Here is a 72,089-nt window from a genome sequence, read left to right on the forward strand (position 1 = left end):
GCCTAGTTTGAGATGAAATCAAAACAGTGCTTCAAAGAGATGACCTGTAGTATCTCCAATGCCAATTATTGCAGCAATGATGATTTCCATCTTGCTCAAATTCACATTCTCCAATTTGATAGCTTCACAAGGAAAACTTTTACTGCAACTTAAATTAATGGCCTCCAGTGTTATTGAGGTTCCCCTTATGTTTTTGTATGAGACATCAATGATCTTGACATTCATATTAGATTCCTTCATAGCCAAAGCCAATAATTACAACAAAGTAAGTTATAAAACTAAATCCAGTCTTAACAGTGAAACCAAACCTATAAAATAAGATGTAGTACTTCTATGGTGATATCTTAAAGGGGTCATTGTATATACCATCTATTTATATATAGAGTGGTTTCAAAATAGTGTGCCAACCAAACTTAACTAAATATATGCATACGAGTTTTTGTCAATTCTTGAGACAATGAATGAAGTAAATATACATATAGAAGACCAAACTTATATATACATGCATGGATTGAAGAATAAATTTAAATGGCCATGCATAGCATTCACGTTCGGTGGATAGCCCCACATGTAGCTTGAAGCAACATGATTGGAATAGCACAAAAAATTGTTGTAAGTGTATTCATACTAAAGCAAGTTCAAGATGTATCAAAGGTTGTCATCTTTGCAGGTTGCCCATTTGGGTCTCTAGGGTAATATTTATTGTTTAATATGGTTGATTCTTTTGTGATTGAGTTGATTAAATCATTACCTGCTATGGATAATGCCGATGAATAAGAACATAATGCATAATGTTGACGAATGAGTAAATGTACATTTTATTATAGGGAAGCAATTGTCTGTCTACCTCCCAAATACTCTCAGTGGGTATGATCCTCATTCATCAAATTTTTAAGTTCTTATTTTAACCCATATGCATGCTCCTTTGGACTAAAAAATCATTTTAACATTGCAGATTGCAACATGGACAATTTATCTCATGCAAACCAGTAAGCTCGTTAGATGATAATATTCAATGCTACTATACAAATTGATTGCACAATGCACATTTCTGAGAAAATGTTGCATTTTATTATTAAGTACACGAACTATAATACCTTTGGTACAAAATCTATCTGCCACTGCAAATAAGGCAAGAAAAGATTAGGCTTGCTCTCAAATATTGTCCGTGGACATGTATGTCATTCATCAGGTTGTGAGGTGCTTTGTTTATCCCATATGTATATTCTCAAACGGAGCAACAAATTATATTTTTTGGCAAAATACAATATTGACAATTTGACCATTCCTATAAGCAACTTTCTCTGTTCCTTATAATACCTCATGGGTTATTCCATAATATCTATTAATAAAGGGAACCTGCAGTAATAAAATTAGTACTTACAAAAAAATTCAAAAAATTCCAACAACTACACTACAAACATGACAAATCCTAGAAGAGACACACACAGAGGATTATATGTAACAGGGGTGAGTACAAAAGAATTCAAAAGGTCCAAAAAACTAGAATTCAAACATAGAAAGTCATAGAACGAACACACATAGAGGAGTACCTTCACTTTGGAAATATCTAGAGTGTTTGGAGTCTCGACAAGACAAAATTTGTAAAACCTTATGTTCTCAAAAGAAGCTTTGGTCTCTGGACTCGTGCTCTCGATAGAATTTTTCCTAGCCTCCCGCACCTACAGAATGACAAAGCTTACTAGGCACTTGCCAAAATCGAAAAAATTAAATCACACACAAAATCTAATGGATGTAGTAATCCACAGATTATACAGGATAATTTTGAGGGTGTATATGAAGAGTGCAAAGACCAAATTTAAATCACACACAAAAGTTAATGGATGTAGCAACCTATAGATTATACAGGATAATTTTGAGGGTGTATATGAAGAGTGCAAAGAACCTTGGTATCCGATATAGTGTTGTTTCATGATAAACATTCAACAAAAGAAGCATCAACATTCCGCCATTTTCCTATGAAATGTGACCATGAGTGCTAAACAATATTTAGTTGATCAATTGATGTTGCAGACCACCCTGGCAAATCCAATGCGTGAGTTCTGGAGATCAGATTCTATCCACAGATTCTGCTGGTGGTAATTTCCAATGATATTCAGATACATGGGCAGAGAGTCAGAGTTCCCAAATGTGAAGCAGTAAAATGTTATATTATTCTGTACACCTGAAATCTCCTTTGGCACTGGATACAGTGCCTAGTGTCTTTTGAGCGTAACACGAGAGAAATCAAAGAGCAGATTCATGGGTGTAAGCTCTGGAAATGGCACACTCTACCATATTGAACTAGGTTTTGCCCGTTCTCACATTGGTATTCACTTCCCTGAACTAGAGGTAACTGATTACCCTGATTTGTTGTTGTAGGAAGCCTTTGAATAGCATACAACCCTCCCCATTGGCTCGGTGCAGGACCAGAAAACCCTCTTGTGATGAAGGATGTAAGTAATTGACATAATGATATATCTTAAAGGGGTGATTGTAGATACGATCTATTTATAAATAGAGTGGTTTCAAAATGGTGTGCAAACCAAACATAATTAAATATATACATACGCGTTTTTGTCAATTCTTGAGACAATGAATGAAGTAAATATACATATAGAAGACCAAACTTATATATACAAACATGGATTGAAGAATACATTTAAATGGCCATGTATAGCATTCACAATTGGGTGGATAGCCCCACATGTAGCTTGAAGCAACATGATTGGAATAGCACAAAAAATTGTTGTATGTGTCTTCATACACTTAGTACAAAGCATATAAAGCAATTTCAAGATGTATCGAAGGTTGTCATCTTTGCAGTTTTCCCCATTTGAGTTTCTGGGGTGGTATTTATTGTTTTATATGGTTGATTCTTGTGTGATTGAGTTAATTAAATCATTGCCTGCTATGGATAATGTTGCCGAATAAGAACATAATGCATAATGCTGACGAATGAGTAAATGCGGCATTTCACTATGCATTTGTCATTACACACAAGGGAAGAAATTGTCTGTCTACCTCCCAAATACTCTCAGTGGGTATGCTCCTCATTCATCAGCTTTTGAAGTGCCTAGTTTAGCCCATATGCATGCTCCTTCAGACTAACAAATCATTTTAATGTTGCAGATTACAGCATGGACAATTTATCTCATGAAAACAGTAAGCTCATTGGATGTTAATATTGAATGCTACTATACAAATTGATTGCATGATGCTCATTTTTGAGAAAATTTTACATTTTATTATTAAGTACAAGAACTATAATACCTATAGTACAAAATCTATCTGCCATTGTAGATAAGGCAAGCAAATGTTAGGCTTACTCTCAAATAATGTCAGTGGGAACGTATGTCATTCATCACGTTGTGAGGTGCTTGGTTTAGCCCATATGTATATGCTCAAACGGAGAAACAAATTATATTTTTTGGCAAAATACAATATTGAGAATTTGACCGTTCCTATAAGAGCTTTCCTTGGTGCCTTACAAGACCTCATGGGCTTTTCCATAATATCTATTAATAAAGGGAACCTGCAATAATAAAATAGTACTTACAAAAGAATTCAAAAAATTCCAACAACTACACTACAAACATGACAAATCCTAGAAGAAACAGACACAAAGGATTATATGTAACAGGGGTGAGTACAAAAGAATTCAAAAATTCCAAACAACTACAATTCAAACATAGCAAGTCCTAGAGCGAACACACACAGAGGAGTACCTTCACTTTGGAAATATCTAGAGTGTTTGGAGTCTGGATAGGATAAAATTTGTAAAACCTCATGTTTTAAAAAGCAACTTTGGTCTCTGGACTCGTGCTCTTGATAGCCTTTTCCCTATCCTCCTGCACCTACAAAATGACAAATCATACTAGGCACCTTCCAAAATTGAAAAATTGAAATCACACGCAAAAGCTAATGGATGCAGCAATCCACAGATTATACATCATAATTTTGAGGGTGTATATGAAGAGTGCAAAGACAAAATTTAAATCACACACAAAAGCTAATGGGTGCAGCAATCCACAAATTATACAGGATAATTTTGAGGGTGTATATGAAGAGTGCAAAGACCAAACTTATATCTACATGCATGGATTGAAGAATACATTTAAATGGCCATGTATGGAATTCGCATTGGGTGGATAGCTCCACACATAGCTTGAAGCAACATGATTGGAATAGCACAAAAAAATTGTTGCTGATGTCTTCATACACTTGGTACAAAGCATATAAAGCAAGTTCAAGATGTATTGAAGGTTGTCATCTTTGCAAGTTACCCCGTTTGGGTTTTTGGGGTAATCTTTATTGTTTAATATGGTTGATTCTTGTGTGATTGAGTTGATTAAATCATTGCCTGATATGCATAATGTCGACAAATAAGAAAATAGTGCATAATGCTGATGAATGAGTAAATGCGACATTCTATTATTCATATGTCATTATAGGCAAGGGAAGCAATTGTTTGTGTACCTCCCAAATACTCTCAGTGGGTATGCTCCTCATTCATCATCTTTTGAAGTGCTTAGTTTAGCCCATATGCATGCTCCTTTGGACTAACAACTCGTTTTAACATTGCAGATTGCAACATGGACAATTTATCTCATGCAAATAGTAAGCTCGTTATTATGCTCTTAACTTGCAAGACAATACCAAAATACCAAATATGCAAAGAAATATACCCAGAACATAGAACAATGAGAAATAACAACAAGTATTTTATTATTCAGAGAGCAATGTTCACTTGCCTCTTTGAGGGGGCAACCTCCAATAGAGCTAAGCTCAATTACAAAATAAGACATGATGCTCCTTGAGGGGAGTCTCTATCCTTTATATAGGATTCATACATGTAATACCATGGGGCAATACCATGGTTCTTATTCATGCCATCTGTCTAATACCATGGCCCATTTGCAACTGTGGTCCCTTCATTAAATGCGGGTTAACCACTTACAATTATTAATATGGGCTTTGTTGACTCTTTACTTAACTATAACTATGACTCGATCCTATTACATAAATAAGGGGGTTACGGTGGGACCCTAACATGCCCTCCCCCATAAGAATATCCTTGTCCTCAAGGCCGAAGTTACGGAAACTGCTGAAGAATAGTGGTTGGTTCTTAGGTTGCATCTTCTGGAGAGGTGTCTTTCCACTTGACGAGGACTTCCTTGATCATGCGGCCACGCAGGTGCCGTTCTCGTGTGTCAAGAACCTGTTCAGGTTGGAGCCAGATTGACCCTTCTTCATCCAGTTCAGGTAGACTGGTTTGAATTCTGCAATTGTTCCCAATCACTTTCTTGAGGCATGAGACATGGAAAAATGGATGGATTTTTGCAGTGGGTGGCAAAGCTAGCTTGTAGGCAACTTCTCCAATGCACTGAAGTACTTTATACGGTCCATAGAATTTTGGAGATAGTTTCTGACACCCGTTGTCTTTGAGTGATGTTTGCTTATATGGTTGCAACCTCAAAAATACATGATCCCCTTCTTGAAATTGGCGTTCTGAGCGATGTTGATCTACCTGTTGCTTCATGCAGTTTTGAGCTTGATGAAGATTCTCTCTAAGGTGGTCCAGCATGGTTGTGTGTTCTGTAGGAGTTGATCCACTGCTTGTACCTTCGAGCATCCCTTGATATAAGAAGTAGGGGAAGGAGGGATTTGACCATAAACTGCTTCATATGGAGTCATTTTGGTGGTGGCATGATAGTTGGCGTTATACCACCATTCAGCTAGAGGTAACCACTGTACCCAGAGATGTTGCTTTTCTGAAGTGAAACACCTAAGGTAGGTTTCTAGACATTAGTTGACTGCTTCAGTTTGACCATCAGTTTGTGGATGATAGGAAGTATTAAGTTGTAGTTGGGTACCTTGTAGCCGGAAGAGTTCCTGCCAAAAGTTACTAGTGAAGAGCGGGTCACGATCAGACACAACGGAAGTGGGCACGCCATGCAATTTGAAGATCTGAACCATGAAATATTGACCAACCAAAGTCGGTGTAAAAGGGTGGGGTAGGGTGCAAAAATGAGCATACTTAGAAAGTCTGTCCACAACCACCATGATGACTGACTTGTTTCCTGAATTTGGAAGACCCGTAATGAAATCCATAGAAACCTCCATCCAGATTGAGGCCAGGATGGGTAATGGCTGTAATGTGCCTGGGGATTTGACTGTTTCTCCTTTGTGACGCTGACAGACGTCACATTCAGCTACAAAAGTAAGAATGTCCTTTTGCATGCCTATCCAAAAAAATGATCTTCGAGTGTGATCATACGTCTTCTAAAAGCCTGAATGTCCTGCAGTGGGAGATTAGTGCAATTCCTCCAAAATGTGGCTTTTGAGGGTGGATGTTGGTGATATTACAACTCTATCCTTGTAGTGAAGAATCTCATCCTGCCATGAGTAGCTCGCTGTGGAATTTGGATCCGCCTGCAATTTATTAATGAGTTGGGAGAGCCAAGGATGTGAAAACCATTCCTTGCGAGCCTCTTCAATCCATTTTGGAATGGGAAGGGAAATTGAGAGCAGGGTACTTTCCACCTCAAATTGGCGAGATAACACATCTGCTACAATATTTTCGCGCCCTTTCTTGTAAATTATCTCATAATCATATCCCATCATTTTGGCGAGCCATTTATTTTGTTGTGGTGAGGATAGGTATTGCTCCAAAAAATATTTAAGGCTTTGATGGTCTGTGCGAATTTGGAAACGTCGCCCCAATAAGTATGGTCGCCAGGTATCGACTGCATGTAAGATGGCCATCATCTCCTTCTCAATGTAGATTGTCCCAGATTCTTCCCACTTAGTTGTTGGCTCGTGAAGGACAAGGGTTGACCTTCCTGCATTAAGACCACCCCAATACCCGTACCTGAAGCATCACATTCAATCACAAAAGATTTGGTGAAGTCGGGTAGTGCTAAGACTGGAGTGGAACACATGGCATGTTCGAGAGTTGTAAAGGCCTATTATGCTTCATCATTCCAGAGGAATGATTTTTTCTTGAGGATTTGAGTGAGGGGCCTAGCAATGCGACCATAATTGCAGACAAATTTGCAATAGTAGCCTGTGATACCCAAAAATCCTCTGAGGCTCTTTAAGGTCTTAGGTTGAGGCAAATCTTGCATTGCCTGGATTTTTTTGGGGTCCACCCTGACACCTTCACGCCCGACAATGTGGCCCAAATACTCAACTTCTTCCATGCCAAAGGAACACTTGGACATCTTAACAAATAATTTATGCTTGCGGAGCAGTTGCAAGAGCAGATCTACATGTTGAAGATGTGCGGCCCAGGTGGGACTATAGATGAGGATGTCGTCAAAGAAAACAAGGACAAATTTTCTGAGATATGGTTTGAGCAGGTGGTTCATAAGGCTCTGAAAAGTGGATGGGGCATTACAAAGACAGAATGGCATGACCAGGAACTCATAATGGCCTTCATGAGTTCAGAAAGCAATCTTTGGAATGTCTACTTCTTTCATGCGAATTTGGTGGTAGCCTGAGCGAAGATCGAGCTTAGTAAATAATTGAACCCCATTTAATTCATCCAGCAAATTAGCGACAATCGGGATGGGAAATTTATCTTTGACTGTCAACTTATTAAGGGTCCTTTGGTCTCTGGACTCATGCTCTCGATAGCCTTTTTCCTAGCCTCCCGCACCTACAGAATGACAAAGCTTACTAGGCACTTGCCAAAATTGAAAAACTTAAGTCACACATAAAAGCTAATGGATGGAGCAATCCATAGATTATACAAGATAATTTTGAGGGTGTATATGAAGAGTGCAAAGACAAAATTTAAATCACACACAAAAGCTAATGGATGCAGCAATCCATAGATTATATAGGATAATTTTGAGGGTGTATATGAAGAGTGGAAAAACCAAACTTATATGTACATTCATGGATTGAAGAGTACATTTAGATGGCCATGTATAACATTCACGTTGGGTGGATAGCCCCACACATAGCTTGAAGCAACATGATTGAAATAGCACAAAAGAATGTTGTAGGTGTCTTCATACATGGTACAAAGCATATAAAGCAACACTACAACAAAACCCTATGATTAGCGTCCGTTTTTTCTTCCTTTTTTGCTTCTAGAGCCCATTTTTGGTGCTATTTGTGTCCATTTATCAAATATGGTGCAAAACTTGATGCAAAGTTTGCACCAAGTTTTTCACCAAGTATTACACCAAGTTTAGCACCAGGTATTGTAATAGGTTTTTCACCAGGTTTTACACCAGGTTTTATGCCAGGTTTTGTGCCATCCTTTGCACCATGTTTTGCATCAAGTTTGGCACCTAATTTTGTTTCACCAACTTTTGTATCGTTTATTGCATCCACTTTTTGCGCCTACACTTGCATCAACTTTTGCATCCTCTTTTGCATCATTTTTTAAATAATTTTTTGTATCCATTTTTACATCATTTTTTGCATCCTCTTTACGTCAAAATTTGCATCAGGTTTTGTGTCTCATATGGCATCTACTTTTGCATCGAATTTTTTTGCATCAACTTTTGCATCCTATTTTTCATCCATTGTTGCACCCATGTTTACATTCACTTTTGCATCCATTTTTGCATCTTATTTTTCATCTTCATTTGCTTTTTTTTTGCATCTATCATTACATCCACTTTTATTGTGACATTATTTGTGCCATGTTTTGTACTTACTGTTGTACCCACATTTGCTTCCAATTTTGCATCCACTTTTGTGTTGTATTTTGCATCTCATTTTGTATCTTCTTTTGCATCTACTTCCATTGCATCCATATCTTTTATCCAATTTTGTTTATGTTGTTGCACCCATGTTTGCATCCACTTTTTCATCCCTTATTGCATCTTGTCTTGCATCCAATTTTGCATCTTTTTTTGTATTTTTTTATTACATCCACTTTTGGTGTACCACAATTTGTACCATATCTTGTGCCTATCATTGAAACCCACATTTTCTTCCAATTTTGCAAGCACATTTTCATCCTCTTTTGTGTCTAAGTTTGCATCAATTATTTTTTTATGTTTTTTGCATCTCATTTTGCAACTACTTTTACATCCACTTCTGATGCGTCCAATTTTGCATCTAATTTTGTGTCCACTATTGTACCCATGTTTGGTCCATGTTTACATCCATTTTTGAATCCAAGCTTGCCTCCTTTTTTCATCCAAGTTTGTGACTTTTTTTTGGTTCATTGTTGTATCCACATTTATTTCACAACAATTCATGCTAAGTTTTATGCCTACTATTACACCCATGTTTCCTTCCACTTTTTCATCCATGTTTGCATCCTATTTTGTGTCCAAGTTTGCATATACTTTTTCATCAACTTTTGTGTCAATTTTTCTGTCTTGTTTTGCATCTACTTATGTTGTGTCCACTCTTCATCTAATTTTACGTCTATTGCTGCCCCATTTTTTTTTTTTACTTTTGCATCCATTTTTCAACACTCATATATTTTTTGCATTGATGATATTTCTTATGACATTAACAATTATGAACAATTGATGACAATGTCAATAATTATGACAATGATGATAATGAAGATGATGACGATGACATGAATTTTGATTATTATGATAATAAAAATGATGATAAATATGATGGAAGTTACAATGACAATGATGATGGCGATGCTAATGATCATGGACAATCTTCCCAATTTTTAAATATTGTCATGGTCATAATCATAATCATTATCTTTGGGGTCATCTTCCAAGTCATCATCATTTGATCATCATTATAATTATTTTCATCTTGGTAATCATCAACAACAATAATGGCATGAATGATGATTATGATGTTCATGACGAAGTTGACAACAATGATGATAGAAATTACATTAATTATGATGATGGGGATGATGAAAATTATAATGACGATGATAATGGTAGTGATGATGATGATCATCGATCATCTCTAAAAAATAAAGTTTTCATTTCTCTTGCATATATCATGTGTCCTAACAACCCTTTTTGAGCACTCGTAATATTTTTGGGTTGATGATATTTCTTACGACACCTATAATTATGAACAATTGACGAAAATGTCCATAATCATGATAATGATGATGATGATCATGATGATGATGATGATGACGATGACGATGACGATGACGACATGAATGATAATTATGACGATAATGTAATGATGATATTGATTGTGGTGATGATGATGATAATGAAGATGATGACACTCCCTCTAAACTAGGGAGGTACTCATAATGAGACAAAAAAGTACTCTCAAGTTGAGATATTCATATACGAAGGGATCTAGATTGATAAGCATCAACGATGATTTACATCATCATAGCCAACATTGTCAAAATAGAAAGGCCTTGACTAACAAGTTCTATCTCTCCATTAGATCATAGCACAATGTTGGGAGGCATAAATTTGGACACCACTGCCTCTTTAGGCACTTACCACACTAGGATGTTCATCAGGCATTTCCTCGCATGATCATTTCCTAATCCACTGTCATAATATTTGACACCAGGAAATGTCGATCCTCAGGACTATTCTTATCTTGGATTAATGTACTTGATTTATGGTGGTTAGTCTTAGTTAAAGCACAAATTCTCAAATAATATTGGTCCCAGATGTTTATCTAATCTACCATTCTCCCTACTGGTGTCTTTAGTAGGCTTACGAATGTTAGTCTCAGCCATAGTACATGACAAATGGATAATATGGTGTGAACGCTCACTCCCTCTCCACTAGGGAGGAGACATCCACAAACATAAACATTTCTCAAGAATACCCATCATTTTCATAGAGAATAACATCATTAATTTTTTTTCATCACATGACGCATTTATGATTAAGAATTCATAGATTTGTGCCAAAATATTCCCCCTTTTGTCATTTGTGATGAAAGAAAATCAAAAAGTGAAAGCCAAAATCATTAAAGATACACTATAATGATTTATCTAAGTCTAAACTCTAAGGTTGAAGTGAAAATTTATAGAAATATTATATCTATGAGTTGTTCAAAACTTATGAAAACCTTATTCCCTAAGACCTATATATAAGAAAAATCAATAGAAAGAAAAATAATGCCTAATGAATGGTAACTCATTTATTCACACCCTCTTTGGAAAACATATGAATATATACACTCCTAGTCACACTTGATCACATGTTTGTGATGGTTAAATCATGAAGTCTTCTTTTCCCCTTTCATTTTCACTTCATCATTTAAGCACCTAATTGAGGATCTAGGGATTTTTCTTGCCTAAGGGTTTCATCTGTACTCTTGGTTTACTTATGTCACATTACGGTTAATTATGTGACGGAGTGAAATACTTAAGTTTGTGGAGTTATTAGAACAGTGTATTAAGTTAGTCACCACAAACACATGTATTACATCTCATTGATCCACATGTGTGGGTTGGAGACTCATTGCTTGAGAACTTTAATGGATACTACTTTAGGGATTTGATGGTATATCTTACAAAATCTCTTGGTAAACATTGTGATTCATCCTTTCTTTTCCTCGAGACACTTGATAATATTGAAGTCACTCCAAATAATCCATGGAGATGGGGAGTATAAATTACTTGTGTTGGAAATAGAATTGAGAAATAGAGGTTTTCCATTTGTGATATTGGAGTCATATACATTGGATACATGGTAGTAGTCCTCGATGTCAATTAACTAAAATTATATTGTCATAATGTGAAAAGAGGTAAACATATTGGTAACCTTGATGTCCTTATCATTCCAAATAATAGCCATTCCACCCAAGTATATCTAGTCATCAATCACTACTACTTGGAAATTCCTCCCCCATTTGCTAGTTATATGAGGTAGAACCTCACTTAATATTTTTATTTCTTATATCGACATTATTGATGAGTGCTTTGCGTACCATTTTTATTTTAGGAGAATTTGTTTTCCTTTACTATTGAGGCCCCTTATGTTCTATGAGACTATATTCATGGAGAATTTACACAGAAAGGAAGTATAATGTGACTAAAAAAAACATGTTCCAAGATTTAAGTTCTTGGACAATGCCACTTCATGACTCCTAAATTTCCTTAGCCTAGGACTGAATGGTGAACTTAATAGCCTTAAGGGAAATTAACCAATGAAAATCTCAAAAAGAGGTGACTTTTGACTTTATCACATACAAGTTAATATACTAAAAAAAATATCAATAAAAATTTCATCAATCAATGAATCTTTAAAAAAAATATCCAAAACTATTTCATCAAGCAATGAATCATTACATTATAAATTACAATCTATAAACTTTTTGGGAACTTTTTGCTAAACCATGTTCAAAACCAACATATTTAATATTAATATTTAACAATAATATGGACAGTAACACATTTTCATAAATTAAATAACGTGTTACCAATCCTAAGAAATGTCACTAACATAAAACTAAAAAGCATGCAACTAATGGGAGTGACCACTCAAGGCCACCATAAGACAATTAATCTATTAAGACAAGGATTAATGGGGAAAAAATCTACAAAGGGCAAAGGAAAACCTATTTTAACTTTACTGTTTTATTAGGTGCAAGTTGAACATCTCAAGATATAATGAAGAGCATAATTAATTTTATTGCATTAAGAAAACCCAAGCACATTCTATAACTTAGCAAGGAAGAGATGTATAATACCCATCTCAGCGACACAATGCATGGCATTAAGTTACTTTTTTATATATAATTTAAACTTATATCATAAAATCACAAATTTAGCATGAGTTTAAAATCCATTTTTATAAAAAGAAAATATAAATTTTGTTATAAAAAAAACCAAAAAATAAATATATTTTTTTAGAAAATAAAAAAAAAAACTAAACTGAATATATATTAAAAAAGAAAACTACACTTGAGCAAATAAATTTTATTTTTTTTCAATTTAAAATAATTTTTAGAAATTTTTTAAACACTCCCCTCCATTCTAAGAAGCAAAAATAATAATAGAAATAAGGATGCACCAAAAATATTCCTTTCCTTGGTAATTGTTTCCCACCATTCATTCCACTCACTCGAGTTATTTCATAAAACAGAGATAAGTTTTATTTCACACTCTTTTGGCAAAGCCTATTGAGCTTCTTTTATGATATATCTATTCCTTGATGGAGTCCTTGATATATTGATCAAATTTTGATTCTTTGGAGATTAATTAGAGCAAAGAAAACATGGGTACTCTTAATTTCAAGTTCAATGCCTCTAATGGTGGACACGAGGCAAGGGAGGGGTTGCTATCGTGGTCATAACTCCAAGTTCACTGTATCTGATGGTGGACAAGGCAAGGGAGGGGGTTGTGGTCATGGTCATGGTCGTGGAGTTTTCTCTTTTACATTATATTTAGGGAGCTCAAAGCAATTTGAATGGAATCATTGTTGTCACTAAGTATAATGGATTAAGTGTGATAATGGATAAAATGAAGTAATTATTTGTGAGAATTTGTTCTTGAATGAACATTAGGATCCATTTTATTATAGAGAAAAGTACATGCATTAAAAACAACTCATTATTTCATGTGACATTCATATTATATGCGACTTATTTTTCATTAAAAACAATTTACTTTTTCATGTGACATTCTTTTTTTGTTAAAATTTCTTCTATTTCTAATCTAAATTACAATTGTAATTTGAAATAAAGTTTCCATTAAATATTAATTTACCAATTGTGCATGGAAATCATAAGAAACATTCACAATATAATATGAAGAACAAATGGGTACATACTTCATATGAATTAAAAAATGCTTCTACTACTTAATGTGAATTACAAGAGTAATCTTAGTTGGATCTCCAATATATCTTAAGCCATAGTTTCATTTTATTTTTAGTACTATTAAATGTTATTATGTCCTACCTCATTTTATTGTTAGCATTGTAATAAAAATATGCATTTTTCTATAGAATTATTACTAACATGTAATATTGATTTTTTTTTTCCAGAACGCTACAGGTAATGACCACGAAGATGATGATATAGACTATGTTTAGATTACATCATATATCTGAGATGATGATGATGAGGATGGTGATGGCATTGGTGATGATTATGTGGATGATATTATCAGGATGGTCAGGATGATGATCATGGAAATGATCATGAGGATGAGCTTGACTATGATTTTCGTGGTGCTAGCTAGCCATGCGTTATTTTTTATATTTAGTTGGATGTCTTAATATGGTAATCATACATTTGAATTTTAGTTGATTTGAATAATTATGATGATACTATCGGTACTATCTTGTTACCTTATGAATATGTTGAAAATTGTTTACAGATTTTTTATGAAGAATTGTTGTGTATGATGAGATTCCTATTTTTTTATGGACGTTGTGAATTTACCTTAGCATAATGATATCTATGAAACATTTTTATTTGCTAATCATACATTGAATTTTAGTTGATTTGATTAAATATGATGATGATATTATCATTTTTACCTTGTTATTTTATGTATATATTGAAAATTATCAACATTATTTTGATGGAGAACTATTATGTATGATGATATTACTATCTTTTGATGGATGTTGTGAATTTACCTTAGAATAATGGTGTTCATGAAATACTTTGATATGATAATCACACATTTGAATCTTAGTTGATTTGACTAAAGATGATGATGATATTATTAGTATTATCTTGTTACTTTATATATGTGTTGAAACTTGTCAATGCTTTTTGATGGAGAATGATTATGTATGATGATATTACTATTTTTGGATGTAATGTTGTGAATTTACCTTGGAATAATGATATTTGTGATAAGTGTTGATTTAGTAGTAATATATGTATATTGAAAATTGTCAATGATTTTTTGATGTAGAACTGTTAGATATGATGATACAACTAAATTTTTTATGAATGTTGTCAATTACCCTTAAATTTGTTTACAAATACTAAGTTATTAATTTGAATTGTGATATCTTCTTAAATGTGTTATACATGAAAATACATCCTCATCATCTTGGAGGAGAATACTATGTTGTTGGTTGAAATACCCTTTTCTCCTAAACTATATAAAACTATAATACAAGTTATGTACCATGAGGACCACGTTATCCTAGTCTATAACAAGTTGTCCCCTTGATCTAACTTTTGTTACCAAAATTCTCACATTAGAGGAATTTTCAACTCAAAAATAACCACCTAAGAAAAAATTAAGAAACCAATAAAATAATTTCATGTAGACAATTTTTTAATATATCATTTTTATTATTCTTTTACCAAAATTACCTAAATAAATATCACATTTATCAAAATCACTGTATATGTATTTTATATTTAAATTAATATATTAGCACAAGATTTAATCAAATTTAAATTAAAAAAGGAAATTTAAATTTAAATTTAAATTACCCAAATAATGTCACTTTTATGAAAAATAACCATCTATATGTATTTTATATTGAAATTAATTTATTAATACAAGATTTAAGAAAATTTAAATTTAAAAGGAAAATTTAAAATATAAATTAAAGTTAAATTTAAATTTAAATTTAAGTTACTCAAATAAATGCACTTTTATCAAAATAACCATATATTTATATTTTATATTTAAATTAATTTATCAATACAAGATTTAATAAAATTTAAATTAAGAAAGTAAATTTAAAATTTAAATTAAATTTAGGATTTAGGATTTTATATTTAAATTTATTTATTTAGCACACCATGATTTACCTTTCATTGAAAATATTCTCTATATTCTAATTATTATAGATTAAGATATTAATTGTATTTTTAATATTTAATATAGTTTTGGGTCACTTGGGCACCATTCACAGTTAAATTAGGTAAGTTACATTATTAAAAAAAAATCCAGTGCTTAGTCACACCTGTATGTCTTTTAAATTTTAAAGGATTTTGATTGGCTTACACATTATGACGTGGAAATTCAAGGTTAACATTTTAAAATGAAAATTCCTCTAATGCGAGGAAAAAATCTCGAGTTAACTAGAATTTGACACTCATGTTCACTTTCGGAAACTCATATGGCGGAATGTGATCTCTCTATCTTCATCTTTAGATTTTTCCTAAAAAATAAAAGCATACAAAAGTGGGAAAGGGCCATAAAGCATGGGGAAGCTTTTTCCTAAGCACAAAAGCATCTAAAAAGTGGAAAATGCCATTTTCATATGAGGAAACATTATTCACCCAAAAGATTTTGCCAAAATTGATCTAATGAGGAATTTGAGAAATCTTCATAGCCTTCACTTTCCTATATATTGGAGGCTTGGAGAAAGGATGGGAATTCATGTATTGTCACCTGAGATCTATCTTGAGAGGGAGAGCTTTGGAGCTAGGAGTTGGGGGAGGTGTTGTTGCAACTGCATCTGATGGTTGTAACTTTCCTCCAAATCCTTTATTAATATAGATCAATTGTTCTTCCTTCCATATGCTACTATTCATTCTTTACTTATCATATTTAACTAATGAATGGATAGGATTTTGGTTTATATTTATTTATTCAGTAATATTTACATGTTTATGATAGTTTCATTATCAAGATATTATGTTGTGAAGTTTTCTTTGTTCTCTCTCTTGTGTGTAGGACCAAGATTTGGAGCTAGCTAGGAGCACTTCGCAGCTAGACAAAAAAATCCAACAAGACTTGCATGCGAGGACTCACATGAATTCATTCTCCTTTTCTTAATCTATACTCTACATCTTGATTTACTAAGAATCCTGAGCCTTAGAACAACCTTTCTCTTAATTAGTCTATCCTAGGTTTCTGGGATAGACTGATAGGGTTTTATGTTCATCTAACTGTGCATTAAATCCTACAACAAAATGATATTTAGAAACTGTAATATATTTCACTATGTAATAAAATTAGTAAAATGGAAATAAAAGTAAAACTCTAAGTAAGAAGCCAATAGTGAATGTAACCATCGATGCAAAATTGGGAGTAGAATTGGATGTTAAACTAGCCATCAAAACAAGATGCAAATAATGACACAGAAGGGTTTTAAAGTAGAATTAAAAAAGGGTGCAAAACTAGACACAAATAAGGGAACAAAATATGGCATACAAAAAGATACCAAATTTGGCACAAATGAGGATGCAAAAATGGACACAAAAATGAGGATGCAAAGAATGGTGTAAAATTAGGATGCAAAATTGGGTGCAAAAAGGATGTAAAAAAATACACAAAACAAGATGCAAAATGGGACTAAAAAAGGGTGAAACTAAGGATGCCAAAAATGATGCATAACTAGATGAAAATTCAAACTAAAATCTAGGTGCAAAATGAGATGCAATTGTGGACACAAAATGTGGCAGAAAAAATGATGCTAATTTGGATGCCAAAAAGGATGCAAAATTAGACACAAAAAGGATGCAAAATTGGACATAAAAAATGGTGAAAATTTGGACACAAAAGTAGAAAAAGTGGTGCGAAAATGGGCATAAAAATGGCTCAAATTTGGATGCAACATTGGATGCAAAATGAGGTACAACAAATGATTCAAAACTTGGTGCAAAAACAAATGCAAAAGTAGACGAAAAAATGGCTCAAAATTAAACGTAACATTAGACACAAAATGAGATTCAAAGGTGGATGCAAGACATGGTTCAACATAGGGTGAAAATTTAGATGCTCAAAAGGATGCAAAATTGGATGCAAGAAATGTTGTTAAAAATGATGCAAAATTAGGTGCAAAATAGGATGCAAAAAAGGGAGACAAATGAAACAAAAAAGTGGATGAAAAAAATGGTGCAAAAATGGATGAAAATTTTGGCACTAAATCAGATTCAACATATGGTGCAAAATTAGATGCAAAAAATGGTGTAAAAAAATGTAGAAAAATTGGCGCAAAAATAGATGTAAAAATAAGTACAAAATTAGAAGCAAAAAATGGCATAAGACTAGATGCAAAAACTGACACAAACTAGATGCAAAAGAAGGCACTAAATCAGATGCAAAAGATGGTGTAAAACTCGATGCAAATTATGACACAAAAATAGAAGCAAAGAATGGCACAAAACAGGAAGCAAAAAATGATGCAAAAATAGATGCAAAAAATGGCACAAAACTAGAAGCAAAACCTGTTGTAAAACCAAATGAAAATCTTGGTGCAAAATATGATGCAAAATTTGGCGTAAAAAAAGATGCAAAATTTGGCGCAAAAAAATGACGCTTTAAAAATTGTACAATAGAGCCAGATTTAGCACCAGGCTGCTCATCCCAATGGAGAGAAAAATACACTAAAATCTGGTGCTAAATCTGGCGTAAATTACCCATTTTGTTGTCAAGTTCAAGATGTATCAAAGGTTTTCATCTTTGCAAGTTGCCGCATTTGGGTTTCTGGGGTAATCTTTATTGTTTAATATGGTTGATTCTTGTGTGATTGAGTTGATTAAATCATGTCCTGCTATGGATAATGTCGATGAATAAGAACATAATGCATAATGCTGAAGAATGAGTAAATGCGGCATTTTATTATGCATCTGTCATTACACGCAAGGGAAGCAATTGTCTGTCTACCTCCCAAATACTCTCAGTGGGTATGCTCCTCATTCATCAGCTTTTGAAGTGCTTATTTTATCCCATATGCATGCTCCTTCGGACTAACAAATCATTTTAACTTTTCAGATTGCAACATGGACAATTTATCTCATGCAAATAGTAAGCTCGTTAGATGATAATATTCAATGCTACTATATAAATTGATTGCACGATGCTCGTTTCTGAGAAAATGTTGCATTTTATTATTAAGTATAGGAACTATAATACCTTTGGTACAAAATCTATCTGCCATTGCAGACAAGGCAAGCAAATGTTAGGTTTGCTCTCAAATACTATTAGTGGGCCTGTATGTCATTCATCAAGTTGTGAGGTTATTTGTTTAGCCCATATGTATATGCTCAAATGAAGCAAAAAAATATATTTTTTGGAAAAATAAAATATAGAAAATTTGACCATTCCTATAAGGAGCTTTCCTCTGTGCCTTACAAGACTTCATGGACTTTTCCATAATATCTATTAATAAAGGGAACCTACAGTAATAAAATTAGTACTTAAAAAAGAATTCAAAAAGTCCAAACAACTACACTTAAAACATAGAAAGTCCTAGAATGAACACACAGAGGAGTACCTTCACTTTGGAAATATCTGGAGTGTTTGGAGTTTGGACAGGATAAAATTTGTAAAACCTCATGTTCTCAAAAGCATCTTTGGTCTCTAGAATCGTGCTCTCGATAGCCTTTTTCCTAGCCTCCCGCACCTACAGAATGAAAAAGCTTACTAGGCACTTGCCAAAATTGAAAATTTTAAATCACACACAAAAGCTAATGGATGCAGCAATCCAAAGATTATACAAAATAATTTTGAGGGTGTATATGAAGAGTGCAAAGACCAACGATTCAGGGTCCCTCGGTTATGTGCAAGAAATGCCTGCCTGAGGGGTGTGTAAGTGCCCAAAAGAAAACTGAAATGCGTGCTAGAGTCCACCATGATCTGCCCGACACTCATGTTGTCGAGCAAGAAGACAGTTGGCGAGATTAACAGCAACCGACGTCCAACCTTGATGTTGTAGAGCTTGATAGTGTAGGCCACTCTATTGAAATAGGGCAGAGGAATGGATTGGGTATACAGGGGTGTGTAATGGAGATATTTCGAAAATGGGGAGTCTCTGAACATGAGAATAATTGTGGATTGTGGGTAGAGAACATGATCCAGAATGTAGTAGGAAATGAATGACAGAGAGCCCTGGCTGAGACCCATGAGACCCAAGGTGTTGGGTACCAATAATGGCACGCACTCGAAGATGAAATTGGGCATTTTTAGAACAGGGGAACTATGGATTGGAATGAGGTTCACAATATCGGAACCAAGGACCCCGTCTACGAAGGTCCCATCGGCATAAGAGTAGAAGTATTGGTGGAGGTGATTGTTGTTAGAGGTTGTGGGAACTGGAAAATTGTTGGTCTCTTTTGTGTAGACGAATGAGCTACAGGGGATAGGTCGGTAAGAGGTGGAGAGAATGAGGTTGAACGTGGAACCAAGAGCCAATAAGGGATTGCATTCCAACCATTACAACTTGTTGCTTGTATCAACCACCATTTCTTGTTTCTGAGGTGGGTTTCCCTCGACAATGCCTGTTGAACATGGAAATAACCCTGCAACTAGACACAGGGAAGGACTTAGCAATAGAACACGTATGTATATATTCGAAGGTAACCAGAGGACCTTTTGCAGAATTGTAAAGGGTTCAGAACACATTACCTATATCGAAGGATTCAATTGCCTTCCTCGCCCTTGAATTGTAGAACAACCTGAGGACCTGCAGGCAAGACAAGAAACAGATAATTAGCTAGATTAAAGAAAACAAAAAAATAATGAATAGGCTTAGGGTTCGCTGCACCCAGTGGAGCCACCAAACAGAGTTGAAAGAATTGCAGATGGGACTATGGTTATAATAGTGCAAATCAAGATTTAGTTGACTTGACAGTTAGTAGCATCTAATGGTGGAAAAATATTTAATCGTCTAACAATGGATCTTATGGTCAGGATTATGACAGAAAGGCAGTTGGAGGAGTCGATTTTAGAGGGGAACACCTTATGGCATAATTACCGCGAAAAATGTTTTATACATATTATAATGTGTGTCATATCATTTATCATTTAGATATAGTAGTGTATATGTATATATGCCCCATATCATTAAGAGAGATGAATGCACAACAACGGTGTTCTGCTCAAAAGTTGGCAATTAACCAAGTTGTATTTTTTCAGTCTATTCACAATGGTTTTAGCTCCTCGATCTTGCCTGAGAAATTACATTTTTTCTAGGTGAATTTTAGCTCAAATCCACCACTGTGACATCCATCAAATAATTTATAAGCATCATTTCATCAAACATTTGGTGGACAATTGATAATTTTTTTGTCTTGTTTTCAATAGTGGACCAATCAAGCCCAGATTTGAAACTTATGCTCTGATACAATTTCTGATGTCCTCAACCTCCAACTAGGAAACATCACATATCAATAACCAAAAATTCATTAAATAATTTAGAAATAATCATGCATAAGTACACCCATCAGTTAATTGACCAATTCAACTGCCAATAATCCTTTCCTGAATTTAATAGACGTTTGTATATTTAATGAACAATTAACACAACAATTAGAGTTTAGTATACCAAACCATAATCATCAAAACTGCATAAATGCATGGCCAATTTGTATTTTGATACACTAGGGTAACTCATACAGAATAATATATTTATCCAATTAGTCATAAAATACCATGTAACAACAGGTTAATATCGTAAAGTAACACATGGTCTATTTGCCAACAAAATAACTAGAAATTACATGCATACATACATACATACATACACACACACACACACATCCCAAATAACTATGCACAAAGAAGTACATTGCGGGATCTTAAATGTTTTAAATAAAAAACCTTAAACCTAGGATTTCATATTACAATTCCATAAATAAAATAAAATATAGTAAAGACGGGGCACCGTGGCACATATAATAATTCCAGAACTTCTAACACAATATGGTACATGGGCACTTATCTGTATAAAATCATTGATTGACTATGGGTTCTTTGTGTTCCACCCTATCGTAGACCATGTTATTCGAGAATTGCAACCATGGGTCACTCTCGAGCTGGGATTGCAAGTAAACAAGAAATAGTAAATGAAAATAACCATACATCTATGGTTAAGGTGTCAACCCAACAATCATGTTCTCCAGGACTTGAGGCACCTTCCAGGCTATCTGCCAAGGTTCCAACCCACAACCGTGCTGCTCCATAGCTCCAAGCACCCTCTAGGTCATATCAATTGCAAGAATCCAACCCAACAACCATGTTGCTCCAGGCTTATAGGAATCCTTTAGGAATAAACATAATAGCTCCCAGCTAGTATCAAAACCCATGTTGGGTCCTTCATTTTTTAGGGATAGGATTTTGAAACATTTTGACCAAGTCTATCCAAAGGGAATTTACAGAGGAAACAACCGAGGGAAAGACAGAAGACACACTAAGATCTGTCAGACACTGATTTTGGTAAGAAGAAAATATCAGGACATGCAAGCACAACCGAACTGAAAAGGTTGTCAAGGAGAAATAGAGTAGTGGCAACCGAGCCACAAAAGTAGCCAAGGAGGAAAGTGTGTGACATTTGAGGAAGAGATTGGTAGTTCAGGAGAGCAGAGTTTATAAAAGATAAAGGAAAAGAAAATAAGAAGGAGGTGAAGCCCATATGTCAAGTTGTTGTCACTGAGTCTATTGGACTTAACCTTCTTTTATGTGTCTCTAATTCTGAGCTACTTTGTATGTTGATTCTTCTGTTCCTAATTGAAGGGTCATAGCGCCAAAATGTAGTAATGATTTAAGTTAATGGGAAGAGTTTGGGATTTCTCTATGTTTCTGAATGTGTTAGTTTGCATGGGTGTCTTTAAAAAAAAATATTATGAATGAATGTAGATGTATTCTATTCCTTTGGATTCTTTACAAGCTACACTTTGCGATGGTCATATGTCAGATGCCATGATTTCTAGAGTAGATGAGAATGATAATCTTTGTGTGACTCTCCTTGATACCTAATCCTAATCCTTATCCTAGTAAGGTCGCGGCATGCCTGAGATGAGATGCCTTACATGCCTTGAGTAAGGTCAAAATGTCACCATTACGCTAGACTACATTGAATCGTTTATTGGCCCCTATGTTTGAACCCAGGGTCTCCTTTTACATTCTTCTGCCAACAAATGGTTTCTTTGTCGGGACCTGAAATATCTTAAAGGGATCTGGAGCATGATGTCAAGGAATTTAAGAATGATATTTAGGATAGGTGGCATGAGAAAGTACAACGGTTTATTTCTCAACAAGCGCATCTCCATCACAAAAGTGTGACGCAAGTGAAGGAAGAAGTTTTGCGAAGCCTGAAAGTGATTAGTATGAGATATTTTGGTGTAATGTCATAGAATATGTTTACAATTGGTTGCTAAGGTTACATATAAAAGAATATTGACAACCAGAGTAGATCTCCCCATACCTAGACTTGAGCTGACCTAGTTACTTAGGGCGTTGATTTCTGGGAACAAGCTACTTTAGAAGGATACATTATCGGGTTTTTTGCAAAAGGCCATCTATTCTTTTCCAAGGTCGAGGTTGTGTTCAATTCAAGGTTGCAAGGAAGGCTAATGAAGGATTTTTCATTGTGGATTAAAGCTTTAGTGGTGGAAGAGATGTTGGTTCTTATCAATGGCCAATCTATGACCACTTAAATCCTCATCACTGAGGGAGGGGTATAGGGGGAGGAATGTTACCTAGATGCGAGCTATAAAAATATTGGAGATATGGATGCAAATGACTTTTAGAGGGCTATATATATGAGGAAAGAAAGGAGGGCGTGGATAGTTGAGGAATGGCAAGAGAAGGCTTTGCAGAAGATTCATAGACGGCAAAGGGAGTTGCACCAATTAGGAGTGGTGTTGAGTAGCCCAGAAGCATGAGAAGGAGGAGTAAGTCAATAGGAGTTGTAGAAGGAGGAGTAAGTCAATAGGAGTTGTGGAATGAAGGGGCTAGAGATAAGGTAAGGAATCAATCAACAGGATAGGTCGGAATCGCTACAATAACGTAGTTCAAAAGAAACAGTAGAGATTTCCTCCCACCAGGAGAGATGGAGACACCAGATGGATCGGGCCTTACAGGCCAAAGGGAAGGCTAGAAATGATAACATGCAATTCACTATGAGGAGGTTGCTTTCTAAATATTATGCACCTTGTGAGAATAATAACTTTTTTCCCAACATTTTAGTTAGCACTTCCCTTGACCTTACCATGGAACTTTATCAAAACCTTGATCAATTTCTCTATAAGCTAGTTAGAATTATAAAGGTTCACAAAGTATATAATACCTACAAGACTGGTATCTTTGGTGGTAGAAATAGTAGTTTTAATTTGGTTCTTCAAGGTTCATTGCAACCTGGTTCATAAGACTTCATACTTGTCTCACCAGTTCAACCATGTATGTCTAGCAACATGACGGGATGTTTTACTTGGTATCCTGGGTTCTTTGGGAAAGGGAATGAGGATTTCGAGATACATTGGTACTTGTGTTAAGCTATCTGCAGTGCTTGACGAACTCTAAATGCCAATAAGATAATTAATTTCATACCACTCTCGAAGAAAGAGTGTTGAGGTGGTTCATCAAGTGGTCTGACCTACAGCAAAATCCAACAATAGATGAAGTTCAGTGGGAATTCATTCAAGAATTCAAACTTCCACAAAATAACCAATAGGGGTTATCTGAACTGTTGGACATCAAGAAGTGAGAGGGATAAACTAAGTGGGAAATGGTACAAAGGTTTAAGGATTCCACTGGCAAGTTGAGTTACCCCATTGATCCCAATCACTAGCGGGATTAGTTCATCAAATCACTATTTCCACTCTCTTGCATACCATTGGCTCAACAGAAGATTGACATCCTACAAGATGTGCTTGAAAAAGAAATTATGATCGATGCTATGGAAAGATATCCACACAAACATTGAGGAGGATTGGTTTCCAATGATCCTACTCTCATAGGATTGTAATATCAAATCGTGTATCTGACAGAGAAGCTCAGGGACATGCACCCATTGAGACCTATGCGACCTCACATGTGATGTACTAACTTCTACATTGAAGGGAATCATGCCACGGAGTGCCCAAGATTGAGGGGGGTAATCACTCCCTCTGTACCGGCAGGGCCCTCTACATCCTTGCCCACCGCTGGAGTTGTACATATTGGTATGCAAGGTTTATACCCAAGCCACAAATAGTTTCATTCCTTTCCTAACCAGTAGGTTGCATCTCTGAATGAATAGTATGAAATATGTTGAGCATATGGACATATTCCATGCCTCTATCTAATCTTACATAAATATTCAAATTTCCCAAACAATGTTTTTGTGAATTTTGTGGCTCGATGACTCATGACACTAATCAATGTAGGGCATTAGATGCTTTAACTGAATGGTTGGATCATTTTGCCTTTAGGATTAATGAAGCTCCTCGAGGGTGAGGAGGTGGAGGAGGCAGAAGTCTTATTCGTTGCTATAATTGTGATCAGGAGGGGCACATTGCAAGAGACTACCGGTTACCTAGAAGATAATGGTGCTCATAGTGTAGAGTCAACATGCATGCAATAGAGGATTGCTTGGAAATAATAACTATATGGGAGGAGCGCAACTAGAAGAGGGGAGAGAATTTGATTAATAGATATACATGGGAACCCGAACTAGCATTGATGTCAAACATTAACATAGTCACCTAGGGGAGAAATAAGACCAAAGATAACTCTAGGGCCGCCAAACAACCAAGCATCATAAATATTTCCTCACGAAGGCATTCGTATGATTCCAACCAACAGAAGGAGTACTATAAAGAGGCCAAAAAAATCTTCAATGAACTGGTTCTGATTGATGGCACCCAAGGAGAGTAACTATAACTTTTGATAGCCAAAAGCCAAAAACTACCAGAAAATAATTCCAAATTGTAATAGAATGGTTCAAGTTGCTCTTGCATATCATGAATGACAAACAAATGTGAGGAAAATTGCGGAAGAAGCTTAAATATGTTTTCAAATATGTGGAGCTATTAGAAGGGATCGTCTTTGCCAATTTTCCTAAAAGGAATCCTAGATGAGTGTGAAGGAAAAAGACAAGGATATAGATGGAATTTTGTGTTGATGACTAAATCACAAGGTTCCAAATCAAGGACACTATGTTAGATTTGGTTTCAAATGCCAACATTTTACCAAGGAAGCCCTAAGTTGGCATTCTCCCTGACTCAGTTGCACTTGGTGAATCGGTATTATATCCTCCTAGTTGGAAACCTAGAAGACGTGGAAGTATACATAGCAGGGGTAAAAACATATGCATACTTTGAGGTCATAGACAACATGGGACAAAAAGACGCCTATACAACATTTTTGGGGATATATTTGGCCTTTGAAAACTATGCAATGATTGACCCAAAGAGGGAGACAATGACTTTCGAGGTGGATGGAATTAGGGTGATTCAACCCTTTGATCCCTATCAAGGCCCTAGGTTCACTGAGCCAGTGAACGACAAGGAAGAAACTAAATTACTAGATCAATTATACCAACTCACAATATGAAAGAGGGAAGACTACATCAATCCTACAATAGATAGGTCGATTAGCTGGAGTAGTGTTCAGAGCATCGAAGTTAGATCAAAAGCTTTGTTGGATCCACTCGAGGGGATGCAAAACTATTCACCGTATCCACCCAGTTGGTACAAAGGTACGAAATTTCCCTGTTTTTAATGGTATGGGTTTCATTATTGATTTTATTGATGAAGTTGATTTGAAAATTTTGGAATCACAGAAGGTACCCTTACATGATTTCACCCTTAAAGCGACGCTGACAAGGTGGTGGGGTTCCCATTGGAACCATATTAGGGGGTGGGAGACAGTTAAATTTTCACTAACATGTAGATTCGGGTATTCAGAATATTGCTCACCAAATATCATTAAGTACAAAGGGTAAACTAATCCTCACCAGCATATATAGAGTTATAAAGATAGGTGGACCAGGGAAGGACTCCCTCAGATTTTGTGGGTGCATAGCTTCATCCACACTCTAGGAACATTCCCCCAGGCATGGTATCTTAAGGAAGAAATAAGGAGACAGAACAATGGGTGGGATTGCATGACAACCCAATTCATCCATGATTTATATGTTGCCAATGTTGATGAAAGGATAGTAATTTCCTTGAAAGTAGTCAAGAGGGTCCTATTCCTAGTGGAAGAGCTTAATCAGGAATATTATGACTGGGATGGATTCAATCATACCTATGAATCTGGATTTCATGAGGTTGAGGCTTGTGGGAACATAAATCTTGAACCTGAGGGAGACGATTTAGAAGGGTTAAGGCATTTGAAATTTAAGGAACTTGAAGGGGAATGAAATGTAGAATATGGGTCTGTAATGGCTGGTCTGCAACTACAACCTCTGAAGTTGCAAAAGCACAACATTGGGATGGAAGAGAAACCAAAAATGGTCTCCATCAGGGACTATTGGGATGAACAAACCACCAAGGAAATCTTCAATCTCATGAAGGAGTATGAGGACGTTTTCTCTTCGTCTGTTGCAGAGCTCAAAGGAATTAAAGGGGATTTTGGGAGAAATGAAGATCGTGTTGAAGTTAGATGTGATACCAGTGAAACATATACCATATCAATCAAACCCAAGGGTTAAGGAGAAGGTTAAGAGAAATATTGATAATATGTTAGCAACGAGCCTCATCTTCCTAGTTGAAGAAGCTAAGTGGGTCAATACAATTGTCATCTAGAAAAAAGAGAGATTCTAAAGAAATATGTGTCTATGTAGATTACAAGAGCTTGAAAAATGCCTGAATCCATGACTCCTTTCCTACTCCATTCAGCAACAAAGTCCTTGATAATTCTACACGTAATGAATTCTACTCTTTCACAGATGGTTTCTCTAGCTATCACCAAGTTCACATTACAGAGGAAGATAAGAATAAAACCACCTTCATGATTGAATGAGGCTCTTATGCCTACCATGTCATGTGGTTTGGGTTGAAGAATGCGCCCTCGTATTCTCAAGGATCATAATTGCTACCTTCTACAACTATATTCATAGGTTCCTAGAGCTTTATATGGATGATTGGAAAATGTATATCTTATTAAAAAGAGACTCCAGATTTCTTAGAGTGATGTTTGATTGCTGCAAGCAACTGCAGATTTCTTTGAGCTTGAAGAAATGAATTTATGTTGTCCCTTTTGGAACGCTATTGGGGAATATAGTTCACAAACAAGGAGTGTGCGTAGATCCTCCCAAAGTTGTGGTAATTCTAAATGTGCCTCCACCAACCAGTTTCAAGCAGCTAATATCGACTCTCGGCCACACATGATAGTATCGTAGGTTGTTCCATAATTATGCCCTGCTTACTGCACCACTAGAGAAGTTGTTGAAGTAACCTGAGCGATTTTCCTTGACTCATGAATGTGACTCTACCTTCAATATGCTAAAATAGAAGCTCGCGAGTGCACCAAACTTGGTTTACCTAGATTGGAATAAAGAATTTCATGTCCATATTGATGAATCATGGATCGTTCCAGGAGGTATTTTGGCCCATCCCAGAGATGGTAACCTAGATCACTCGATTTAATTCGCGAGTAGAAAACTTTCCACTATGGAAGGGAACTACACCACTACTGAATGGGAATCTTTTGCGATGGTGCACTCATTGTAGAAATTTAGGAACTATCTTCTGTGTGGTCCATTCAAGTTCTTTACTGACCACTTTGCACTTAAGTGCCTGGTAAATAAGCCTGTGCTCAAAGGGAGAATTTGCAACTGCTCTCACTGTTTTATGATTTTACATTCAAATTTATTGTGAATACAAGAAGGATGAATGTAGGGCCTAATCATCTCTCTCGGCTGGAGTCAGTCAAATTGGGGGGTCCATAGATGACCAAATACCATATGCTAATCTATTTCGGGTTGAGGCCACCCCAACTATTTTGAAGACATCGCACTATTTCTAACCACTAGAAAATGTCTGGAAGAGTACACAGCGTCCCAGAGAAGGAATATGGTCATTCAAGTTGTGTATTACTAGCTAATTGCAGGTAAATTGTACAGGATGGGTCTCAACTAGATATTACGACGATGTGTCCTCAACCATGAAAAGAAAGATGTGTTATGGGAATTTTATTGGGGAGTTGTGGGAAGACATGTAGGGAGAAAAGCCACCACGAGAAAGGCACTACAAGTACGACTCTAGTGGCCCACACTTTTCTGAGATGCGAAGGAGTACGTCAAGAAATGTGATGTTTTCCAATGGGTGGGATGACCATCCCACCGGGATGAACTTCCTCCACATCTCGTATGTGCACTCCACACATTTGAAAAGTGGGTTATGGACTTTTTGGGACCTATTAATATACCGCTACATCACTCATATGCCAGGTACACTATTACTACTATAGAATATCTCACCTGATGGATCGAAGCTACACTAGTTAAAGATTGCACTGCTGACACCGTTGCTCGGTTCATCTTCGAAAATATCATCACTTGATTTAGTTTCCCCTGGAATCTCACCGATGACAAGGGGACCCACTTCATTAATGAGACAATCGACGCATTGCTACAAAACCTCATAATATAGCACCATAAAAGCAACCCCTACCACCTAAAGTAAACAACACTATCGAAGCTTTCAAAAATATCCTAGAGAAGGACCTCAGTAATATTTTCTCAGCCAACCGAGACGACTGGGACGACCGGGTACTAGCTACCTTGTGGGCTTACCATACCACCATCAAATGATTGCATAATTATACATCATTCCATCTTGTTTATGGCCGAGAAGCTATAGTACCTGTTGAGTATGTCATACCCAACCACTTTATTGTGCAGAGCACTCAGATGTCAAAGAATGAGTCAATGGAAAAATGACTAGATGAACTATGGGAGTTGGATGAAGCTAGGTTTCTAGTTGATTTTCACTAGACTGTTGAGAAAGATAGATAGAAATCATGGTACAACTGATACATCAAGAGGAAGTCCTTTGCAGTTGGGGATAATATTCTCCTATATGATAGTAAGTTTATAAAACATCACGGGAAGCTCCAAATGCACTGGTTGGGAACATTCATTTTTACGGAAGTACGGGAGTCTGGAGCTGTCAAACTTGCACAACTGGATGGAATCCTATTTCCTGGTTGGGTGAATGGTGCACGCATGAAGCCCTTCAATGGCCCACCCACTTCTTAATCAATTGATTTGATCTATGAAAGGGGATCATAGTCAGGATTAGGATAGAGCCAGTTAGTTAAATTTGAAGTTGATTCAGTTATGTCAATAATGTTAATTGCGAATAAAGTGACTTGCGTCAAGTCTGTTTGTTAGTTGAGTGCATCCCTTCGAAACTTATTGTGGTCAGGGAACACAATTCATCATAATTAGTAATAATTTCTAGTGTTTTTTTGAATTTGGTTTAAATCTCTCTCGTAATATCCCTGACACATTCTGGTTATCAACTTTTTGGTTTTTCCAACATCTTGTAATAATTGACCATCATGACCATCCACCTTTCAACTTTTTACATCATCCAGATCAGGTCTAGGTCACAGTCATCGTTAATGCCACGATTTGAATCAAGTATAACAAGTTGTCATATTTATTATTTAAACAGTCTAATCACAAGCATCGTGTCAAGTATTTCTATATAGTTTGCATGTCAATGTTAATTCTCCATTGTAAAAAATTAGGTGGTCAAACTGCTCACTCTAGCTTTAGTGTTGAATTCTCTTGGTACTTGGTCCAAATTCAAGTCCCCTGTGTCTACTGTGTATAGTCGACGAGTTACAGTCATGACTAAAGTATCCAAAACTACTATTCCTACGTTTTTGTCCCACCCTAGAGTGATAGAACTTGAAAGCCTTTTTGGTAAATATGAGAAGCTCACGCTTGTCGGCAATGATTTATTAAACTCCTACAATTTCCCCGTGCTCAAGTTTGAAGTCTTAAAAAATACTACAACCAGGCAATCTCGCAGCCACTCTTCCAGGAAAAAATAGGAATTATAAGGATTACAATGGTCCATGCTAATGAATTTGAGGAATTTACCACTCTTTGGCACTTCAGGCACGACCATTAAATGCCCCAAGTTTCTTATTATCCGTGTGCATGGAGGTTCCCTATGGATCGATAGGGAATGCCCAATACGTGCCAGTGACATCCAACAATCGACAGGGCTATTTTTTGTGGAAACCACAATGTCCTCTGCATTCTAGACCACCTCTAAGCGAGGGAAGAAAATAGGTGAAAACAACTACTATACCAAGTATTCTACTCAGCGTTGTAGAAAAGGAGCCATCATTGATCTTATTAACATTCCCTCAATCAAGTTCTCATGTCACATAATTGGCATGAAAATCATGCACCATTACACAAAGGGTGAATGCACTTTGGATACCATCTCGGTGATGGAATCTTATGAAAAAGGGGAACAATTGAACCAGTGCAGTTATTTGTTGAATGAAATATTTGAAGCCTACAAGGATGTTTACAAGGAGGTGGCATACTTCATCTATGGATATCTATTCGTCTCTCTAGAAATGATGAAGTGGTGCCACCTTGAAGGCGGAGAGCTAGCCCCATTATTTCAAGATCCACCCTCGGCACTCAAGCACTCCCCATGACGAACATTAGGGGACCTAAACAACAAAGAAGTCAACCTCCTTCGCTGGATGGTATGTCAAGATGCTCACTATCACCAAAGCCATCCCCAGAGTCCAAAAACTTCTTTTAGATGACTATTCACATGCCAAATGGTTTGGTGTTCACCATGACACTACTTGGATTCGCCACAAGGTTGTTAACCTGGACACATTCCGTATGCATTCTCTGCCTTACATTCTCTCAAAAGAGGTATTCCACAATGAATTATTGTCTTGGAAAAGCATCATTGGTGAAGTCTGAGACATTAACTAAATATACTATTTTGGAGGGATGTTTCCACGAACAATAATAGGTGAGATCCCCTCTCCCTCTCAGAAATGAACAGTGGAAGATATGCTCAATATTATCTTGAATAGATTCGAGATAACTGTGATATCAGCCTAAAACACCCTAGAAGCTCGTGCGCTATCAGTAAGTTCCTTACCCATGTTTTCTGGATTTCTTAATGTTATTCCGATCAGTACTTTTCCATCCAGCCCAATGGTTACCTCCCTTCCCTCGGTGTGACCTCATTTTGTTATTGAACCCACAGTTTAGGACTCCGATTTGATTGTTGTCTGAACTCCCTCAACGTCCCAAAAACTCGTTTGAGTTACCTCTGCCCGAGCCTTCGATCTCACTAGCGAAGAACCACACTCTCTCGCCAACACCCAAATCTTTGAATAAATCATGCAATCCACCCCCACTATGTGCCCAATGTCCCACAACCCATCAACACACACATCCTCCCCCTCTGCAACCATTTTATACATTCCTCCAACTGGAAACCTCCCCAGTGTCGAGACTGAGCTGAAGATTGATTACGTAATTAAATCAATCACCGACACTAACCACGATTCCCTCATTTTTCACCCTACAATCGGTGACCATACCTATGTTATCCTTGTTACTAGCATCAAGCTCTCAACTAGTAAACGACCAACATATTCACTCTAGTCCACAGGGCCAAGAAGTTATAAACATCTTACCTCAAACATCCAACCCCATTCTCATTTCGCGACCACATTTTGTCCCAAACCACACAAGCACCCATACTACAAAGACCCTACAATGGGAAACCTCACGCTAAGGAGAATCCAAGAGATGAGTTACCAGTGGATAACTGATACAAGCCTGATATCCTCCACCTACTACCATGACACCCGATGACCTTCGGAAATCATCATCATCTCAGTTATTTGCTTCCATTCAACTGGTTGCTCGCCAAGCAGAGGCACTGCACAATACCATGATAGTTGAACATGAGCAACAATAGTAGCAACTTCTCTCCACTACGGTCGAGCGCGATTAACTTCTCTAAGAAAATAAATCACTGCAACAATAGGTCGATGATATCAATGCCAAATTCTAGCCTCTTTGGCCTACCATCATTGAGGTGGTACCAACTGCACCGGAGGGCTTCGTAACTGGCACCCTCTCATATTATTGTGACCACATTAGAACTGCATGCGCCAACCTTATTTCAACAAATTGGGAGCTTTAGAGGACTATCACAGTCAGCCAAAGAGCACTCCCTAATCTGGCCACCCAATATGGCAATGATATTGAGCAAGAGATTACTGATGTGGCTTCTTTGAAGACCTTCCTTCATTTGGCTACCGAAGAGGAAACATAAATTTTCACTCAAGTTCACGATTGATCGGGGTTCCTTGCCAAAAAGAATCAGTCGGTTTGTCTGCGACAACAGTCTCACTAATTTTTCAACCAAGCTTTGACCACATCTGACCTCGATGAACAAAATCATCTTTTTTCACGGACTTATATGCTCAAGAAATAGATCCAATAGATTAAGGATGACTTGCGCATCACCAAGGCTCTGCTCTACGACCTCAAACCACCAACACATATCCATTTCCAAAAATTGTAGAAGCTCAGACATAAGTAGGTACTCAGTGGAATGCTCTCCTGAATTCACGACCCAACCAATGGACAGTTGAACTTACCATGCAATTTATTAAGAAAGTTTTCACTCTGACAGATCCTTGGTGGTTGACCCTTGCTCAAGATACCCATTTCAAGACCGCAACCTTCCAATCCATCCTGGAGTTGGGTCCTTTGTTTGAAGGAGAACTTGTAGCACATGATGGAATAGTTCAAGAAGAAGCATCACAAGCAGGAGCCCTGCAATAACAAGAAGAAATAGCAACATCAAACAATAATTGACTCGGGATGAGTCAATCGATTGTGGTTGGGGCATGTTGGGTCCTTCATTTTTGGGGGACACAATTTTTGACACTTTTTAACCAAGTATGACCAAAGGGCAATTGCGAAGGAAACATTTGAGGGAAAGAGAGAAAATTCGCCAAGATCCGTCACACGCTGAAGTTAGAAAGAAGAAGATATGGGGACATGCAAGCGCAGCCGAGCTGACAAAGGCTATCAACGAGAGATGGAGAAGCCGCATCTGAGCTAGAAAAACATCTAAAGAGGAAAGTAGGTAGCATCTAAGGAAGATAATGGCAGTTCAGGTGAGCAAAGTTTATAAAAGCTAAAGGAAAAGATAACAAGACGGATGTGAAGCTCATATGCTAAGATGTTGTTGTTAAGTCTATTAGACTTAACCGTGTTCTGTGTTTCTCTAATTCTGAGCTATTGTGTATGTTGATTCTTTCGCTCGTATTTGAAGGTCCATAGCAGCAGAATCTAGTGATCCTTTAAGTTAATGGGAAGAGGGCGAGGTTTCTCTATTATTATGAATGGGTTAGTTTGCATAGGTCTCTTTAAAAAAAAATCTTATGACTGAATGTAGATGACTTCTGTTTCTTTGGATGCTTTGCAAGTTACACTTTGTGATGGTCATGTGTCAGATGCCATTACTTCTAGTGTATATGTGAATGATAATTTTTGTGCAACTCTCCTTGATGCCTAGTTCTAATTCCCATCATAGTAAGGTCGTTGCACACCTCAGGTGTGGTGCATTACTTCTCTTGAGTAAGGTGAAAATGTCGGTGTTACGTTAGACTACAACAGATCCTTTGTTGGCCCCTGTGTCTAAACCCAAGGTCTCTATATCTTACAATTTTCTGCGAACAACCCATACTGAGGACTCACCAACTGGTTGCCCCGAGACCAAAGTCCAACTATCATCCTCCTCTTGGAAATGCTCGTATGTATGATAATCCACAGTGATAATGAATGAATATTCATCCTTTATTATAGAAAAGTGTACACACACACACACACACTTTTTGCCCACATTGCATGAACTCTCCGCCATGTTGCACATTGAAACGACGTGGACCCTAATGTCCACCTATCAACACCATATTTCATTAACATTGTTGCCCATGCGTATGGAGTTGCGTGCCCCCCATACTCTCACTGTGTAGTGGTATCATAGCCAATATATTTCATATTATTTATTATTAATATATTTATAAATTACATTATATTTACAATATGGGCCCTCTGACCACTTAATCAATGCCGACACATATGCCCGGGCACACTGGAGCGATAATATATAACATATATGTATCGAAACATAAGCCACATATCATAAACACATAGGCATGCAAGCCAACAATATACATTTGGCTCACCAACCTGATAACAAGTACACATATTTACATCATAAATGGTTTGGGGGTGTTATAAAAATGATCAAATTCATTTGAGACATATACATATTCATAATTTCGATCATCTACAAATTGAGACACTACACTAAAAACGAAAAAAGAAAGTTTGACACTGATCCTTCTCAAAAGTGCCCTCTATATTTTCAATCAAAGTAGAAAAGCAATTGAATTTCAAATACTTAGATTAATCTTAAACATATACATATACCTATTATTTATTTTTTCCAAGTGTGTCCCTATAATAAAAACTAAAGAAATAAGTTCACATTTATTCTTTTTTCATAATACTCTATGCTCAATAGTTTGTCCTGAGGGTGGACCTCAATTGGCGTTGTGATATGAAATATTGTGTAAGCTAAGAGATCGAAGGTTTAATTCCCCCGGACATAACTCAGTCTACATAGATAAAAGCAAGTCGTAGGCCCCAAAAAATACTCTCTACACTTCAAAGTGATTTCAAATGACCATGAAAGTAGAATGCAAGTATGAAAGTAAAAGGTCGTCCGAGTTTCCAATAAATAAATAAATACACTCTTCACTTCAAAGTGATTTAAAATGACCATGCAAGTAGATGCAAGTATGAAAGTAAAAGGTCATCCCAGTTTCCAATAAATAAATGCACTCTACACTTCAAAGCGATTTCAAATGACCATGCAAGTAGAATGCAAGTATGAAAGTAAAAAGCCGTCCGAGTTTCCAATAAATAAATAAATACATACACTCTCCACTTTGAAGTGATTTCAAATGACCATGCAAGTAGATGCAAGTATGAAAGTAAAAGGTCATCCTAGTTTCCAATAAATAAATACACTCTACACTTCAAAGTGATTTCAAATGACCATGCAAGTAAAATGCAAGTATGAAAGTAAAAAGTCGTCCCAATTTCCAATAAATAAATAAATACTCTTTACACTTCAAAGTGATTTCAAATTACCAGTGTAAATCCATATTAACTTTGGATTTTTCATGTACCAGGGATCAAATCCCTCAAAATTTCACACTCTAAAAAAATTTTGCACCTAAAAAAAATTAAATATTTTTCAACACATAATAAATCCAAAATTAAAATAATTCTATAATGATACAAACCAATTAATAAATGAAAAAAAAAAAATACATTTCAATCCCTCAATAGATATTATCCATGTTTCGTTTCATTGAATTTGCACCTAAAAGAATTAAATATTTCTGAACACATGATAAATCTAATTTAAATAAATTTCTAAAATAATGACCAATTAATAAATGAACAAAGTTACATTTCAAACCTCAATGGATATTATCCATGTTTTATCTCAATTAGGCATTTGTACGATGAAATATGTTTTTCCCCATGTAAACATAAACATAAGATGGTACACCAAAACAACTAGGCATTTGTATGGTGAATTATATTTTTTTTGCTTGATCAACATAAACATAAATTTGTACACAAAACCCATGTGGAAGCGAAATTACACAAACCCATGTGAAAGCGGAATTATTTTTCCAATTCGTGCGAAAAGCAAGGATGGTTGCCAAGTATAATAAATTATTGGCAAAGTAATGATTTACTAAAACCCATTTTGTAACAATGGCCTGTAAATTTCAATGGTTGTGTCTATGTCACGAGCTTCTTCAACTATATTCTCATTGGGATTTGTTGCTTCACTTGGATTGCGCGTAATCTCGTCTTCTTCCAGATTTTTATAGCCCTCTGGTTTGCCCCACAGTACAGGGTACAATCCCACGGACCATACTGCAGAAAAACATTCAAATACACTGGATAGAAACTGTTATAAACTACTAAACAATAAAATGGAAACATTCAAATACACTGGATAGAAACTGTTATAAACTACTAAACAATAAAATGGGTTCATTGCACATGAAACATTAAAATCCAGAGTGACACAAATTACGATGCAGCAAACATTAAAATATGACGCTAACAATATTGTAATACTTAAGTATAAAGATCTTCTCTGAACAATATTGCACGCAATGGATAATTATAGGTGGGAGTTGTTTTTGTTTTCAAAAAATCTCAATAAAGATAATTACTTACAAACATAAATCATTTTATTTGTATATACTAAATTTACATAAATATATATCAAATGCTAAACACATCACTACATAAAACAATTTTTAATTTGAACTAATATCAATTTACATGAATTTATATATATATATATATTTTAAGAATTAAGAATTAAATATTATGTAATACATTTTTTTTCAATATGATGTAATACAAAATTTCAATTCGAATTGAGGATTAAAAAGATTTAAATCTAATGAAAATGCATTATATGCAGTGAGCTAAATTTTGTAATTCATGATAGGGAATACACATAGCTAATAATCTTAATATTCCAACTAATCACCTAGATGTTTGATGTTTTATGCTCACAAACCAATCCAATTACACCAGATTGCACTGCTCCAAGCATATAAACCATTGCAGCCATTGATAACTGAGCTGGCCAATTTTTCACAACTGGAGCCTGCAGTTAAAAAGAGGGATTATCCAGTTTGAAGTGCCATGTTGATTAACATGGTCAAGAATAAGATAAAATTGACATTTGAGATCATGGTGATCATTACCTGAAAATACAATCCAAACTGCCCAAATGGTAAGGGACACCAAAAGAAGTATGGAGCCAAATATTTTGTTGTTTTCTTTGAAATTATATGCCTTTAGATTGCCATAAAGTATTTTGATTGGAGGGCCCTTGTAAAATGTTATTACCATTACCCCACCTAGAGAAATAATGATGCCCAAGACCTTTGCTTGCCCTCTCCTGCTCATAATATCGACATCCTCCCTTCTGAAAGAATCGACCTCAAATAAACATGAACACTGGATTGCACATCTAATACAAAATATTCCATTAAATCTAACTTAGTTAAGTGCAATAAAATCCGTTGGTGAAAAAATTAATATGAGAATTACCACAGGACGAAGATATTAAGACAGAACTTCTACCTCTGTTAGGCCCCTATACTACTAGTGTAACCCCTTATTGTTATTAGTATAACCCACTTATTATATTGATGTACCCATGTAGTGCCCATATTGTTACTGTTGTGCACCATAGAAGCCCACTATTGTTATTATTGTGCCCTTACATTATCATTGTTATGTCGGCTCAGATTATGTTATAACCCCTTAGACTCCTATATATAAAAAGGAGGTCTTTTCATTTGTATCATCGAAGAATTGTTCATTTATGTAATGTAAATGAGGTTGCCCCCTCGAAGAGGCTAAATTCTAAGGCGTTGATCTATCTTTTCTATCTTTTCTTGAGCTGGTTTCATAACATTTGGTATCAAAGCTTTGGATTCTAGGGTTTCGCTGCTCCAAACACGTCATCGTGGAATTTTCGCTATAACTTTTTTTCTGTGACGTTTTAGAAGTTGCAAAAAAACCGCATTTGAGAAGAAATCGCGCTGAACCTTGGGTCCAAATTTCAGAGCTTTTTGCACGATATTTGCGGAGATATGATCTGAGGAAGTTGGTCTTTTTGCAGACTCCTGAATTACATTCAAAACAGGTGACCTGGGGAAAATCGTCATAACTTCCTCTCTGGGGATCAGATTGAAATTTCGTAAGAAGGTACAGAAAGAGGACAGACTGTAGTTTCTTGTGTGCATGTTTCAGATCCAAAGGTCAAAACAGTGACTCGTGGCACGTCGTACAAGTTCGCTCTACTGAACTAGTCTATAAGCTAGTCACTGTGGGAGATTTCACATAACTCTTCCTTGGAGAATCCAATTTGGGTCAGACTTGTGGCATTGGAAAGAGGACACAAAGGGATACTACAAGTCACAAATTTCAGAACCTAAAGATTCGAAAGTACAGAGTTACAGTCGTTTCAAGGTCGAGCTCCTGAAATCAAGAAAAGCAAGATGAGGAAGTTTGATGGCAAGGATCTGGTAAATTGGATACTTCAGATGGAGCAATATTTTGATCTACATGGTGTACAACTGTTACAAAAGGTATGTATTGCATCTTCATATTTAGAACCAGAGCAATTTTTATGGTATGAAGGGCTTTGTTCTCGTAAAAAACTTGTTACGTGGTCAATTTTCACGGAGGAAATGATAGCACATTATGAGGATACAAAGAGCAACACCTTCTTTAGAGCAACACATTCTTTAGAGCAACACCACAACAATTGGAAAGAGTAAAAAGGCTTTGTGACATAATGGAAAGCAAAATTATGGAAACCAGGAAGCATATCCCTCACAACTATAAAGATGGAAGTGTTGTTTCTCCCAACCTTCCACAACCTACAAGGGTTACACCACAACAATTGGAAGAAAAAAGAGAAAAATGGCTTTGTTACAATTGTGATAGAAAATGCACTAAAGGCCATAGGTGTGCTGAGAAGAAATTATTTTACATAGAATATAAAGAGGAGGAAGAAAAGGATCAAGAAACATCAAAAGAAGAGGATATACGCCAGGACACCACCCCAGAGAAAGAAGAAATGAATCAGACCATATCTTGTAAAGCATTGGCAAGAATTACCACTCCTCAAACTCTCAAGATAGAAGGACATATCAAGAAGAAAAAGGTGCAAGAAGTGAAAGATCACATCGAGAAAGAAGAAATGAATCCAACCATATCTTGTAATTCAATGGACGAAATTACCACTCCTCAAACTATCAAGATAGAAGGACACATCAAGAAGAAAAATGTTCAAGAAGTGAAAGATCACATCGAGCATCAAGAAATGAATCCGACCATATCTTGTAAAGGACTGGAAGAAATTACCACTCCTCAAAAGATAGAAGGACATATCAAGAAGAAAAAGGTTCAAGCAGGGAAAGATCACATCGAGCATCAACAGCAAGTTCTCCAACTTTTAAAGGATAATGCCACTTCGATGCAAAATCAAACGAAAAAACAGGTAGATCAACATCGTAGTGAAAAATGTTTTGATGTAGGTGATTGGGTATTTTTACTGCTACATCTCAAACAAGCTATTTATGAGAAGGAAATGTTGACAATACTACATGCACTTAAAAAATGGCGACCTTACCGAATGGGAAGACTCTTCAAGGATGAGGATGTGGAAGCATTGTTTTGTGCTATTTATATTATCCAACCAAATTGGATAAACGAAGCAAGGGATGAATGGAAGAAGGACGAAGAAGTATGGCCACTTATTCAAAAGTTGCAAAAGATCACAATTCAAGCAATATTGCCAGAAATTGAAGAGGAAGGAAAAATCATATTGGAACCTGGAGCAGTCACAGAAACAAGAACCCAACAGCTACGAAATCGATCAATTTCAGAGTATCTCATCAAGTGGAAGAACTCACCCGCTAAATATTCCACATGGGAGGACAAGAATTTTATACAGAAGCATCAAGAACTACTCAAGCGTTGAGGACAACGCTTTTTGAAGGAGAGGGGCATGTTAGACCCCTATACTACTAGTGTAACCGCTTATTGTTATTAGTATAACCCACTTATTATATTGATGTACCCATGTAGTGCCCATATTGTTACTGTTGTGCACCATAGAAGCCCATTATTGTTATTATTGTGCCCTTACATTATTATTGTTATGTTGGCGCTGATTATGTTATAACCCCTTAGACTCCTATATATAGAAAGGAGGTCTTTTCATTTGTATCATCGAAGAATTGTTCATTTATGTAATGTAAAGGAGGTTTCCCCCTTGAAGAGGCTGAATTCTAAGGCGTTGATCTATCTTTTCTATCTTTTCTTGAGCTGGTTTCATAACAACTTCAGAATAACAGCCATCTGAGATGTGATGGGTTGGATTAAATTCATTATTGCTAAAGCAAAAGTAGAATTAGTATAGTACAATCCCACTAAGAACTTACAGGACGAAGATATTAAAACAGAACTTTTACCTCAGAATAACAGCTATCACAGATGTGATGGGTGGAATTAAATTCATTATTGCTAAAGCAAAAGTAGAATTAGTATAGTAGAATCCCTCTAAGAAAAAGTTCTTAGTGATTGTAATCTAGAAGGTGAAAAAGCACTATCCAGTTCAGTCCTTAATATGTACTTGTCTGATAACATTGCACAAATAACCAGGACATTAAACTACTTGCAATCTCCACTTACCAACAGAGTGCAAGCAAGAACTGACAGAAGATGGGCAATGTCAGAGGTGGCCTCTGATTCATAGATAGAAAGCATATTAACAGTTGTATATGGCCCAAGTGATCTCTGTTTGTACCAGAGAATATGCAGAAACGTGGCCTTTATAGATCAATAATAAAGTAATACACCAATTGACCTTATGTGTTTCTATATAGAGTACTTGGTTGTTTACGATGGTCCATAATGCAATATATCTCTTCTTTTTTAAGATTTAATGGATTAACAAGGTCGAATGGCTAGTTTTCTCTCCAGCTTAGTTTAATTTTTGAATTTTGAAGGACATGAACCAACTCCCACATTTGAATAAGGGCTACAGAGTAGCTACTTTCGCTTAGTCTAAACATAATTAAATTAGAGTAAAACAATAAAAACAAACAAATATATATTAATAAAAATTACAATTACAATAGAAAGACGATTCATGATTGCATTATCTTTGGCTAGGCAAAGATAATAAGAACTCTATTTGTAGATGATTTTTTTATAATTTTTATTATCATATTTTTCCATTTTAATCTATTATTTGTATAGATTTGTATGGAAAATTTATTTTTTCGACAAAAGGTACAACTACCTTTGAAATGCTCTCATGGGAAAAACGAATGTGTGGTGTTAGATTAATATATAGTTAAATTAACTTAGTTTAAATATAGTTAAATTAAAATATATGTTAAGTGAGTGGTGGAAAATTGGGTCTAACTAGCCAAATGTAAGACAAATATCACCTAGTTCGTGGCTAAGGGAGATTGAAGTACTCCAACAAATACATGGTTTTGACTTAATCTTTCCAACTTCAAGTGAATGTGTATATATGATTTTATTATATTAAATAATTAGATAAATATTGTTTAGATAGTGGTTAAATAAAGTTTAAATGTTAAATAATTGAATGTGTTGGATTTAAAAACTATTCTATAATGCTATTCCACATTACACATTGATCAAGGCTAGGTTATGATGTACGCACTAGATTATAATTCAAATCAATGGAATAAGGCTCTCCTTTCAAATTCTAGTTGATCGTTATGATATATTTAATTTTGTTGTTTATCTATTCTAGAAAATGACTATTCTTTGATTGGATAAGTTATTTCGCCAATTGGTTAGAATGACAGTATTAGAGATAATGGTTATCAATTAACTCTTTATGTGGTGATTTTGGTATGGCGATCAATGGTCTATAATATTGATTGTTTGCTAAGGATGTGTTTTAGGATGGACATTGATCATGTTAGCTATATTAATTAAATCCATAGACAACCATTGATGGTTGGGTATAATGCGGGTGAAACATCTCCCATCAAGGGGATTGAAAATGCTAGCACCTAGATAACAATGAACCTCTTATTGGACATCGATTTGTATCTAGGCCTCAAATTGATAAAAAAATGGTTTCATCATGGGATATTATCATGAAGTTTGTATGGTTTTGGAAGTATTATTTTCGTGTTAACCTAGCACTTGTGGAGAATCATTAGTTTAGAAAAATAAACCTATTTTTGAGTCAATATGCCAAGGTTGTCAATGTGCATTATTTCATGATTACCATGAGAACTATGATGTCATCTCAGTATAATCGCTAGTGGTGTTTTTTGACTAGATGAGTAGAGTAGGGAGCATCCTTGACTAGCCTAGAAAGTGAGGAGAGGGATTTAGTGAAATGTTTAGAACCTAATTGTATTGTATATATTTAATCTTGAAGTTGTAAGAGTTGTTGATTTTCATGTTAAAATCATAAAAGAAGGATAAATCACTGAATTTGCAGCTAAATTTAGCCATTAGTTTTCACAAGTAGAGGAGTTGTCCAAGAAGGGAGCTTTTGGAAGGATGGTAAAAAAAAATTGTAACCTACACGAAGATGGTTTTGGTGAGACAAGACTATATTCTTTTTAATGCACCAATCACGGTAGCATAAGAACTTGTGCTTGGTAGTAGTCTACGATGAATCCAAAAGAATGAATAGTTAAATTCAAATGGTACTATGGAGGAGGCATAAGATCAAGGGAGAGAAGAGAAGTATAAGAAGTGAGGTGTAATATTTGAAAAGTGGTGGAAGGACAAGGTATGGGAGATTATTTTAGAAAGATGAAGTGGTGAGTGGAGTTAATGAAGAGAAGGGAAGGACTAAAGCATGAATGGACAAGTTGAATATATGGAAAAGGGGATAGAAATCTAACCAATGGTTGAGAGAGAGCATTTTTCTTGGAAGTTGAAAGAAGGTTGTGGAGGAAGTGTTAGAGGAACCACAATAGAAGCATGAATGTGATATATATCATTTATATTATATATATTTCATCAATAAGATACCATAATCTAACTATAAGTTTCTAGGAAAGATGGATAATTATTTTAAAGATACACTGTTATTTTATTGGGTAAAGACAAACTTATTATATTTATGGCAATGATATTTATCACCACCTATTTTCATTTCGCTCCCACTAGTATAAACTTAATTCTAACATTAGGTCCTAACATCGTGTATTTTGTTTCCAAAACTATTTGAATAATAAAAATTAAAAAAAAAAATTGTATATCAATAATTACTTATAAAAAATAAACTTAAATAATAATAAATTAGTATTATAAATGATCTATTCATTCATGAATTTACCATACATATTTATGATTTTAACCCATTTAAACAAATCATTATTAAAAAGTAGTTAAGATACTTATTTATTGTTTTCTTCAAAATAAAAATAAATAAAAAATAAAAATATTTAAATTCAAAGTTAATTAAATAAATATTTACTATTCAATTTTTAGTTTGAAGTATTCATTTGACTTTTATAGCATGCATTATTGAGTTGAAAATTTCTCATTTAATATTGATGAAAAAGCTATATATATATATATATATATATATATATATATATATATATATATATATATATATATATATATATATTCTTATTTTTCCATCAAAATAAAAGCCCGGTTCCCTTTATACAAAAATTTTATAATATAGCATTTATAGGGCTTGTTTTCCAATTAATAATCATGGTTAATATAGAATTACATGCCATGGTGATGGAAGGAAATAAAGTTTATATCAAATTTGTACAACATTCTTCCCATTTAAATCCCATGTATATTTATGTATGATATACACTTTCACAACTTTATTAAAGCCATCATTTTAATGAAAAGACAACTTTATTAAGCCATCATTTTAACTAAAAGTTATAAATAACTATTACAATGACATGTGTTCTTTGTTAAGTTTTCCATGGTGTTTTGAAATTTATACAAAGTGAAATTGTTAAACATAATTTCTACAAATGCAAATGTAAATATAGATGTAAATGTAATTTGAAGTTTAGTCTTCCACGAATATTGCATGTAAATATAATATTTTCTCCCAATATACCCTAGTGAGAAAAATGAGACTTTGAAAAATCTAGCCCTTTTAAGCAGCCTCTCTTTGATGTTTTCAATGGCATGGATCTGCCATATGTTGTCAAGCTCACTTTGTGTTATATAATTATCATATATAGTTAAATGTAAGATATTACAATTATTTAAAATATTAAAAATGTCAGATGATTTGGTTTATATTTTAAAAATTATAATACCATTTGATTTATAGCTTAATATGAGAATTTTATTAAAAATAATAATAATAATAATAACTAAATACAGGACAAAAAAACCCTTGCATGTATGTGTTTAGTCGTGGCCTTGTTAAAGAGTATAGATTGCGGAATTAAAAATTATAACGTTTTACTTTCACAACAAACAGACTTCAAACCCAGGGTTATCACCATCAGAAATTTTAATTATAAGAAATAAAGCCGGAATTTATGTACCATTTTACCACCATCTTTATGTATCACACTTTTTTTAAAAAATTATTCACAAAATCTTTTGCACATTTCTATTTGTTGTACATATACCTATGAAAAATTTCCGCATCAAATACCTACTGATTTTGCCATATAAATCATTTTTTAAATCCTTACATCATTTATAAATCCTTTTATGTAAATTGCTATAAAGTTGCAAAGAAAAAATTATCTGTAACAAAGATTTAACACAAATCTACTAGCAATACATGTCATGTCAATTGATTGTTCTTGATCAATAAACGGAAAGTGCCTGGACCTTTCATTGCCAGAGTGTAGTAGTTACAAGAGCACTGAAAAAGAAGGCTTCCACTATCACGTGGGCGTACTGAACACGAATTCCAGCGAACACACAGCTGTAAAATACAGCAAGGTGAATTTGACGTGTTCGGTAACCTTTCATAAGAACAAGACAAGGATATAGTACGCATGTGGATCATATTTTTGTGAATTCAATGGAGTAAGTACAGGTATTCAATGGAACACGAGTAGGTTTGCAGTATTCATTGACATGGAACAACACTAGGGTTGCGGTAATCTTTTGGTCAAGAAAACGAAATGAAAAGGCAGCCCACTCGACTAGAATTTAATGAAAATCTTAAATTCCAAAATTTATTTGGGGTCTTTGTATCTTGATCTACCCAGCTCTCAGGATTTTCCATCGGAATAAGGTGAAGTACTCGTTTTCCAAGACGTTGATAATGTTAACCAGTAACTTCTCAAAATATAAATACTCGCATGTTGATATTAATTGTGTTAGAAATATTAAATGCGGGATTGATTATAAGTTGATGTACGTTGTCACTGAATAATGCAGAATTATGATGACATGGCTGTTTCTATTTCCGACTTTATAGCAATATTAATGCTATCTGACATGCGAGCGGAATAGCAGCCCCTGGAGAGAGAGGGCGAGCATGGAGAGAGCACTCTATGGCTATTCCCCTAGCATGTCTGATAGCATTAGTATTGCTATAGGGTCGGAAATAGGAGAAGCCATGATGACATAATAAGAGTCTAGCTCATTCAACCAATCACAATTTAAAAAAATAAAATTAAAATAACTCAACAAATAAAATAATTTTTATTTTATAAAGTTAACCTTACAATTTGTTATTTGATTTTTAGTCCACTCAAGCTTAATTTAACGGTCAATGGTTTTTTGATTGCTTTATGCGGGACAGGGATGATAATAATAAGAGCAGCTACGAAGCTTTTTTTTTTCTAGAAAGAAAATCTTGATATTATATTGAGGATATATAAAACAAAATGTTCAGATAGTTCTGAATGTGTTTGATGAAAAACTCCTTATACTACCGATAGACTGCATCTCAAAACCAAGTTGAGCAGATAACCATCATGTAATATATACATGTACCTGATTAATAGCATTTTCAGAAAGAAACAAAACCCATAGAAACCATTCAGCTGATCGGAAATAGACTGCATCTCAAAACCAAGTTGAGCAGATAACCATCATGTAATATATACATGTACCTGATTAACAGCATTTTCAGAAAGAAACAAAACCCATAGAAACCATTCCGCTGATCGGAAGGTAAAGAGTAGTGACAGATGAATAACCTATTGTTTAATCACAATAACATTTACCCTTTTGTTTAATCACAATAACATTTACCCTTGGGCTTTGAAGGCGGTTAGTCAGGGATGGTATATGACTATTTGTTATGCGTGAACCAGGGAGTGAACGCTGGTCTACGAGCTTGACCAGGGAATTGAATCAGCTTTGATATTAGGTTGAGGCTTGCCATTATATCAAGATATATGGGTTAGTAATAGGAATAGTTAAGGAGGGGGAGGAATTTAACGTTCTCACTCAAGAGTTTAAAAACTTTTTTACGAAGAGATTTTTCAGAAAAAAATTATTAGAGAAGAGTTGGTGATAGAGTTGTTTTTAGTGCGACTTTTTGGAAGTTTTGTTAGTGGGTTTTTTGGTCTAATGAAATCACAATCTTGATGGGTAACCCTACACAATCGAAGTTCCCTAAGGGTTTTTCAGGGTGTTGAATCCATATATACAGTTAAAAAACTAGTTTAAATAACACAAATCAAGATTTCATGTCTGAAATCACAAGCTTGATGGGTAACCCTATACAATCGAAATTCACTGAGGATTTTTTAGGGTGCTGAATCAAAAAACCAGTTTAAATAACACAAATCAAGAGCCCAAAAAGGTGCACTAAAGACAACTCCATTTGTAGTTCTCTTGTTAAGAGCTTTTCCAGGAAAAACTCACTGCAATTAAGACAAACTAGAGGATTTTCTTTATCACTCATTTAAGATTTTTTCTAAACTTAGAATTTTGTGTCCATAAAAATTAGGAATTTTTTTTGCAATTTTCTTAAAGTGATAACTTTAGAAAAAGTCTAATCCCTGCAAAATTTAAGAGTTAGATGACACTTTCATACCAATTATATATACATATATAGACATAATGATGGAGAAATTTGGTGTTTACTTATTGCATATAAATTCACGACAAGTACAATGAGTGATAGAACGAATCACCATGGGTTTTAGAGATGGTGATTCATTTTAGGAAAAAAAAATTATATCATCACACTATACATAGATTGCACTAAGACATGAACTATTTTTGGAGAATTTTCATATTTAATCACTATTTTTTATCATTTAATAAATTAGGGTGAGATAAAAAAATGGTGACATTTTAACAAATTTGGCCATATATCAATTCTCTTTTTAATGTAATCATCAATAAATCAATAAATCAGTTGAAAATATCATCTTGGCGAGGATAGAGAGAGGAAGCTACAAGTGATTTTCCAGACAATTTGGTGTTTATATTTTGAGGTTATTGGATTTTTGTTTTAAGCAATTTTCAGAATTCTCAAAATCCACAGTGACACAGTTTAGTATAAAATTAGTAATACATATCAATTCTTCATGAAAATGAAGAAATCTTATATAATTAGAAACTAGATTTAAAGTTTAATCCATAACATAATAATTACAATAAAAATTTGATATATATAGATGGACATTTTTGAACCCTGTTCATAAAGAAATTAGCATATATATATATATATATATATATATATATATATATATATATATATATAGCAATTTAACAATTTAATAAAAGGTATATGCTCATTAGAGGATTTTTGAGGTCTAAAATGGGCCTCCTAAGAAAAATGTACAACCAAAATAAACTTTATAAGAACCAATAGGATTCAATATGATGATGTCAACCATGGTGGATGATTCACCATTTTTGGAATAAGAAAGTACAAATATTAAAAAGTAATAAAATAATAAAACTATTTTTTCAACTCATATTTTCAACTTATCTCCCTTAGGTTTTACTCAAATTTCGAGAGGAAGTACTCGTTGGATGCAAAATTTAATTCATCATCCAAGAATTACCCATGTTGCATACTTTTGATGGACCCTGCAATCACGTTTTTCATGTATTTCTTATTTTTCATGTAGCGGGGTCCATCGAAAGTATGCAACATGAGTACTTCTTGAATGAGGAATCAAATTCTGCATCTAACCCGTGTTTCCGATCAAACTTTGAGTAAACTCATATAGAGATAAGTTGAAAATATGAGTTGAAAAAATAGTTTTGTCTCTTTTCTCTCTAAAATTTGATGATGTAATCTAATCTTATTTTATTATTTCCATTATTATTTTATAATTTCCTTAGGAGGCCCATTTTAGACCTCAAAAATCTCGTAATGCTCCACGCCATACAATATGTTATAAACATGCCTGAATGCACCACAACATGCCTGAGTGCACTCCAAACACTCTATATCATGGTTCATATATATATAAAAGTTATATCGGCCCCATGATGCCAACCACATAGTTTATATATATATATATATATATATATATATATATATATATATATATATATATATATATATATCACATTTAAACCAAGGTTTAAAAACATTGACCCTACTAATCATATGCTTATCTCATCAATGATAAAGATTAATAGATCAGACAGCCAAGGTGTTGTTGGATCTCATGCTTACATGGGGGTTAGTGCAATGATGCATCTCGACAGATTTGATGGCTCAAATAAACCCCATCCAACAGTTGAAATTTTGATTAGATCTCAACTTGTTGGCCCGTTTACGAGATTCTGACGATGCGATTAACTAAGTTCCACCTCCCTGGCATGGTTACTATCCAACATTGATGCTATACCCTCAATGGAATAAGGCCTTCCTCCGTCCCATGGTTGATTCTTTCATATGAAACTCAGCAAGATGAGAGTCCATGTAGACCTGTCACTGTGACCCCGGTGATACTCCATTAACCCTTCAACCCTTCATGGCCTACTCATCACCACAAGCCCCGCTTAAATGTGGCCATACCCATGGTGTGGAGACCAACCCATAACATAGATAGGGCCTCTCATTCATGCCTAGCACCACTCCAACCAGCATCCACAGCCACGATCTGCGTAGATACACCACATGTTCTACTAGGGTGGTACGCATGAAGTCGAAGGGGGATTCACACTCATTTGAGTTGTATTGATGTATGTAATGTATAATCACCATATTGTAAACAATTTACATGTATGGAATAACAAGGCCTTCATCGCTTACCCACTCTAAGCTTTGATCTTGCTCTGCACACCCCATGGATTCCTGATGAGCATTGTTAACCTCCCCTTCCTCGCATTGTTGTCCCCCCTCTCATCCATTTCCCATTCGGGTTTGTCATTTTTGCAGCCTTTGGCCAGAAATTCATATTGGTTGCGCCAACCCAGGATGTCTCTCTAGCCGAGGAAATCCTGAACTTCAACTCCTTGGTTATTGTTGTGCCCAAGTTCTAGAAGCAAGGTCCTTCTCGCTTTGTGAAAAAGGAAAAGGAAATTTCAAAGATTGAGATTAGGCCCCCCCAAGCTCATTCTCGTGCCCTACATCTCACTGACTGTGGCCTTATTGGCCAGCTCATGGGCCTATGGCCCTCTCTAGGCTTGTTTCAGTCTTGGATCGAAAAGAATTGGAATCTGCTCATTGAGGGAGAAGTCATCTCATCATTTTGTGATAAGTGCTTCTACACTTTTTACTTTGAGAATAGATTGGACTGAGACCTGGTCTTTAGGAGCGATCCATATTTCATGGGAGCCCACGACCTCTACTTGGATAGATGGACTCCCAGCTTCAACCTAGATAGTGATGTCCCTTCTTCAGTCCCTGTCTGGGTGAAACTGCCCTACCTCCCCCTTCATTGCTAGAACGTTACAACCTTCCATTTGATCGGGAACTCTTTGGGGAAGTATATTAACTATGAGCTAAGGATGGACTATTTTCTTGTGCAAGGATATGTGTGGGATTCGACCTCGAAAAAGGGCTCCCTTCCACTGTCAATCTTTGTATGGGTAATTGGATGCATGTTTAGGAAGTCAACTACGACCAGTTGCCATTCAAATTCAAAATTTGTCATGAATATGGTATTTTTTCCAAAAGATGCCAAAAATACGAAGACATTTCGAAGAGTCAGTAAGGAGGCTTGAATGAGTACTGGCAGCAAGTCAAACAAAGAAACAATTAAAAAAAAAATCAACACAATGGGACCTATGCAAATGCTAAGGCCTCCCCCCTGAATGCGGGCTCAACCCAAAGTAAGCCTGACCCTCCCCAGGGGGCCTCCAGTCAAGAGGGTGTTCCATGTGTGGATGGCAATCGCTATGTGGCCCTGGCAGTGTCCCAGGCTGATGGTGGTTCTTTCCTTTCCACAAGAGATACTGACCTCGGTGATCTCAGGACTAAGAAGCTCGCTTCAGCCCCGCAAAAGTAGAAAGAAACTCCCTGAAGAAAAGCAACACCAAGTAACTAAGAAGATGCCACGGATGGAGAGGAAGACAAAGAAAATTTCTTATCCTCCGTGGAACTGACGGGACCAGCAATACCCACGAGCTTAGTTGACGAGAAATGAAAAGGTGCAAGGCTAAAGGTATGGACATGAACATTAGAAGATTGGGTCGAGAAAAAAATAAAGAGACACTGCTAGAAAAAATGGAAAAAGATAAATAGCCAGGGTTTCAGCATACCATCCATCGGCAGTTAGAAAACTAGGGGTCCAAAGGAAGAAAGAAAGGAATCATAGTAGGCCCTGCGAAAGGGACACCCTCTTCAAAGAGTAAATAATGAATATCATATCCTGGAATTGTCGGGGTCTTGGTTCTGGGAAAAGAATAATGGAAGCGAAATCATTAATCCAAAAGGAAAGACCACTTGTCACCCTCCTCTAGGAGATGAAGTTAGGTGATGCATAAATTTCCTCCATTCACTCAAAAATTTGGGGGAAAATAAATATGATAGCAGAAAGCTCGAGAGGCGCTTTGGGAGGCCTTTACACGATGTGGAATTCAACACAAATGCAACTGGTGTGTTCTATAAAAATAACCCATTATATTGCAACTACCTTTAAATTTTAGCGTTGAAACAAAATTGTATTATAGTCATTGTATATATGCCAACACATTTTCAAGAAAAACAAGAGTGTTTGAAGTCCTCGACAGAGTTGCAAAACTTTGATTATGGACACAATTATATCTTGGGAGGTGACTTCAATACCTCTATGGGCTAAAAGGAGAAACAAGGAGGCTCCATTTTCCTTTAATCCTCACAAGAAAAAATGAAGGTTATAATTCTCAATCTCAACCTTTTTGATGTCAAACCTACTAAATTCCTCTACACATGGAATAATAAGTGCTCTGGTATTAGCCATATTGCTGTTCAACTTGACTATTTCCTCACATCTGACAGTATCCTATCTTTGAATATGTGCTTAAAATATTTTATCCTTCCTTGTTGCGATTAGTATCCTCGCCCTATCTGCCTCCTCCTCTCGCCCTCCCATAATCTTGGGCCTTTTCCTTTTAGGTTCCCCCCCTCTAGCTCGACTCTCTAGGGTTCTCTGATCTGAGCTCTCTTTCTTGCTCACATTGGGTGGAGGGAAGGGCAATCTCTATCTAGGAATCCAAAATCAAATGACTAAAAGGAGATATTCAGAATTGGCTCAAGGAGAATAAAACAGAAAGGCAGTATGCAATAAATGATATGGTACAACATTTTGCATCCATTTAGGCAAAAATTGGGGTTTCCACGGTCACATAAATTGAATTTCAAAAAGAAGCTGAGACATTCAAGGCCCTCCACACCCCCCTTGAATGAGAAGACGAATACTGGGCGTTAAAATCTAGAAACACTTGGCAATCTGCTAGGGATAGGAATACAAAGTTTTTCCATAAACAAGAAAATTTTAGAGAAATAAAAAATAACATATCTCAGATCCAACATAGGGGGAAACAGTCACCGAATACGAGGACATTAAGAAAGATTTTATGGAACATTTCTAGGATATTTACCTTAAAGACTTTCATATTGATCAAGAAAGTGAGGAGTTCCTCTTGGAGAAATTCCCCACCTTGGTTACTTCATAAATTAATAAAACCATAACCACCCCTCCATCAGCTGAATAGATTAGAATGGCCCCTATACTCTCATTCTTGGGTGAAGTTTCACCATTATTCACATTGGGAATTTTTTCAAATGATTGGCGAGAAACCTTCAATTTTCAATCTACTCCAAATTTGGCCAAATTCAGACTGAATGTTATATCTTGGATCCGATACCACTGTAATTTCCCTGGCCTCTAACTGTGAAACACCACTCAACCAATACTACATGCACCATTAATTTATCTGAAATTATCTGCGGTAGCAGACATGCTGAATTCTTCCCTTTTCCCGGGAATTATAATTATAAGGCAGTCAAGTACTACATGTCATGCAAGCACTAAATATCACATACAACATAATTAAACAACACAACATAAATAATTTACATCAACAATATACTTCCAGTTTTCTTGAAGCTAGGGTTTCAACATAAGAACATTAATTTAACACAACATAAGAATAAACATATATGTACACGAATTTGAATACTTATATGATAATAAGGAGATGGTTGGTTACGGGATCTCCACGTTCCGCCCAGCCGGAGACTGTGTGGTTAAAAAGCTCAACCATAGGTCACCCTCGAGCTGAGGCAACAAATCTAGGAAATAGTTGAATAACAAACAACAAAAACCCTAGGCACGACACAAACCCCAGTAGCCTCAATCTCTAGCAATAGGCTCATGTTCCCTTGACCGACACCCAAGTGGCACAACTAGAGTCCCTTAGTGGTACCCACCTTCTAGGGAGACTTACAGTTGGCTAGAACAATCTCAACTTACGACTCTAGGAGCCTTGTTGTTGTCCAGTGTCTAAGTTTCGAACAATAGAACCAAAATAAACCCCAAACTTGGAGTCAGAGGCCAACTAGGACTCTCTGACTATCCCCAAATCACGTTCCCCAAAAAAAAATCCATGGTACCAAACCATAATCAAGTCTAACAAACCCTCAGAGTCTCCCATCTCCCAGATCCACTTAAGGCATCACATAAAATCTAGATGCATGCCATTGGTACAATTAATTGAATAATTTCACCCAAGCGAGTTCCAGAGTCCAAGCCCAGGACACCCTGACTCCTCAGTCACTAGCCTAAATATCCTCTCCATCGAACCATGAATGGTTGAATGAATCCCTCACATCATAAAGTACACTTATTTTATCTGCATGGAATTATCTTAACATGTTGAACCTTCTAGAGCCACATGGGCCCTGGGGTGCACTTTTCACCAAAAGAAGCTCAACAATTTCCTTTTTCCTGGAGTTGTCCCCCACAATACTATTTCCATGGAGTAGGCTCTGCAACCAACCTTATTTTATAAATATATAAAAATATGTACAAATTTACAATATTTACATTGTGGCTCCCTTGGCTACTTAGTGAAAATTGGCACATCAGTATCCAATGCAACTAAATGCGCATGCAAACCACATAATATATCATTCGACTCACCAACATAAGAGTCAAAAGTATCCATCTCACTAGCCCAAAAGTCAAAAGTACATGCATTTGCATCATCAAAAATAGGTAGGGGTATTACATTAGATATGGATCTTATCATTCCATGTAACCAAGAGCTGTGGATAATGACTCCAATCCCAAAAATTCTCAACTTCTTCTAACAATCCACACAATTCCAAAAAATTCCAATTAAGCTTCCCAATCAGATTCAAAGGACTCAAATTGACTCTTATGAAGTAGAGCATTTTCCCCAAAGCTCTTGAAGGCTCATAAATATTTTCCAACATATTGATGCATCCCAAAAACTATCTCCATCATGACATAACCACCACAATAAGGCATAAAATGGCCAATGTCCAAGCCTTCTCAACTTCAACTAACTAAAAAGAAATGATCTCACTCATTAGGGATACAAACTTCATATTTCAATTATGATTCTTAAAAATAAATAGCCCAACCATCTAGATTACCTCCAAAAAAAAAATCTCCCCTCACTTATGAACCTTCAAGTCTTCTCAATCAAACAAAGATACAAAAAAATTGTTATAGCCTACATCCGGCTTGGGAGGGTCAACATAGTAACATAAAACAAGAATATCCTTAAGCTCAAATCAACCTTTCGATTCTTCTGAAACACTAGCATAGTAATAGAAAACAAGAAGAGCCTTAGGTTCAAATGAACCTTTTGATTCCTTTCCAAGACACTATATATATCATAACCATTACAAGAAAACATTCTTTAAGGAATATTTTTACATACAATGTTCATTCATGAAGGAAGTAATAGTTAAAACTCAAGAAAAACTATACAATACATTCAAATCATCACTCATACAAAGTAGCCAACATAATTAAACATTGTTCTAGCTCTTCATTAAAAATATACTCAATAACCCAACATAGTAATATTCATGAAAACACTAAGAAATAATATTCTTTTGTTAAAAAAGATAAATAATCACACATATGTAAGTCACTTAATCTTCCTATAAGATGAATAGGGGAATTGTAGGCTCAACTATGCTATAATATTTCTTACAGTTAACCACCCTTGAGCTAGATTTAATTCTTTTAGAGGAAGCTTCTCTCCAAGTTCCATAGATCTCAAATTAGAGTAAAGGATATGGAGGACACTCTCGTTAATATAAAGGGTTCATGGTTATACTCTCTCCTATCCTTTGTCTCCCTTTTCCTTTCTATTTACTGTGTTCTATTTGTTTGATATGCTCTCTTACCTCTCTACTCACCCACATGCACTTTGCAACTTTTTGCCTTCTCTACATTCTCCCTAGTGGTCCTTCTCCTTATGCATCTACTCCATTCACTATGAGAATTTGGTTTCGTTCCTTGGGATACATGGAAACTAGAAAGGGGTATGTAGCCTATACCTATGGAGCAAAATGGTAACACTTCCCCACTTTTATCATAACCAATGGAAATTAGGTAGGTCAACCTACCAAGTTAGAGATCTAAAAATTTAATTAAAGATAAGATAAGAAACTTTACCAATTCCCCCTCACAATTTCCCTCTGAAGCAACATGATCTATGTTGGATGCTCTCTTCTGCAATTTTAATATATTAAACAAATATGAATTTACATCAATACAAATATAGAAAAAATATCTATTCTTGGGACTTAAAAATGGGTGTTACATAATTCTCAATGTCAAAGGACCAAAACAAAGCAAAGAGGTAGAAATACAACCAACAAACAATCTTCTTCTATCCTCCAAGCACATAGGATTTCCTCCTCTACACAAGAAAAACAAGATTCAAATAACAGTAAAGAAGAGAATAATGAAAGGCGTGATTGATGAGGTGATGGACGCGCCCCCCTTATATTGACATTAAAAAAATGTACACAATAGAATAGTTGAAAAATAGGAGAAACCAAAGTAAAAAATGGTTCACATAATTCGAAGTATGAAGAGACATTGCTAACATGGAAGTAGACAATGCTACTATACCTCATTGGGTAGCATTGACAATTGTTAAAAGCTAGTGGATAGTAAAACAATTAACTAAAGAGAAACCAATTTTTTTTAATAACAATCTTTAACGATGTAGAATATAATAAAGAAGAAAGGAAGTTCCAGATAGAAAAGGTCCACGTTTAAAATAAGAAAATAACTAAAAAAATGGACCTCATAAGTGAATGTTTCAAGAGTTGGACTTTTGGACTCCTCAAATTGTATATGATTATTGGGGATGCTATCACTTATTCTATTTCAAAGCAAGAACTAGAAAATATGAAATTAAGAAAAATGGAAATAAATGAGCTAAAGGAAGTGTTAAATCCTAAATATTTGTTTTTATAGCCATTAGTTATTGTTGTTCCAAATTAGATGCCTCAAAGTACCCCAGGGACATGAACATGGGTAAAGAAAGCTGCTAAATTACTTAGTGGAGTGGGATTGTGTGTGGAAAAAAACATTAATAAGTGACTAAACATAATTTTAAAATCTTGAAAGGTTATGTAAAACCTAAAAAATATGCCAAATATAAATTTCAGCTTTACAGAGTAATTGCAAAAGATTTGGAACATGATAGGTTTTGTAAAAATGATTTAAGTACTTTCATTTCTCAAGTATAATAGAATCAATAAGGTTTATTCTAAAAATAGAACGTTCAACAATGATATAGATGCTACAAGGATCATTTTTTAGTTGCAGGAGGATCAATGTTAAAATTAATGCATTTCATAAAAACTTAAAAGTGTTGAAGATCATGTGGGACCACAATTTATAAGAGAATCTACACTCATAATGAAGGGATGGTTGGAGGAAGAGTTAACTGTGGTTAAAGCTTCATGAGACAATGAAAATAAGAAATTAAGGAGTGATTAGTTACTTTTGTTAACAATAATGAAGCCCACATGGTACCAATGGAACATATGCACTTTGAATTTAAAGAAATTGAAAAAGAAATATTCTCATTTCAATTTATGCATGATATCATGGTTTCACCATTAAAAAAATATATTAAAAAATGGTTCGAAACATTGTTGAAACATATTCTTAACTCATAATAACTACCAAAAAGAAATTACAATAAAAATGCTCAAGCCCTGCCACCAAAATCTTAATGCAAAAGAGATCATTCCATCCACTATTTCTCTGTGAGTATATTTATATTTGAAACAATTTCCCTTCTTTTTCCCAACCCCTGATCATCCGTCTTTATTACATTTACCATTCATTTATAAAGTTGATTCCTAACTACATTCCTGCTTTCCTTTCATGTTACTATTTGGATGAATGCATTTCTTTTGTTATTTAAGTATCAGGAACAATATGTTGTGCAATTGGCACACACTTTATTCAAACTCGACCATCACTTTGTGATAAATTGACTCTTGCAGAGAGCTGTTTTTGGAGTTCATAACATTTGTGGTTTCAGGTCTTTATATAAGCCTAAGATCTTAGTTGCAGTTTTCCTATCCATCTTGTGATTATTAGCGAATGGAATTATTTAAAACTCCAGAGACATTGCATTGTCTCTATCAGGTGAAAATGTGGAAGTACATTCAATCACTGGCAACGCATGTGATGATCTAATGCAACCGATTCTGTAATAATGGCCGTGAAATGTCAAGGGTGGTGTCCATATCATGGGCATCTTCAACTTCAACTGTATTTTCACTGGAGCAAGCTACTTCAACTGAACACTCGTTTTTATAGTCCTCTGCTTTGCCCCATAGTACAGGATACAGACCCACTACAATCAAGACTGCTCCCACTACACTGCACACATTAAACATTAAAATCCACGAGAATAGAAACTGTTATACAGTGAACATTAAAATGTGATCTGTGCTTATAAAAATCTACAATGGCAGAAATTGATTAAAATTTGTTCAGGAAATAAATCTACAATGGCAGAAATTGATTAAATTTGTTCAGGAAATGTTTTTATATGCTAACCATCCTGTATTAAGATTGTCATGAAGAACGAAATATTGCAGGATTGCTGCTACAACGGTACACACTGGATCGAAGATTGCTACGAATACAGGTCCCATTTTGTGTATACACCACGCTTGCACGAATATTGCAAATGCTGAACAAATCAACCCCTGAAACAACCATATGCGATTGCATTCCGGTCCATTATAAAATTTAACCTATGCTCACTTGGTCTGAACTTAACTATGATCTTAACTAGATTGTGACTTCTGAGAATATATATTGCAAATGCTGAACACATCAACCCCTGAAACAACCACATGCATTCCGATCCATTATAAAATTTAACCTATTTTCACATGCTCTGAACTTAACTAGATTGTGGCTTCCAGGAATATTTTGAAATCCAAGGGCATAAACAAAATCAAACAATTGAGTTGCCTCCTATCAATTAGATTCCAAAACAGCAATCTTACCTACTTTAACAATGAACTAACAAATGCAACCAGGTAAATATCTATACCGAATACACATAACTCAGAAGCTCAATATTCCAACCAACAATCCAGACGCTCCATGTTTTATGCGCATATACCAAAGCAATCACACCGGACTGCAGTGCTCCAAGAAAACACATGATAGCAGTTAATGATAATTGAGCTGGATACTCCCTCACAACTGGAGCCTGCGTTAAACACATAAATCCCAGTTGTCAATTTGCAATTTTAACTATATTTTTGTTGAATTTATTTTTTTGGAATCTTATGAACAGGGGCACGCTCAAATTCCGCAAAAATACAAATGGAATCTACAACTGCAATAAGAATGATGATGCCCGAGTATTAGATAAAATTGACATAAATTGACATTTGGAATCATGGTGATGGTCACCTGAAATATAATCCACGCTGCCCACGAGACAACGCCCCCGAAAAGCAGCATGGACCCCAAAACCGTGTTGTTTGCTTTGGAATTGTATGCATTTAGATTGGCTGTAAGCATTTTAATTTCAGGCCCCTTGTATAATGTCATCACCATTGCCCCACCTACAGAAATAATGATGCCCACAACCTTTGCCTGCCCTCTCCTGCTCTTAATATTGACATTCTCCAATCTGAACGAACCACATTTAAATAAGCACGACCATAGGATTTAACCCTAACTTAGTTACATCAATAGGATTCGTAATCGAAAATTTTAATTTGGGAATTGCAACGGGAGGAATTTATCGAGATCGATCTTCTACCTTAGGCTAGTGGCCATCACAAACGTGATGGGTGGGATTAAATTTAATATTGCTGAAGCAAAAGTAGAATTAGTATAGTACAATCCCTCTAAGCAAAAGTTCTGACTGATTGTAATTCTGCATACAAAAAAAAAGTTCTCTCCACTTCAGTCCCCTACTTGATTTGTATTTCTGAAAGCATTGCAGAAAGAAAACAACAGCAATATACAGATTGCAACCACACTTACCCGCAGAGTGCAAGGAGGAAAATCTGGAAAAAGATGGACAATGTCATAGGCGGTCTATGGTGTCTGCAACAATCGAGGATAGAGCGTGTGTTAACTGCTATAATGGCGAGAATGATAAGTGTGTGAGAGAACTTAAAAACGTGGAGATAACTGATAAAAAATGAAGTGCCACCATCTAAGCTACTTCTTACTTAGCTAATTGATGGTGCTTCATGCAACATATGTTTGTGTTGTGAGGAAATGAATGGAATAATAACAGCAACAAGTATAGAACTATGGACTATGGTTAGATTAGAATAACATTCAGCGGCTTTGAATGATGAAGTGTCTCTTCTTCTCAAGTTACAGGAGGTTTAATTAAGGAAGATAATCTGGAATCTCCTTCTCATATCGCAGCAGATTGGTGAACTAGTTCAATCTTTTGATCTTCCTGCCAAAGGTCTCCATATTGTCTGCATTTATTGCACTTCTCACTTGAAATGTTAAAAAAATTCCTCAAAAAAATCCATAATTTTAAATCAAAGGAAATACATACCTATGAGAGGTAAAACAGTTAGTTTGAGTAGGCTTTAGTCAAAGGAGATACTTACCTATGAGGTGTAAATCAGTTGTTTGAGTAAGCTTTACTCCCCAGCAGTTCAGGTTCAAAATTTATGGGGAGACACTGTATACTTATGAAGTGTAGATCAGTTGGTTTGAGTAAGTTTAAGTTCCCATCACGTCAGGTTCAAACTTCATGGGGACTTCATGGGGAGGAGTTGAGAATGGAAACCACTTTTGTGGAATTAAACTATCCCAAGGAGCATCCAAGCTCTGCCGATCTTGGCACAATCCTAATGATAGCATCTGGGTACATCATTATTCCATCCAGTAATGGCTGGCCCCAGCCTATACTTATGGGGAGATACATACTTATGGCCGATTGGTTCAAAATTGATTGGGAAATACATACTTATGAGATGTAGATCAGTTGGTTTGGGTAAGTTTAAGTCCCATCACGTCAAGTTCAAACTTCATGAGAGGAGTTGAAAATGGAAACCACTTTTGTGGAATTAAACTATCCCAAAAAACATCCCAGCTCTGCCGAGCTTGGCACAATCCTAATAGTAGCATCTAGATACATCATTATTCCATCCAGTAATGGCTAGCCCTGGCATATACTAAACATAGTTAAAACAAATATGAAAATTAAAGGAGATACATCAGATGTACAATCACAATCCCCTGCAGCATGGCAGCAATTCAGCCAAGCGAGCCAGAAAGCAGGAGGAAGCAAAAGAAGTTGTGATTAAAGGGAAGGCTGCCAACCATTAGCACTTCAAATTTCAGTTAGAATCCTCTCCCACATCCTCTATCTTGCATTCCCTGTTTTGGTTTTCAGATACCCAGCAAAGGATATACGAATACGATAACATAGGTAAAACTTTCCTTGGCATGAATTCAAGCACTGCTGGAGCATAATGTCATACCCTTCCATTATTAATTTTGGTGACTATATTCCTTCAGACACAGAATCAACCACAACACAGCAGAAACGAAATACTTGTGTTGCAGGATGACCCTTGCAGACAAACATGAGGTTCTCTTTTATATGAACATCTTGGACCCTTTTACTAATTTCTAACTTATTCCAAGTATATATCTGAGAGTAGGAATCTTGGCCTAGTGGAATTATATCGCCTTCTCAAATATAAAGTAGCTTATGTATAATTTAGTAATGCACTTACAAAAAAAACAAATTTACAAAGTTCATACCGTTCAAGAACATAAGCAAAAGGAGCAATGGCCAACGTAGCAACAGTTTGTCTGTATGTCACAAAGACGAAGTGGTTCATTCCATGTTGCAGAGCGACTTTGTTGAGGATGTTCATCCCTGCATATGCCGCCTGAGCTGCAACCTGTGAAAGATGGGGCATGAACTTTTTCAGTTTCTGCTGAAAAACGCCCATTTCCACTAATTCTTCCTGTTGCTGCTGATTAGCGCATTGCTTCCATTAAAGATTAAATGGGAAAACCATAGAGTGAAAGAAGTACCACCCTTTCACATTAAAATAGAATATTTATATTAACATTGCAGATGTATAGAATCTCTTTGCAAATCCTCCAGGCAAAGATAAGACTTGCACAATGACGTTGTATATGCCCTTTTTTGGTTTTATTGCTTGTTGTTTTGTTTGGTTCAACAACACTGTTTATCCCACTGAATTTTATGGCCCACCGGCTCAGAAGCCTCTCAAGCTCAAGCTTTTACTTTTTTAGTTAGAGACTAACGTCTTGGAGCTAGTGTGGCTCAAGGACTTACTGGTTTAGGTAAATACTTTATGCGTTTTCCGATTGGAGAAATTATTTTTTTAAGAGGAAACGATGTGTTTTTGGGATCTCCGTGCTCCTTGGTTGGAACCCCTAAGGGGCTCTAATGGTTTGAATCTGAGCAAGTTGAGAAAAAACTTTTATCGAAAATATTTTTCTTACAATTCTTTACATAGAAACTCTGGAAAATACCAAATCACTACTTATACTGTAGAGTTTTTTATAAAACTGCAGAAGAACTTTTTCCCTCGACCATAGATATTCCTCCCGCTCCCGCTCCCGCCTCTCCTTCTTCTTCAATAAAAATAAAATTTTTTCGTAGCCGTAAATGTTTTTCTCTTTCCTTTCATGGCCTGAAATGACATATATAATTGGGATCTCAGTCATCAGAGTGAGATGGCCAAGCATCATAGTTCCCCGGCCGGTGAAAGTACGAGTTCTTTATTGCCAACCAGCCAGTCAGCCAGAAAGAAAGCTAGACATACAGTCAGACAAAGCTAGCCAAACAGCCTTTCTTTCCGGAACCATCTGTCCCCTGCCTGTCCGATGAAATGGAGCTCTGTCTGTCCTAGCACTCAAGGCGCATAAGACCGACTGCACGTGAAATGTATAATTGGATTTGAACATACATATCTGCGTATCTGCGTTGTAAAGTAAGATTCAAAACCAGCCAAGGAAAAAAGGTGGTGGGGCCATCCGACTTAAATCACTAACGAGCCGAGGAATATCTTGTGGAACCGTCCAATCATAAATTATAAAAAATGTTAGTGTCCAGACATTCATTATAAATTATGTATATAGAACAAAAATATAAAGTACCATACAGTTAATAATTAGTTCATTGTTTTTTTTCATTTTATCTATTGAATATTATTTTATTTTTATTCAATATTGAATATTATTTTATTTTCTTTCGACAATGAATATTATTTTATTTTCATTCTGATTGAAAATTTATTTTATTTTCATTCAATTTAGTAAAAATAATTAGTTAATCCTTTGATGTTTAATATTTGTTATGTTTTTATGATAAATTGGTTTATTCTTTAAAAAATAAAGATATAAGAAAGGAAGATTTAAACAAGGCTGTATAGCTAGTATTCCTTCCCGTTTAATTTAATTATTGAATTTTGAAAAGTAAGAACCAATTGCCATATTGAATAAAAGCCACATTGTAAATACTCACTTAGTTTAAATATATTTAAATTAGATTTAAAAATAATAAATACATACAATGCAATAAAAATCTTAGAATCATACTTTCCACCTAAAAATGTTTCTACTTTAATATAAAGAAAATATTGAAAAATGGTAAAAATATATTGTAATTTTACATTGGAAATCTACCAATACAAATATATATAAATTATACCTCTCATCAAATTCTAATTTTACACAATATCACATTTACAAAATACATTTAAATATAATCATAATACACACTAATAAAACTAAATATTACATATGGTAATACTTAAGGCTTTATAAAAAAAAGTTAAAATTATTATAACCAACTATTACCAACTCAAATACTATAGTACCAAATATTACATATTATAGGAAGATATTAAAATAAAATGGGAAAAGTTTGCATTACACCAAGATTAAAAAGACAAAGGGCCATCATGTTTGTGGTGAAAAATGCTATATGACACGTAAAAAACACTTTTACAGAAATACATTTAAATATAATCATAATACACACTAATAAAACTAAATATTACATATGGTAATACTTAAGGCTTTATAAAAAAAGTTAAAATTATTATAACCAACTATTACCAACTCAAATACTATAGTACCAAATATTACATATTATAGGAAGATATTAAAATAAAATGGGAAAAGTTTGCCTTGCACCAAGATTAAAAAGACAAAGGGCCATCATGTTTGTGGTGAAAAATGCTATATGACACGTAAAAAACACTTAATAATTTAGTTATGCGATATGACATGTCATAGTAATTTTTTTCTTACATTATTCACAATTAATTATAAATTTTTGTTAACATGGAACAAAATCCAAATTATTTTTATCTACTTCAAAATTATTATTACAAATTACTCTTAATATAGAAGATAATCCAATAAATATTTATTTAGAAGATAGACTAATTGTATTTATTTATTTATTTTGGAAGATAATCTAATTGTATTTATTTAAAAATATTTTTACAAAGGATTTTAAAATGATTTTAGAATATTTACGCCGTAAGGCGTTCCTATGGGAAGGACTCCCCTCCACTGCTACTCTGTACCTTCCTGCGCCATTGATTTCGTTGTTAGACCATGGAATTAATATTCACCGTTTGATTCGAAGTGTTCGATTCGTAGTGTTCGATTCGTTATCCCTGGTCGCGGATCGCATCTGGGATCTGCCCGCGACGCAAGAAAGGAGCGTTTACACGTAATTCGCTGAGGTACGTGGCTCCCTTGGAATGCTTTACGGGGAGACCTGGTCTACTCAACAGCCTTCGCATCACAATTGATCCCATCCCATTTCACAGTAATCAACCGATCCATATTTCCATTAATTCCTCTAATTTCTCTGCCCATTTCTAGGTTTTATATAAAGACTCTTTCGATTTACTTTCATCCATAGGCGGGTTTCATATATCTCATCTTACTTTCATTGAGCTCCTCCTCTCGTCATCGAATCCATCGGTGGGGTGGAGTTGTTGCTACACTAGTGAATAATATGAAGGCTACAATAACCCAACAATGACCAGAAAACTATCAGGTATTTATTGTATTTTTAGAGTGCTAGATTTATGGATCTGCCTGTGTTTTTGAATTTTGTTGATCCATCTCTTTTTCTTATATTAATTCATCTATCCATCTCTGTAGGGAAAAATACAACGAGAGGCTCAACTCATCAATGGAAGCCAACGCTGGAACAAAAAACTGTACTTGAATCTATTCACAAAAGCGACATTCATTCACCAACGTTGGAAGAGATACGGAGGATTACCAAACATTTGCAACAATCCGCTTTTGGTCTAATCACTGATCCCAGGTTAAAGTAAGGTTGCATTGTTTATTAGTATGATTCATTTTTCTACATTGTTCTGTTGCTTCGTGGATTATACATGCCCATAACAGGAAATGCATAATGCAACTTCCTCATAAAAAAATATAAAAAAATTTAGCTGAGAATCTTTTGAAAGAGGTAAATTTCTTTAATTGTATATTGTGGATGCCAATTTGGGTTGATCCTAGGCTAGTGGTTGAGCTTGAGCATGAACCTGCAGCAATCACTGAATGCAATGCATCACCCTTTTCTTCTCCACTTGTAAGTTGAAACAGTTTTCTTCGACTCCGTAGAACCCATTGCTGACTACAATTTGCTTTAAAAACAAAGGCAGCGACTAGCCTCTTGCGGTTTTCTCTTGTTTAGAAATTCAATAGTCGCAAAAAATACATACACATAAACAAAATGGTAATTCAAAAAGGAGACATGGATAAGTATCAATAACAAAATTACGTTATCCATAGCTTAGAGCCCACACTTAAAATGAAAATTTAAACATCTGTAAGGTTAAACTTGATTCAAAGTTCATGCCATGAAGTGACGACCCTAGAAGGCTCTAAAGTTCTTTCTTGACCTTTTTCAGGTTTTTCCCTTTCTTGCGTTACTTTTAGGAAAGAATTTGGTCCATACCGGTTGAGCTGGTCCAAAGGTTCAGGTCCAGCCAGACTTGAGCCAAGTCCAACAAAACCTCGTAATTATGAACCACAGTGGGTGGCCATTGCAAACCTCACAAGGCATGCTCAGAATGCTGGTGCCTAATATTCACAGACTTATTTTTGAGCCCTGATCTTTGCAGCACAAAATCAAAATCAAAAGCTCAAAAAGTATGGGTTTCTCAATTGTAATGCAACCCTAGCCTAGCCATTGTAGAGGAACCAGATTTGTAAAGGGTTAGTGTTTTATAGTCTGTCACAGGGTTTCAGACACGGTTTCCCAGGTGCCAATATCAGCCCTAGGTATGTTTTAAGTTTTAACTTTGCACAGGTCCCAGATTTTGTGCAAATTTACTATGCGTAGTTAGGCATTTGAAGTGAAATAGGCGATCTCTTCTGACCTCATATGGCTTAGAAAAGCCTAAAATTAGTCAATAATAATTGTCCAATTGTCTAAGCAAAACTGCATATAAACTGTAGCCAAGAATTATATTGACCTTATTAATAAAAGTCCTAAAATAGGGGTTAAATACTCACAACGGTCATAGTGGTAAAGCTAGACATTACTTGTCTAAGATTCTATCAGAGTCTGATTAACAATCAGCTTCTCATCTGCCATGAAGCTATGATAAGGGCGATCAAGCTTCCTTGTTTTGTATTTCATTTCAAGCCATTTGTCTTTAGCATAAGCGATGGTGTATCCACTCTCTGTGGGTATTGTTGAAAGCAGATCAAAGTGTCACGACTAGCAAATGTCGCTAACAAAATTCTTTGCCAGTACCTGACTAGCGATGAGCTTCGCATTTATAATGAAGCTATGAGAAGGATGATCAACTTCCATGATTTGTATGTTCTTTCAATCTATCTACTCTTTGACATCAATAGTGATGTTTCCTCACTCCAACTGGATATGTTGTAAATGGTTGCAGCAATAAGTCAGTAACATGCACATGCATGAAGCATACATGTTGTTGGGAGCTCGACTATAATAGAAAGAACCATTCAATAATGAAGGTAATACCATAACAATAGGGTTAATTAATTATTTTTTTGGAGATCTCTGGCTGGTGACTGCTTTGCACCTAACAGAGACAATACTCTAATTACGGCAAGTTCTATTTAGTTGTCTACAAGTGTTGATTGCCACCATAGACACCAGCATTGCAAATTCAGTACATTACAACCAAATATTTCTCAAATATGTTTGTAGTCAAAAGAATATTTGTGACACTATTTCAGCCTTCCTGCAATTTTCTAAGAGGCTTAAAGGATTCTACCAAGATGGTCGGTGTTTACTAATCCGTATCAAGTCTTTTGCTATAGCCATAACTCCACTTCAAACTTTTGTTGTAGCCATAACTCTCTTTGAAGTTATATGACAGGCCCAAAGCCCCTGTATCTGCTGGAACAAGTTCCCTCATCTAATACTCACATTTAAAACTAGAAGAGAACCATAAATTGTAAGTTGTAAATGCAGCAGAGACACACAAGGCACAATTTTTGAAGACCTTCTAAGTGCCTTCGATCCTCATAGTTATATGCCAATGTACTGGATCTGGTCGTCACCATCCAGATCCCTAGCTCCAAGATAACTACTTAATTTTGCAAGCAAGTCCACTATTTTATTGTATGTCCTGGACCACGTTAGATTACAAAGCATTCAATTTCTTTTAATGAAACCCAAGGTTCCATTTCGCAAATCCGTATCTTTTGGTCCCATATGTTCCAAGTGATATAATCATATATCAAGGCTTGTGACTACCCAATTCCAAAGCTATTTTGATGTCTACAATCATTGTCAATAATTTAGCAACACCTGATTTTAATTCTAGAGAAATATCGTTCCTCCAACTGCTGTGGTTTCTTTTAGCTGCTTCATCACAAAATTTAAAAATACGTTTACTTGTTTTTGAATTTCTAATATAGCAGATGCCTTGATTCTCTACTTTTATTGACACGTTTGCTCCAGTTGCAACATTTTTATCACAATCTACCCCTCATATTCAATCGAGATCCTGTACTTAGTCACATCCAACATTTTGGCCGATATGGGATTTGCAAAGAAGATGGCAATGATTGAAATCTATTTATGAGATCTTGGAAGAAAATCCTACTCCTGGCAAGTTGAATTCTCCAAATGATATATTTGCACAGAATATCATCAAGTGATTAATGTTCCACTCCAGGCCAAAAATATTTACTAACCCCACCAGAAGTAGGCATTAGCAGATGCCAGAAACATATAACAATAAATAGTCCTGGCAACTAAAAGCAGGGCTATCAATGAACATGACTTAAAATGATTATCTGGACTTATGTTTATGTTTCATTTTCCTTCAATTCAGGAATAGTTCCACTATGACCATCCATCTTTGTAAGAATAGAAACTGTCAGCATTCTAGAAAGTAATTTCTTGTGCAACGATCTTAGATAAAGTTGGTGGAAGAAGTGCAGTCACGACACAAGAAGATTCTTAAAGATCCACACAGAGCTTCCCTGTCATGTGGTTGACAAGCCCGAAGGCCAAGGCCAGCTTCTTCCTCTGGTTCCACAAATTTTTTTCCTTTTGCTCCTCCTCCAAATCATTTAGCACAACATAACCTACAGCCTTCATCTGCCCAGACAATTTATCTAACATTGCATATATTTCCTGTACTTCTAGTTTGATTTGTCTCCAACATGAAAAGTATGAACTGGTTTACTGATCTCAATCCAACTGCATCCAGGATCCCTTTTAATCTTCTTGTTTTCAATGACTTTCCACACCTTTCCAAGGTGATCCCATCTGCCAGCTGTACCATAGATGTATGACAGGAGTACATAAGGTATGCCGTCATTAGAGTTCATATTAAAATGACGCTCTGCCACATGGTCATGTAGCTTTGTATTGTTTTGGCTTTTACACACACCAAGCAAACACCTAAACAGAAAAGCATTAGGTTTTATTGGTATTTTATTGATGAACTCGTGTGCCTACTTCAAGCACCTAGCATGCCCAAGAAGGTTAAAGATGCAGCAATAATGGTACCTCATGCAATCAAAGTATCACAGACCATCATCCACTAGACCTGAATCACAGAAAGGTGACATCAATGGCCTCGTTGCCACAACCGTTCATGGCATATCCAAAACACCAAATCTCGTTGATGCATTTTGTCGAACATATGGCGGGCAGTTTCTATACTTCACGTTGGCATACATGTCCACAACTGCACATCCCACAAAAACATTATACTGAAATCCACCTCTAACTACTTCTGCATGGAACTCCCCACCCTATCCCAGAGCCACTAGGAATGCACATGCCAGGAAAACACTGAACAAAGTTTTGTGCACTAGACTTACAGTCGCCAATTTCATCTGTTGAAAGAGCTTTAGCGCTTTCTCGCGATGCCCATTCTATGCATATCCAGCAATCTTCTTATTCGGCGGAACCAAATTTCGTTCAACGTTTTCAAGAGTTCCACAGCTTCTTCAACAAGCCCATTTTGCAGATTTCCTGCAAGCATGCAATTCCATAAAACCCAGTTTCACTTGGGTATCATGCAAAACAACCTCGGGGGTTCGTCAAAACATCTATTATTGGTGTATCCTACCATCATCTTATTCCACGACAACACATCTCATTCAGGCATTTTCTCAGACACCTTCAGTGCCTCAGTGACAAACCCAGTGTGTAAATAATCTCCAATTAATGTATCCAAAGAGACCGCATCTCGTTAAGCCCTTTTATCAGAAAGATCGCGTGCAAACTCTCTATTTCCACATTTTGCATAAACGTCAACAAAGGAATCCCCTGTATAGACATCTGACATGAACCCACAACTAATTACATCTCAATGTATCTCCTTGCCCAGTTCAAGAGCACTCAAAGAGGCACACCGGGAGAGCACTTGCAAAGGTACATTTATTGGGTTCAAATCCTACCGCTTGCATGTGGTACAACAGTGCCAATGCTTCCTCGACATTCCCATGTCTGGAATCAACTGTAATCGCCACTGTCCAGGAGGCACAATCGCGCTCCGGCATCTGACTGAAAACTCTGCCAAGTCACCAAGCTCTCTAATTTCACATACATGTTAACAAGCGCGTTCTCTAAGAATTTGTCTGGAAAATTCCCCATTTCAATCATGTGCGTATGAAATGATTTACGTTCTGGCGTTTCTTTTTTTTTGGTTGCAACCCATACATTCAAGAAAGAAGCACATGTAGAAAAGTCCAGAAGAATCCGTGTTGTTGGTTAGTAACAGCTAAAAACCTAAGCGCTTCTTTTCAATCAACCCAACATACAGAGCGTTTTGGGGTGCTGCGAAGAATGAGGTTAGCAATAATTGTGCTAGGTTTTAGTGACACCATTTGTAATAATTTTTGTAGGCTGAAGTTGAAGCCTGGGGAGCTAATGGATGCCATTTTGTTTTTTCACTGCTGTGTGCACCTTTGTTTCTGGGCATGAGCCAGCTGTCATGATTGTGGCTGGTCCAGGATGTCTTAAGATTTGTTTTTCATGTTAATGTGGATCAATAATTATTTATCAGATAGATTTTATTTCTCATCTGCTACGCATTTTGACAATAATGCGCTTGCAATTATTGAGTGTAGTGGGCAGGGAGCCTGGCAAGCCCTCATTGCCTATGAGGCCTGTGTGCGTCTTTGTCTCCGGGCATGGGCTAGTGGTCGCATGGAAGCTCCTAAATTCCTTCATAGTGAGTGCATTGTTTTGCGTAATGCCTTTGGGTAGGTTATTAACAAAATTGTCTTTGTTGATTTCTTTTAATTGTCATGTAGCTCGGAAAATGCAAATTCTTTCACAATGAAGGTAATACTCTGCATATTATTAAGTAATTGTATAAATTGAAATATCTGCAACTTGTATAGACTACAGCAAACCAGAGGAAGAACAGTTGATAAATGATTCTGCAGATGCTGCCATGGAAGGAACTGCTCCTAAGCCAAAGAAAACTATTGGAAAAATTAAGGTTCAAGGTATAGTAACATCTGGTTCTTTTCATGGTTATTGGTTATTTTGAATTCACTTGATATGGATGCATCAATAATAAGTACAATTGATTTGTTTTTATTCCTTATTTTCTAAATGGCACATATCTTGTTCTTCTTGAAAGGTAGTGAAAAAGAAACAAATAGATGTAGAGAATATAGATCTGTTGTGCTGTTATAATTTCCATCAAAATTTTTCCATTAGGTAGGTTTGGGAGTCTATGGTTGTTTGATTGCACTTGAAATAAAGCAAGTGAATGTAAAACACGTCATGATTAAGGAAGTTTAAACTGAGCTTTTAATACATTGTTTTTGATGCAGTGCGTTAAGTCAATATCATGCTAGATATGCCATCCAGATGCAGTTTTCAGTCTTGTAGGTCATCCTTTCTAAATATGGAGTCCCTACGCTCCCGATCTTCAAATTTACAGTCCACAGTTTTGGCTAGATGGGAAGCAGTGAGAAAAATTCGTGTTAGACCCCATCCTCCTCTGCGGGCCACATATTCTTAGCGTGGTCTTGCTTATGTGCAAGCTATTGCAGAATACATACGAGAGGTGTCTACCCTTATAAAAGTAGGGGTGACATCATTTCGCAACAACACATCAAATGAAATGACACAAGGTGTGACTTATCTTCTATAACGTTGTAGAGGTTTTAGAACATCTTTGTCAATGTCTGGCTATTAAGAAAAAATATTCAGTCACATAGCACAATTTGAACCTCTCTGTTACAAGGATGTAGGTTATTAACAAAATTGTGTTTGTTGATTTCTTTTAATTGTCATGTAGTTCGGAAAATGCAAATTCTTTCGCAATGAAGGTAATACTCTGCATATTATTAAGTAATTGTGTAAATTGAAATGTGTGCAACTTGTATAGACTATAGCAAATACTGTTGCAACCAGAGGAAGAACTGTTGAGAAATGATTCTGCAGATGCTACCTTGGAAGGAACTGCTCCTAAGCCAAAGAAAACTATTGGAAAAAATAAGGTATAGTAGCATCTGATTCTTTTCATGGTTCTTTTGTATTATAAAATGTTTATAATGTACAAACACATATCAAAAACTTAAAAAACAATGAGAATTTTGGTTCTTGAAATTGCTTTCCAGGATTGCTTCAGATTGGCATGTTCCAAACTTCTCAATTTTTCCAAGGCTGGTACAACAAATCCTTCCACTTTATACCAAGCAAGGACTTCAACAAAAAATTTCCAAACCCTAAATAAGGCATTCAAAATCGCTATGAACATTAACTAGCAAGGCATAGCAAAGCATCCCAATGAAGTGTCTACCCAAAAAACAACAATCTGTCATCACATCAATTGTCCAACCCACAATTCATCTGTCACAAGTAATCTGCTCAAAAAGGAGACTGAATCAAGGTTCCAGTAGTCTGTTCCAAGGAACTATGGTAGGACTATTCTTCGTACTATAAAAAAACTGAACTCACACTAGGTAACAAATTTGCTCCTGACTTGGCAGAGGCTCTGTTCCAAGCTCTGTACAAGCTTATCTAGAGAAAAAGAGTTCAGAGTTTAGAGGTATATTTATGTGATATATGAGCTTCCTAAAAAACTACTTCTCTAAAGAATGTGAGCTACAGGAAAACCATAATTTCAGTGAAAAATGTGAGCTACAAGAAAACCATAATTTCAGTGAAAAATGTGAGCTACAAGGTATAGTAGCATCTGTTGTACTCAAAATACACGAAATGTAACTCAATTTTCATCTCAAACAAAAGTAACACATTTTTCCTCAAAATAAAAGAACAGTTTTTTTCCTTTAAAAAATAAAGAATTCATAACAAATGAACCGTGTATAGCATCGAAATAAAAAAAGGTTATTTGCGCATCCAATAAATGATTGCTCATGATGCTAAGATATGATGCATAGCAACATAACAATCATGACCATGATCTAAGATAGACTAAGTAATGTCAACATTAATGCAACTCAAGACGTTCAC

At 35.6% G+C, this 72,089-nt stretch overlaps 1 protein-coding gene and 1 pseudogene across 1 annotated transcript; both read right to left on the minus strand.

Annotated features, from left to right (window-relative positions):
• Window positions 1–2,018: 2,018 nt before the first annotated feature.
• On the minus strand, window positions 2,019–21,774 carry LOC149201877 (aspartic proteinase PCS1-like; annotated as a pseudogene).
• A 35,057-nt stretch (window positions 21,775–56,831) lies between these two features.
• LOC149201878 (WAT1-related protein At3g18200-like) lies at window positions 56,832–61,191 on the minus strand. Its single transcript, XM_089399849.1, has 7 exons — window positions 60,887–61,191; window positions 59,132–59,194; window positions 58,905–59,021; window positions 58,550–58,772; window positions 58,182–58,343; window positions 57,677–57,828; window positions 56,832–57,496 (listed from the first exon to the last, which is right to left on the minus strand). Exons 1-7 carry the CDS (start codon window positions 61,078–61,080, stop codon window positions 57,307–57,309), a joined length of 1,101 nt encoding a protein of 366 aa, XP_089255975.1. The 5' UTR covers window positions 61,081–61,191; the 3' UTR covers window positions 56,832–57,306.
• Between the last annotated feature and the right edge of the window lie 10,898 nt (window positions 61,192–72,089).

Source organism: Pinus tabuliformis, chromosome 2_1, assembly GCF_031772625.1.
Source record: "Pinus tabuliformis cultivar Carrire ecotype Pingquan chromosome 2_1, CPIR1, whole genome shotgun sequence".
Taxonomy (NCBI): Eukaryota; Viridiplantae; Streptophyta; class Pinopsida; order Pinales; family Pinaceae; genus Pinus; species Pinus tabuliformis.

What these genes read in the sequence shown, in the direction of transcription:
- LOC149201878 (XM_089399849.1), bottom strand. Translation starts at nt 61,080, where the DNA reads ATGGGCGTTTTTCAGCAGAAACTGAAAAAGTTCATGCCCCATCTTTCA. An exon ending in TTTGCTTATGTTCTTGAACG is followed by an intron (nt 59,195 to 60,886) that starts GTATGAACTTTG and finishes CGATTGTTGCAG; the next exon opens with ACACCATAGACCGCCTATGA. An exon ending in CAGCGTGGATTATATTTCAG is followed by an intron (nt 58,344 to 58,549) that starts GTGACCATCACC and finishes TGTTTAACGCAG; the next exon opens with GCTCCAGTTGTGAGGGAGTA.